Raw genomic sequence first — 71065 nt, forward strand, 5'->3', positions numbered from 1 at the left:
ACCTTTCCAAACAAGGCCTTTAACCCAATCCCAGTCTGACCATGGTACATGAACTAGACATGTGCACACTACTGGAAACTCAAAAAAAGTGGTGATTGGAGAATGCACACCCCCTGAGACAGAGACCCCTTCAAAGCACAGAAAGCATCTGCTATAGAAATTGAGGGGAACAGCACTTTGTTCCATTTATGGGACAAATTCTAGGTGGCAAGACTCTGTGTGTTGTCTATTTTGCTTAGAATTAGAATTTAGAATTAAAATATTTTGGGCGGGCTTTGTTTGAGGCTGTGTATTACTTTTATTTGAGTCTGAAAATGACTTCAGATTTTCTTTTGATGGATAGTAAGTCTAATTCGGCTGACTGGGTTGGCAATGAATTCTGGCTTTGCCAATTAGCTTACATGGTAGATATTTTCCATAAATTAAACAAACAAAATATGCAACTCTGAGGTTCTGGAGAAACTATACACAACATGAGGGAAATTATGTTTTTTTGCAGCTGTTAAAATTATGATATGAAATTTAGATGTCAACTTAAAATTGTGGAACAGAGTATGCAGTTTTCCAAAATTTATTTAGGGGATGTACAACAGGAAATGTTGAAGACTAGTCTAAAGCAATGGTTCTCAACTCCGGTTGCAATTGGAATCACTTAGAAAATTTGAAAGATGGTGATGCCTGGGCTTCTCCCCAGGCCAATTAAATCAGAAGAGCCAAGAGTGAATAGTTTAAAAGCTCCCCAGGTGATTCAAAGTGCAGCCAGGCCTCAAACCACTTTCTCCATCCTCCACCCTGCCCTGTTTCTGTGTACTCACGGCCATCTCAGCCCCTCTCCCTTCCTCACCCCAAACGCTCAAGGCTGTCTCTCAACCCCCAGACCCATATCTAGCCCCAAGAGTAGATGTTACCTCTTGGACATCCACAAGCCTTTCGAACGTAGCATGTCCCAAACCAGCCTTGGCAACATTTTTGATCATGCATCAGTAAAAACTGTGGGGAGTGTATACCCAAAATGTGCATTTTTTTTAAAAGTATACACATTAATCACTATGTTAATATGTTATGCACATTTTTAAATGGCTATAAAACAGAAAATATAAAAGTATGAGGCCAAAAATTAGTATAATTACAGATTTTAATATTTTCTCTCTACATTCTATGGACAACCTCCATGCCTTTGCACATGCTGATCCTTCTTCCTGGAATTTCCTTCCTTTGTCCTCATGTACAATTTTCTGCTCGTCCTTCAAGATGCAGCTTGCAAGCCTCCCTTTAGACACTTCTACAGGTGGAGCCGACCATGCCCTACCTCCATGGCACTGTCAGGGGACCCTTATAGGCTTCTGTCTTCATACCTGTCATGGTATATTAATCCTTGGTGTTTGAATATCTTTCTCTCCCCTGCCAACTCAAGAACCTGTTGAGAGGAGCACCTAGCATAAGACCTAGCTTGTGATAGGTTTGCAATAAATGCATTGATGATGCAGTGAGTTGAACAGTGGAGTGAGCAAAGAGGAGGTGGTCAAAATATCTAACAACCCGTAGAGTGGCTGGGTGGGGGATGGCGGTGGTAAGTTCGAGGGCATGGCACTAGAATCTGCTTGACCATTTGGTGAAGGCTTTCATGGCAGAAGGGGAGAGGGCAAAGAAGTGCATGCAGAAGAGACTGCAAGGGCAATCTGAGCTCACTTTTATGATGAACTGCTCTCGTGAGAACTAATGCACTTCCTAGAACTAACTCACTCCTGTGTTAACGGCATTAATCCATTCATGAGGGCTCTACCCTCATGACCCAATCACATTTTAAGGCCCCACCTCCCAATTCCGTCAGTGACAATTAAATTTCAGCATAAGTTTTTGTGGAGACACTCAAAACATACTATATATATATAATATGCCTCTGCAGTCAAACCTCAAGCCAATCTTCTTTTCCCATCTCATTTACCTTTCCAAATAAGGCCTTTAACTCAATCCCAGTCTGATCATGGTGCATGAACTAGACATGTGAGATTTTATTTTGCATAAATAAAAAATACGTATATATATACACTGTGTTTCAAGTGTCCCCATAAAAAATTAACATTTATATATATCATATTATGTGTCTATATAACATTTACATATATCATATTGTGTGTGTGTATATATAACATTTATATATATACATAAACATTTGACCTTAAACAACACAGGGATTACGGGCACCAACTTCCCAGGCAATCAAAAATTCACATATAACTTTTGTTCCGCAAAAACTTAACTACTAATAGGCTACTGTGGATTAGAAGCCTTCAATAACATGAATAGTCAATTAACATATATTTCATATTTCATATGTATGATATATTGTATTCTTACAATAAAGTAAGCAAGAGAAAAGAAAATATTAAGAAAATCATAAGAAAGAGGAAATATATTTAGTATTCATTAGGTGGAAGTGGGTCATCATAAAGGGCTTCATTCTCATCTTCATGTTGAGTATGCTGAGGAGGAGGAAGAGGAGGAGTTGGTCTTGCTGTCTCAGAAATGGCAGAGGAGAAAGAGGTGGGGGAGCTGGAAGGGGAGGCAGGAGAAGCAGGCACACTCAATGCACATTTTTTGTTGTTGTTTTGTTTTGTTTTTTCGAGACAGAGTCTCACTCTATCACCCAGGCTGGAGTTCAATGGCGTGATCTTGGCTCACTGCAACATCCGCCTCCTGGGTTCAAGCAATTCTTCTACCTCAGCCTCCTGAGTAGCTAGGATTACAGGCGCCCACCACCGCACCCCACTAATTTTTGTATTTTTAGTAGAGACAGGGTTTTGCCATGTTGGCCAGGCTGGTTTCAAACTCCTGACCTCGTGATCCACCTGCCTCAGCTTCCCAAAGTGTTGGGATTACAGGCGTGAGCCACTGCGCCTGCCAGTGCACATTTTTATTGAGAAAAATTTGTGTATAAGTGAGTACACGCAGCTCAAACCTATGTCGTTCAAGGGTCAACTGTGTGTATGTGGGTGGGGGAGGGGGGGCGGAGAGAGAGAGGAGAGAGAGAGTTCTTATAAGGAATTGGCTCACACGATTATGGAAGCTGCCAAGTCCTGAGATCTGCAGTCAGCAAGCTGGAGACCCAGGAGAGCTGATGGTGCAGTTCTCGTCTGAATGTCAGCTGACTGGAGACCAAGGAAGAGCCAATGTTTTAGTTCAAGTCTGAAAGCAGGAAGAGCACTGATACCGCAACTGGAAGGCAGTTGGCAGAAGTAGTTCCCTTCTCCTTCAGAGTGAGGGCCAACCTCTTCATTCCATTCAGACCCTCAACTGATTGGATGAGGCCTACCCACATTTGAGGGCAATCTGCTTTACTCAAACGATGGTCTCATCCACAAACACCCTCATAGACATACCCAGAAAGAATAGTGTTTGACCAAATGTCTGGGCACCCCATGCCCAGTCAAGTTGACCCATAAAATTAACTATCACAGCAGCCAGGGCAGAAATGGAAGTGAGACAGTGGTGGTGGAGGAGCTGCAGCCAGCACCTGAGGCCCTGCCCTGTGAGAGGTCCTACAGAGATAATGCGGAGCTTATGCCAGGCCCTGTCCACCTGCTCACCCTCAGGGGCAGAGACACAGTCCTCCAGCCAGGAACAAGGCTGTGCCAAGAGATTCCCTTCAGCTTAGGGCAGAGTGAAGATGCCGTACCCCAGTGATTCTCAACTGGGGCAGTCTTATCTCCCAGGAGACATTTGGCAATATCTGAATACCTTTTCAGTTGTCACAGTGAGGGTGGTGGTCATACTCCTGACCACTCACATCCAGCTGGTAGAGGCCAGGGGTGCTGCTAATGCACAGGACAGCCCCCACAACAGAGATTGATCAGGCCCCAAATGTCACTGGCGCTGAAGTTGAGGAACCCTGCCCTCACCTTCTTTACACCACACCTTCCCTCAAGCTGCTCCTGGCGTGCCCTTCTCCATCAAGCCAACTTGTTAAACCTCTTCACGGCTGAGATCATGCTACTTTCTTCTTCAGATCTGCCACCCTCTAGCTGGGTGACTTTTAGGCAAGTGATCTGACCTCTGAGCCAGAGTTTCCATCTTGTAAAAAAAAAATCCCTTCCTGCATGGTCAGCTGTCATGAAAAGGACACATGGTGATGGGCAGACAAAGACAAGGCTTAGCTTCGTGTTTGACTTCTGGGAGCACCCAGTTCATGGAGGCTGCTGCTGTTACTAATCCCTGTTTCCATCTTCCCCTGGAAATCATGAGGTTTATTTGTGAGTCTTTGGACTGATGTATGGACAACATACTCTGCATTAGCATGAAGAAGTGAGTGAAGACTCTCCCTTGAACTGTGTGCACTGAAACAGCAGAGGTCACATCTCGATATCTCAGTGCCTTTACAGTGCCAGGGATGGGGTAGGTGCTGAGCGCTTGGTATGTGCTCACTCTATGCTGTACAAAACACAGAAAGCCCCACGGGGTTTGAACTGTAATTAGGTAGAGGGTGTGTGGGACTCCCCTTGGATCGCTGACTTTGGCTTCTGCTCCCTAGCTGCATAGGCAGATATTTTCTAGTAGATATCAGAGACTCCGGTTGGTAGCACTACAATGGCTTTTCTCCCAACTTTTTATTTTGCAAATTATCAAACCAACAGAAAAGTTGCAAGAATAGCACAATGAACATGCATATACCCTTCACCTGGATTCACCACTTTTGTTTTGTTTCTCTCAGTATACATGTTTGTGTGTGTTGGAGACATATGGCATTTTACCTCTAAACCAGGCATCTCCTAGGAACAAGAACAGCCTCCCGTGTAACTACAATACAATGATGACCCTCAAAAAACTTTGCATTAATAAATCCCATTAGTTACCATACCATTCTTAGTTCATTTTCCTCAGTTGTTCCAATAGTTTTTTTTTTTTTTTCAAGATTTGTTTTGATCAAGGAGCCAATCAAGAATCAAAGCATTTTATGGATTTGTCATGTCTCTTTAGCCTACAATCTTTGCCTTCCCTGGTTTTTTTTGACATCCAAGACACCTACATTTCTTTTTAAGACTGCAGACCAGTTGTTTTGCAGAATATCCCTGGATTTGAGTTTGTCTGCTGCTTCTGTGTGATTAAATTCAGGGTATGCATTTCTGGCAGCAATAGCACATTTGAGGTTGTGTCCTTCTTGGGGCAGCCCATCAGGGAGCAGCACGTGATGTCTAGTTTCCCACTATTGCTGTTCTTATTTTTGATCCCATAAGTTGTCATGCAAGAGAGTTTTGCAGAGAGACCTACATCCTTTCCTCTCACTCCATAAGCCACCTACACTGAAGATCTCCCCATGAGTATGGGGAGGCAGCCCTGTCTGTGGCTGAGGGACTAGAGATGATGGAGGCATGTCCAGATCTGCTTCCCAGGGCCCCTAACCCCTTCCCCCAGCCCTAATCCCCACTCCCAACTCCAGGGAGGGCATGGGACTCCCTCCCCTGGGCCCTGCCTTTGCAGACTTTTCAGAGAGCACCAGAGGGGAATGCCATTACCCACCATCATAGAAGCAGTACCAATTATATTTGTGACATTTTTCAGTTTACAAAAGACTTTCCTATTGCTTTCTTTTCTTTTCTTTTTTCTTTTTTTTTTTTTTTTTTTTTTTTTGAGATGAGGTTTCACCATATTGCCTAGGCTGGTCTCGAACTCCTGGGCTCAAGCAATCCTCCTGCCTCAGCCTCCCAAAGTGCTGGAATTGCAGGCCTGAGCCATTGTGTCTAGCCCCCATTCATTTCTAGTGGCAAATGGTAAAAGCTGCCACTTCATCAAGTATATACCACCAGTCTCGGGGTTAAAAGCATCATTATGCATTAAGGTCATCCCAAGTACTCCTGTCACCCTCTGTATGGATGGGGAAACCAAGGCCCAGAGAAATTAAGCAGCTTGCCCAAGGTCCCCCAGCTAGGAAGTGGCAGGGCTGGGACTGGGGCCCCGGCCTCCTAGAGCCTCTGGGTCACTGTGCTAAGCCCCAAGCTGCATGGTCTGCTTTGAGCATCACAGCAAAACGAGAGCTGAGCAGCACAGACACGGAGGTACCCATTTGCAAATCAAGGAAATCAGGCCCAGAAAGGGGGTGTGATCTGAAAAAATTTGTGAAACTGGGACCAGCCCAAGAACTTCTGAGTCCTGGCCTAGAGTCTTGCCACAGCCTCGGGCTGCTTGTGGGACCAAGGCCAGAGATGTCAAGGATGCCAACAGTCATCTATCAAGGGGGATGAGTAGAGAGAAGGGTGATAGCAGTGACAGTCCCAGCACCACGCCCTCAACACAGCCACACCAGAGCAGGGGAGACTCCACCCCACTTGGAAGAAAGACAGTCTGAACCACCTTTGCCTCGAAATCCATCTCCCTTCCTGCCAGCGTGCCTACCACACCCTGCCTCTCCCTGGCTGGGGAAAGAACCATTGTGTCCCAGCTGCCAGTCATCCCTACTTGTCAAGGCACACATATTTTAGGAGGAAGAGGCTGGTTCCTAAGGAAAACCCCTGCCTGGCCTGATAGACTTGAGCTGCAGGTTTCTTAAACCCTGGTCTCAGATGACAAGCCAAGAATTCCACCTCCGGGTTGTAAGCTGAAGTACCAAGCTGGGGTGGGGTGAGGGAGGTAGCCTGGAATCATGTGGTAGGGTGTACATGAGACAAGAAAAGCCAAAGGGCAGAGGGTGAAGGTCTACCTATTATCTGCCCTGCAAATCCTAGATCAAAGTCCACCTCTTCCACGAAGTCCACCTCTTCCACGGAGTCCACCCTGATCGCTCCAGGGCCCATGAAGCTCTCCTCAGGTACACAAGTTTGCTCGTTGGGACAAACTTGTACCTCCTCTTCTATAGTGCAAATCTGGGGGCCATGCTTATACAGTTATTTGGGCCTGATATGGAGCTGTGTGCATTGGGTACTCCGTACATGTTTTAAATAGCTGAATAAATTGAAAGAATCCATTCATCCATTCATTCCATTGGAAAAATAATTAATGGGCAACAACCGCAAGCTCGGATCTCTTCTAGGTGTCCTTGCCCTTGGGTGCTGGTGTTCTAATGTAGGAAGACACCACAGACAGATACTGGAAGCACTAGGAAGAAACAGTGTATGAATGCATGACGTGGAGGTTGGGATAGGAGAGAGTGGGGAGAGAGACCGCCACCCTCCCGCCATCTCATCAAGCCCCTCTAGCCCCAGCCCCCTTTACCCACAAGGACAGACACTCTGGAGAGCACCTGGGCCTTGCCTGAGGTGGGCAGGCAGGCTGCTGGCCATGCCTTATGTGAGCTGGAGACAGAATGTTCTGGGAGGGGACATTTTTCCTAGGCTTCTGGAATAGTGGCCATTTTTTCTCCCAGGAGCACCAGAAATAAAACTTCCAGCCACCCAGGGGAGAAACTGAGAGCTTGGCCCATACTAAGACCAAGGGCAGTTGAGGAAGGGGACAATTGCCTGGGGTGTTCAGAAAAGGGCAGTCACAGCTGGGCGCGGTGGCTCACGCCTGTAATCCTAGCTAGCACATTGGGAGGCTGAGGCTGGCAGATCACCTGAGGTCAGGAGTTCAAGACCAGTCTGGCCAACATGGTAAAAGCCCGTCTCTACACAAATACAAAAATTATCTGGGCATGGTGGTGGGTGCCTGTAGTCCCAGCTAGTCGGGAGGCTGAGGTGGAAGAATCGCTTGAACCCGGGAGGTGGAGGTTGCAGTGAGCCGAGATCATGTCATTGCATTCCAGCCTGGGTGACAGAGTGAGACTCAATCTCGAAAGGGAAGGGAAGGAAAGGAGAGGGGAGGGGAGGGGAGGGAAGGGAAAAAAGGCAGTCGTATCAAAATGCTGTGGGCTGGGAGTGGGGCACCAACAGAAGAACTGATTTTCCCTGCTTCCCTCCATGGGGCCTTCCTTGGCCACTCAGTGTACATTGTACTTCTGGCCGCCTCTCTCCCACTTTCCTCCCCTCCGCTCCACACAGCATGTATCACCCTCCGACATGCTGTCTGCTTTACCTATCTATTGTTAAACACAGTAAATAAGTAAGGTACGTACTAGCAGGTTGTTTGCCAACCTTTCCCACCCTTCCTAGAATGCCAGCTCAAGGACTGGGATTGTTGCTTCATTTGTTCACTGCCATGTCTCAGCACCTAGAACAGTGCCTGTTTCACACTAGGTGCTCAAAGAATATTATTCATTCCTTCCTCCAACCTTCCGGAACACTCCCCAGGTGCCTTTTCTGTGCCCCATACTGGGCTGTGAGCAGGGGACAGATTTATAAATAAGATGTTACCCCTGTCTTAACAGAGTTCATGGCCCCCCTGGGGAATGAATGACTTCAGAGCGTGGTGTGCTCCCCACCCACCTCATCCCAAAAACTCTCTGTCCTAGCCCAACTTTCAACTTGGACCTCCAGTAACTGGGCCTGTAGAGCCTGCAGAGCTGGTGTTAGCAGTTGCTCTGCTGTCTGTGGTCTTATCTTCTCAAATATTATGCAGGGGGCACTGGAGAGGGCCCCACTGTGTCAAGGTGGCAGGACATCACACAGGGGACAGGTGCCATGATCGATGTGGCTGGGAGGATGCTGGGTGTGGGAAAGAGAGGAGAATGTGGAAAGGAGGAAGAGGGCATGATGGGAGGAGAGGCAGAGGAAGCCGAAGAGGGCAGCCTGCAAACCCCATACAGGATAAGACACAGTGGATGTGGTTGAGGTCACTCCAGGATCAAGGGTGAGGCCTTTCCTGGGTGACTGAGGTCCTGGCAGGGCTACAAGAGGCTGTGAAGCAATGCACTCGGCTTGTCCAACCAGACAGAAGGCTGCATGTGGGTGGTGAAAAGCAACAGAGGGGACTAGCTCCTCTAGGCCGGGGGGAGCCTTGCAGCTAGAAGCAGCTTTGGAAATGACCCATTCACACACTTCATTTTCCAGGTGAAGATGCAAGCCCAGAGAGGTTAAGAATTTGCCTGCGATCACCAGCAGAGGCCAGGACTCCTTCCACCATCCCACACTTGCCTGCCTGAATTCTTCAACCTTGATTACCTATCTTTCTCTGGAGAATCTCAAGTGTCACATACTTTTTAATTGTTCCAGGCACTAGGAAAAAAATGAACAGGAACTGAGGGCATGTCACATTCCAGGCACTGTCTGGGCTCTTCACTGTGCTGTATCTCAGAATAAGTCTCACCAGCTGGGTACAGTGGCTCAAGCCTGTAATCCCAGCACTTGGGGAGGCCGAGGTGGGAGGATCACTTAAGCCCAGAAGTTCAAGACCAGCCTGGGCAACATAACAAAACTCCCCTACAAAAAAATACAAAAAGCATTAGGTGGGTGTGGTGGCACAGACCTGTAGTCCCAGCTACTCAGAATAAGCCTCACCAAGACCCCGGGGGACATAACTGTCTTGGTTTTACAGATGAGAGAGTAGAGACTCAGAGAGGTTAACAATTTGCGCAGGGTCACACAACTACTCCGGAAGCAGAGGTGAAACCAGGGACTTCAATGCCTAGCTTTCCCTCTGTTCCCCCTATTCTGCAGGGGTCACACCACCCAGGCTCTCAGGCTGTGGAGGCTCTGACAGTTGGTCTTGCCACAGAGAAAAGGATGGAGAGAAGGCTTCTGGACTGGAAGAGGCTCCCTGAGCCCCTTCCTTGGTTGGTGATTGCTGGGGCTCACTGAGGTCAAGAGAGACCTAGCAGCTTCCTGGAATAAAACAAAGGGAGAAATGCCATAAAGGGTTAAATGCAATGGTGTGCTGATATACTATAAACAAATAATTTTTTTTTTTCGAGATGGAGTCTTGCTCTGTCACCCAGGCTGGAGTTCAGTGGCACGATCTCAGGTCACTGCAACCTCCACCTCCCGGGTTCAAGAGATTCTTCTGCCTCAGCCTCCGAGTAGCTGGATTGCAGGCACCCGCCACCACACCCAGCTAATTTTTGTATTTTTAGTAGAGATGGGGTTTCACCATGTTGGCCAGGCTGGCCTCAAATGATCCACCTGCCTCAGCCTCCCAGAGTGCTGGGATTACAGCCACAGTGGCCGGCCAGGATTTGTTTTTGAATGTTAATTCATGATGACCTATATTAGTTGAGTGGCCCAAAAATGTAACCCAAGAAAAAAACCATCTGATAACAGGGTCTCCCTTCAACCTTTTATCCTCCTGGTAGTCTGAAGTCCGTCATTTGTACCTCTAGTCTACCAAATATGAAGGTCAAGGGCAAGTGGCCTTCTTGTGCTGGCTGTGGGTAGTGACTGTGCTTGGCTGTGGCTCCAGGTTTGTCCCACTGAGCCTCTGCAGGGCTCCCGAGTCAGCGTCTCTCTCCTGGACCCTGTGCCTTGCCCCAGCAAGGAGTCCCCCAAGGGGCACCCGGGTTCCAGCACCACAGGTGTGCTAGGGGACTCTGGAAGAGGTCTGGATGGGAGGGCAGTTCTAACAATGAGCAAGACACCCCGGCTTCCCTATCCTTAAAGCTGGCCAGCCTGGTGAGGAGGTCTTCCACCTGCCCCCTCCCGGCCCAGGCTTCAGGGACCATGCCACCCACTGCCCTCTATCCCATAACGCCACCGCGCCTGTGTGGAACCTAGACGCTCATGAATCTACTTGCAGCAGCCTCCCCATCCCAGTCCTTTTCTCCCTCCCTCCACTTACTCCCATTGCCGTGTACTTAGATGGTTTTCTCCCCAGCAGTGAATGCACATGCCTGAAGTCAAACCCTCCTTCTAGCTCCTTCCAGAGGGGACAAGCAGAATGGTGCAGTAGAAAGACTACAGCTTTTGAAATCAGACATCCTGGGGTTTGAATCTCCAGCAAGTTCCTTAGCCAATCTGAGAACTCAAGTTTTTCAACTGTAGGATGTACCTACAATGTCCACTTAGCAAGTATTTAGTTGAGAATTTAAATATATATCTAAAAGATCTGGCAACTGCAGGCACTTAATAAATGGTCCCTATTGCTGGTATTGCTCATGCAGTGTCTGGCTGCTTCTTTGCCAAGGGAGTGGGGATACCCTGGTACCCCACACTGGCACAGTATGGCCACACTCAAGTTCCAAGCACCCTGATTAGGTGCTTAGCCTCAGATGTTATGTATGGCATTAGTGGCTTTTACAAATCTGGGATTTCAACTGGCAAGATATTTTAAAGCCAGCATTGGCAAGACTGCATGGGAAAAATCATTGACCCCTGGTTCATAGGGTGCACGCTTTGTCTGGTAAAATTTTTCTAGGGGAACATCTAGAGATATGTATTAAAACAGCTCTGGGCCGGGCTCGGTGGCTCAAGCCTGTAATCCCAGCACTTTGGGAGGCCGAGACGGGCGGATCACGAGGTCAAGAGATCGAGACCATCCTGGATAATACGGTGAAACCCCGTCTCTACTAAAAAATACAAAAAAAAAAAAAAAAAAAAAAAAAAAAAAAAAAAAAAAAAAAACCAGCTCTGCCTGCAGGAATTCATAGAAAGTTGTGCAAAGAATTACATATCTGGATGTTCATGACAGCATTATTTGCAATGCTAAACAAATAAAAAATGTCCTCATTGCTCCTCACCTAACACTAGGGATTGTCGAGAAAAGGCACAGTATATCCTGCTATAAAAGTAACATTGTGGCAGGCTGGGTGTGGTGGCTCATGCCTGTAGTCCCAGCATTTTGAGAGGCTGAGGCAGGGGGATCCACTTGAGCCCAGAAGTTCAAGAACATCCTGGGCAACATAGGGAGACCCCGTCTCTACAAAAAAAAAAAAAAAAAAAAAAATTAGCTGGGCCTGGTGGCACATGTCTGTGGTTTCAGCTACTTGGGAGGCTGAAGTGGGAGGATCACTTGAGCCCAGGAGGTCAAGGCTGCAGTCAACCACGATCAAGCCACTGCCCTCTAGCCTGGGCTTCAGAGCAAGACCCTATCTTAACAACAACAACAAAAAAGAGTTGTAGAAGTATAATATGGGGAAGTGTTTACAAAATATGAAAGCAGTTAAAAAGGCTATAAATTAGTGTGATCGTTTGAAACACTCCCCCTGGTCCCCTCCAGTCCCTCTTCAATGAGCTAGAAAAAGACTAGAGTACATGCACTGAAATATTAGTATTGCCTCTGGGTGGTGGGATTATGGGTGATTTTTACTTTCTTCTTTGTGTTTTTCTGTATTTTCAAAATCTCTACAATTATCTCTGTATTTTTAAAGAAAAATTATAAAATCACATTTATTGTGACAATATACAGACTAAGCATAGATTTTACCTAAATATTATGGTTAACTCATGTCAAGATCACAGATCTTAACCAAAAGACAGTTTCTGATTATAGATCAATGAACTTGTGAAAAACTCTTAAATTGTTCTTACAATCCTTTATACGTGTTTTTTTTTTTTCTTTCTTAAAACCCTTGTATTTTGGAATAATTTTAGACTTATAGAAAAGTGCAAAGACAGTCCCCATATAGCCCTTACACAGTTTACCTTACTGTTAACATTTTACATAACCGTGCACATTTGTCCCAACTAAGAAAACAACATGGGAACGTCACTATTAACCAATTTTCAGGCTTTATTTGGATTTTACCAGTTTTCCCATTAACATCCTCTTTCTGTTCCAGGGTCAAGTCTGGGGTAGCACATCACAGATGTCTCCCCAGGCCGCTCTGTTGTGTGACAGTGTCTCACACATTCCTTGTTTTTCATGTGCCCTGTGTGAATTTCATAATCAGAAAAAGGACAGATGATGATGCAGATGATGATGATGATGATGATGATGATGATAATGACTTAGGTCTGGGAATTCCTTCTGATCTCGTTTGGAGGCCAATGATCCCCGTTTCCCTGTTCAGCAGAACAAAAGGAGAAAGGCCCCAGTATCAACCGGAGACACAGAAGTTGGGGCACCCTGATCCTCCTGCCCACTGCCTTATCGGCCTCTGCTCCTGCCGCTGTCCCCCAGCCCAACGCGGGGTATCTTTTGGGACCCTTGGCTTGGGTTGGGCCCCTGCCAGTTGGGCGAGCGCGCGGGCGGTGCCCGAGTCAGCTGCTCCGTGCCCCACGTGGCCGCCCCGCCCCCTTGCCCGGGTCTCAAAAGCCCCGCCGGCCTCCGAGCGTCCGAACTGCCCGCTGCCCGCCCGGCCAGGCAGCCCTGCAACATGGCCTGGAACACCAACCTCCGCTGGCGGCTGCCGCTCACCTGCCTGCTCCTGCAGGTAGCTATGGTGATTCTCTTCGGGGTGTTTGTGCGCTACGACTTCGATGCGGACGCCCACTGGTGGACAGAGAGGAAGCACAAGAACTTGAGCGAGGTGGAGAACGAATTCTACTATCGCTACCCGAGTAAGTCCCGCCGCCTGCAGGCCCAGTGGAGGCATATCCGCGCCGGTCCCCACCTGGCCAAGGGCTCGGCCCAGCGCAGGGCAGAGGAGGGGATCTGCCCTGCAGCCGCGGACTCCCCATCTCGCCAGCTTCTGCAGGGCATGCGTGGGAAATTGTCAGATGTGCACAAACTCCTTTTCCCCGTGAAAAACTAGTAGGGAAAACACCGGGATAAGGTTTTTATTTGACCGCCCTCCCAGCCGTCAGAGGCCCCCCAACATCCCTGTCAGAGAGCCCTGCTTGGTATCCTAAAAAGACCTGAGTCCTCTCGCTCCATTACCAACCAGTGGGTGACCTGGCTCCCTTGTCCAGAGGAGCGCTTACTCCAAATAAGCGGGTAGGTTCCATGTCGAGGGCCACAGGGATGGTTCAATGGCCGGCCAGCCCTGCTGTGGGCAGAGGTGTTGTGGGACCACTGGTGGGCCAGAAGGCCAGGACACCCACCCCCTTTTAGTCTGGAGAAGGAAAACAAGCACCCCTGAATTTTCTGGTGTCAGCGGTGCTGCGGTTAAGAGCACTACGCTGCAATCACATACCTCTCTTTCTCTCGTGCTCTTGTGGCTCTTGCCATAAACCAGGTGGGTGGCCTCAGGCAAATGCCAACCTTCCTAAACCTCAATTTCCTCATCTACAGAATGAAAATAATGGTAGGGCCTCCCTCACAGGAGTTGGGGTGAGGCTGTGGGGAGGCAGTGCAGGTAAAGCTCTGGCACAGAGTTGGGGTGGGATCCTCTCTTCATAATGGAGCAATTGCTACAAGAGCACCAAACACAGGTGTCCTAAGACTCAGGAGCAGGGAGAGCTAGCCCAAGGTCACTCTGAGCTGCCCGACCTCTGGACTCCCAGCCCGGGGCTCTTCCCAAAATCAGAATGTCCTTGTACTTTCTGATTTTCCACTCCATCCGCCATCAGTCAATGACAATTATTCTAGCTGGTGGTGTTCATGTAGTCATTGACTGTTAGCTTCAGAAGGGACCCTAAAGCCCCTCTCCAGCATCCGCCTATATCAACTGGTGTTGCCTCCACACTTTAAACATTCTTGGCAACAGGGGATTCTCTATCTCCAAGAAAACAACTGCACACTTTCAGAATGGCAGCCTGCATGAGAAAAAGACTGAGTTTGGGGGGCTGCAGGCTTGGTGGGAGCCAGCCATATTAAGTGGCTGCCAAAAAGTTAGGGCTATCATGGGCTGCATTAATAGTTCATGATGCCTAGAAGGGAAGTAACAGGCAAGGGGTGCGCCCCTTGCTGGGGAGACCACAGTTTCTCCTGGGCTCCATTTAGGGATGTTTTTTAAAAAGGCATCTTGACAGCTGCAGCCTTGGGATTCAGGCTCCAAATCCACTATTCACATTGTCCACCTTTCCTCTCCTCAGCGGGGGACTTTCCAGCAAACAAGTGAGGCAGGCAAGCTTGAGAGCCTCCTTTGCCTGTTCTTGTCCCTCCCTCCTGCTCTTGCTTCCCACTTGACCCCAGAGCACAAGGGGCAAGGTCTCCCATAGGCATTCACAGGTGCTCAATGTGTCTGGGGAGTGGAGGACCTCAAGACCTTAAATAGGGTGGGTGCGGTGGCTCACACCTGTATTCCCAGCACACTCTGGGAGGCCGAGGTGGGAGGATCGCTTGAGCTCGGGAGTTTGAGGCTACAGTGAGTTATGACAGCACCACTGCACTCCAGCCTAGGTGGCAGAATGAATCTCTGTCTCTCTCCCTTTCAAAAAAAAAAAAAAAGAGAGAGAGAGAGAAACTCTGTAATAGGAGCTGCAGAACCTCACCAGTGGGGAGGTACAGTCCTTATATCTCCCCAGCTCTTATCCTCCCACCACTCTCACCCACCCACCTTTCACACCCCACCTTCACGTATTCATGCAACAAGCGCTTATCTGTAATGTGATCATATAATTTATCATGATCAGAGGACACCTTTGAGAGTGAAGCTGGTGCTGGTAGTAATTTGCCGGGACCCAGGGATAAGCTATCACTGTCCTGGTAAACCAGGGCTGTGGTCACTCTGGATAAATAAGTTGAATATCCTGGGTCTCTGTTCCCAGACTTTTTGGAAGCAGAGAGGGGCACCGTGGTGCCCAGGGCTCAGTGGGACCAAGTGCTCTGAGCAGAAGGGATCTGTGATGGCTTCCTGGGAAGTGGTGGATGGTGAGGAGGAGAGAAGCCGAGCAACCAAGGGGGCCACTAAAAGGGGGTGGTGTTGTGAGGAGGGGGAGTGATTCTGTGTGGCCCAAGAGTAGGGTTTGTGAAAGGGATGGGGTAAGGATGCTAAGAGGGGGAGAGCCCCAGCATCAAGGAGGGCCTTGAGTTTCCCTTGCTAGTTCTCCTGGGGAGCTCTTGGCCACTGGAGCAGGAAGCAGCAGAGGAGAGGGGTATAGGGAAAGAATCTTGGCAAGAAGTGGTGGCCACCCCTCCAACTGCACATGTATTCTCTCCTTTAATCATCACCACGACCTGTGAGGGAGGCACTGTGACGACCCCCATTCTACAGATGAGAAAACTAAGGCCAGAGAGGAGAAGTGTCTTGCAAAGGTCACTCAGCTGGGAAACCACGGAGTAAGAGGAGCAGCCCTGGGGTCTGAGCCCATACTCTCCTCCCTATTCTCAACCTTCCTCCTTTCCCCTCCTCCACTCACGGTGGCTGTGGTTAGGAGTTAGAGGGCACAAGGCTTCCTGGCCCATGTGAGTCCCCAAGCTTGGGTTCCTGGGCAGCGAGGTGATTCCTAGGGGATTGGGGTGAGACAGGCCTCGAGGTGCCCTCCCTGTTCCTGGATCCAGGCCATCAGCAACTGTGTGAGCCTTGTTTCTACTCAGGGGGTTAGTGAAGCCTGCTGGCCTCTCCAGTGTCCAGAGGAGTCCAGTTCCAGTTGGCTTGGCCTGAGGATAGCTCCCTAGGCATGGGCCCCACAGCAGGCAGCAGGCATGGAGCCAGTTGGGGACTCACCCTGGCAGTGCCCTTGGAGGCCCGTGATGCGGGCAGTGGCTGTGGTTGCTGAACATGCAGCTTCCTTATGGGCTGGTGATCCAGGGTCTGGGTGAATCGCTGAAGGCAGTGGCTTCAGGGAGGCTGGCCCAAGGACGAGCCACTAGGGCCTGGACTCCAGAAGCTCCCTGGAAGACCAAGGAGGGAGTGGGACACATTTTGGGAGATGACCCAGGGTGGAGGAAGCTCTGGTTTCAAACACCGGAAGGACTGTGTCATGAGGCCGAAGCAGGCTCCATTTGATAAAGGACGAGCTTACCCACAGGCAGGAGGCAGTGGAACTTTAGAATTAAACAGATCCTATTCGGGTGCATCACTGCATGGAGGAGCCAACCACCTCACCACAGCGAGCCTCAGCGTGCCCATGTTAAGGTGGAAATGTTATTTAAAGACAGGATGTCTAAGAAGAGTCAAGATGGCAGGTGACTGTTAGGGCACTCATCTCCTGGCATAAAGAGAGAAGACAGTAAATGCTGCCACTGAGTTCCCCAGAAGGGAGTAAGTACTCCTTCCATTAAGGTGATTAAGTATCAGCACCTTGTTAGAAACATGGTGGAGACACATCTCCCTGAATATTAGTTGAAACTATTATAGGATTTAAATTATTTTGTGCACTTCCCAATCACAAAATGCTTTTTGCCTGCCCTGTCAGGTGGGGCATTTATAATTTCCATTTTATGATGGAAGTAATGAAGGTTCGAGAGGTGTTGGACACTCTCAGCCAGCCAGTGGCACAGGCAGGGTCAGAGCCAAGCCCCCCTGCCCCAGGGCTTACCTGCTTTCCAGGGTCTTCTGTGGCTTTGCTGCCCCTGACCATCTCCCCAGGAGATTTTGCAGTGTTGATGTGGAAGAGGTGGGCACGGAGTCTTGGGGGAATTAGGGAACTGGCCAGTAGGTCTTAAACAAAACAGTTAGGCTGGGCTGTGAATGGGAGGGGGAGGGGGACGGCACCCAGCCCCTGGAGGGCACCGTCCTTCCTGTGCTGATGCAGCAGAGGAGAGGGCTGCAGAGGCCCATTAGTGTGGGACCCTAATGATCCCCTAGACTCAGCCATCTTGGTGGGGGACTCATCTATAGAGGGAAGCAACAGGAGCTAGAAAGGGGCTGGGGGCTGGGAGTAAGGGAAGAGGGAGAACAGCTGGGTACTAGTGCCCCCTGGAGGCCACAGTGCCAGCCCCGCCCCATCAGGGATCTCCAGGTTGAGGAAGACAGTTCTGGGCAGGACAGCTGGAGTCACCAAAGCTGGGGAGGGAGACTGAGGGTCAACTTTGGTTGACCCTCAGCAAGTTGCCAACCCAATGCAACCTTGTCAGTCTTGAAAGAGAAAAAGAGAAATAATAACTAATATTATGGGGCAATTGCTAAAGAGCCAGCTGCCTTCGCACAGGGCTTTGATTGGGTTATCCCATTACGTGTGTGCTACAAAGCTCTGCAGTGAGCACTGTCCAGGGGCTGTTACTATCTCCCATTTGACTGACAAAGAACCTGTAGATCTGAGAGGTTCTGTCCTGTTGTGCTGAAGGTCCATATAGTTTGGACCCTCAAATCATCACTATTAAAAATCTTTTTTTATTTTTTATTTTTTATTTTTTGAGATGAAGTCTCACTCTGTTGCCCAGGCTGGAGTGCAATGGCACAATCTCAACTCACTGCAACCTCCGCCTTCCTGGTTCAAGTGATTCTCCAGCCTCTGGCTCTCGAGTAGCTGGGATTACAGGCGTGCACCACCATGCCCGGCTAATTTTTGTATTTTTAGCAGAGATGGGGTTTCCCCACGTTGGCCAGGCTGGTCTCGAACTCCTGACCTCAAGTGATCCACCCACCTCGGCCTCCCAAAGTGCTGGGATTATAGTCATGAGCCACCACGCCCAGCCTAAAAATCATTTTAGGTAGCACCAAACTTCATGAAACAGAAATTAATAAATGGATACATTTCGATGCTAAATTAAGACCAGTTGGACAGATAAAGAGATGGGAAGCAAGAGGACAAATCGGGGAGGTGCCCAGGGAGAAGGAAGTGGGTGTCTGTGTTCCTGATGGAGGGAAGAGAAAAAAAGAGACACCCCGAGACAGGGTGAAAAGGAGAGACAGGGCACCCACCAGAGCAGGGAGAAGAGCAGGGTGAGAGGGGACAGGCAGGGAGGATGGACCAGGAAAGCAAGGGCTCTCTGCTCCTGCTCTCAGGCCACACAGAGGCCAAGGCAGCCCTGAAACCACACACACCTTCCCCTGCAGCAGTGGCTCCCTTGGTCCTCTTCAGCTTCGCCCCTGCCAGCATGGCCCCTCTATACCACCAGGCAACTGATACTCCTCTCCTCGGAAGGACCTCACTTGCAGTGATGCTGTCTTTCCCCAGGGGCTCCTCCCACCTCCCTGCCAGCGCCTTCCTTGTCTTCTCTGCTAGCTTCAAGGCACAGCCAGTTCTCAGCTTGTGTCTTTCTCTCCCTTCATTCCCACATTGCAACTCACAGCTCTATTTGAAGGCCTGCCCAATCTCAGACCCCAGCTCCAAGCCCCCATGGCCAGGCTCCATTTCTCCCCTCACCCTGCACCCACCGCCCAGCCCTCACCCCTGTGGTCATCTGAAATTCACCACGGCCAGGCCAGACCCAGCACCTCCCACACAGCAACCTCTTGCCATTGCCTTGTGTTTGTCAACAGCACTGCCATCCTGTCATCCTGCCAACTCCCCTCCCTGCTTCTGGAATTGCCATCTGAATTTGTCACCTCCCTCTCTTTTACACCTCTCTTCCAGTCTGTCACCCATCAGTTCTTCCCAGAATAACCATAATACCATTTATGGTGTTTCACATACATCAGCTCAATTTCTTCCACAACAGTTAGAAATGTGATAAACCCTGCAACACGATCATACATGAAATCAGCTGCACACATTGAGAAACCTAAGCTGAGGTGTGTTTGTTCATGTAAACTCAGCACCAATGCTAAACTCAGAGGGAAGCTCAGAGCACCACCCTGGGGCCGGACCCACAGCTCTCCCACACTGGCTTGTACCCCTGCCCTTCAGTGTGCCCAGCCCCCTAAGCCTCCTCCAGATAGGTGATAGCTGAGGGGTCTGTGGCCTTGGCCTGAGCCTCAGGGAAGCCTGGAGGGGAAACAGATGAGAGCAGGCAAGGTCCAGGCAGCTGTGCCGTAAGCAATGCTCCTGCAACCTTGGCCAGGCTACAGTGGGTACCAGAACCTGTCAGCCCTCCTGGTGGGAGGCATTGGACTGGAGGGGGGCTGCAGCCCCTCCTGTGAAATCCCACCTGATCTCCTGGACCACTGCTCAGCTGGCACACCTGGGTGCTTCTGAGACAGTAACAATCCTTCATTCATCCATAGCTATTAACTGAGAGTCGACCTTGGCACAGGCATGGCTCTGCCTTCTTGGAGTTTTATAGTGGAGTGGGATAGACAAACAAATGCATAACTTCAAATTATAACAAGAACCGTGAAAGAAAAAAGGATGCCATAAGAGAGAGAACCTAGGAAAGAAAACAGGGTGCCATAGGGACAGAACCTATCTTAAATGGGTGGTCAGGAAGGCCTCTCTAATGAGGTGACAATTTGCTGAGATCTGGCCATTCTGCAGGAACAGCATCCCAGGTGGTGGGAACAACATAGGCAAAGACCCTAGAGTGTGGGACTGAGAAGCAGAAGGAAGGCCAGAGCAGCTGGAGCACCAAGGGGAGGTGAAGATGTGGGGAGATAGAGATCCCCTGGGAGGCAGGTAGGTGACGGAGTAGGAATCCCTGGGGAGACAAGTGGGTGGGGCTGGACAGGCCAGTCAGGGCCCTGAAGTCTCTTTTCCTTTTGACTTTTTATTTGGAAATAATTCCAAATTTACAAAAAGTTGCTCAAACAGAAATAGCACAAAGAAGGCTACACTCTGGCTGGGTGCAGTGGTTCACATCTGTAATCCCAGCACTCTGGGAGCCCAAGATGGGCAGATCACTTGAGACCTAGAGTTTGAGACCAGCCTGGCCCACATAGCAAAACCCTGTCTCTACTAAAAATTCAAAAAAAAAAAAAAAATTAGCTGGGCGTCGTGGCACATGCCTGTAATCCCAGCTGCTGCAGAGGCTGAAGTGGGAGGATTGCTCGAACCCCAGGAGGCAGAGGTTTTGGTGAGCTGAGATTGCGCCACTGCACTCCAGCCAGGGCAACAAAATGAGACTGTGTCTCAACATTTAAGAGAATACTGTATACTCAGACTCAGCTATTTGCTCACTCTTTCTCTACACATATGCACACACACATACACATACTCACACATACACATGTGTGCTTTGTTTTTCTGAACCATTTGAGGGTCAATCACATACATCATGGCCCTCTACCCTAAACTACTTCAGTATATTTCCTAAGAATAGGGATATTCTCTTCCATAACCATAGTAATAAACTTCATAAATTTCCATTAATGCAATATCTTCATCTGTTTATATCTGATTAATACAATATCTTCATCTGTTTATACCTGATTTTCTCAATGGACCCAATAATGACCTTTATAGCACTCCCCCAACCCTCCCAGCCCCACAAAATACAGAATCCAGTCTAGAGTAAGGTATTGACTTTAATAACTTTTGTCATGTCTTTTAATCTGGAACATTTTGAAGGTCTTTTATGACTGATACTTTTCAAGAATACAGCCTTACCCCTTTTTAATAGCGTGTTCCTCATTTTGTGTTTGTCTGATGTTTTCTCATGATGAGATTGGGTTCTGCAGTCTCAGCTAGAATCCCACATAGGGGATAGGTCCTTTTCAGGGTATCACATGTGGAGGCATGGGTGATATTAATTTTGATCACCCAGTCAATATGTTGCCCAGTATAATTACTGTTTTCTTCCTCTGCAACTAATAAGCAGTCTATAAGGAAACCCTTTAAGACAATGCAAATGTCCTGTGCATAATCAAAATTCCCGCCTGCATTTACCATCCCCTGATTGAATCTTTACCATGAAAATGATGATTTTCCAACTCTAGCACTTTTTCCACATTTACCAGCGTAACCTCAGCGTTCTACTGTAGGCAAGAGCCCTATCTGCTACCTCATTTATGTGTTTACCAACTTATTATCAGTATGATCTCATGAGTTCCTTTTTTAATGGTTTTAATTCATTATAACACATAATTACTTTGGTGCTCAAACTGTCCCAGATTTGGCCAGTGGGAGCCCTTCCATCTGGCCCCTGTGTCCTGTGACATCTGCAGTTCCTATTAGTGTGTTATGCTTCTGCAATTCTCTTTGCTTCTCAAAGCTCTTTGTCTTCTCTTATTTTCTTGGAGTTTAGAATCATACAACATAAGTGCCAAGAGGGCAGTTAAGATCATCCTAATACATCCCTTTAGTTTGGTCGTTGAGAAAACCGAGGCTCTGAGAAGGGAAGTGGCTTGCCAAGGCCACATTGTGAGGTGGAGAAGATTTGGGTCAGAACTCAGAATTAGGCCATGCCTGAGTGAAAATAAACAATGACTTCTGCCCATTTGGATCACCTAGTATGGGGTAGACACTGTGCTAGATGCTTCTTAACATACACATCTGCGTTTAATCCCTGCAACATCTGTGATGTAAGCGTTACAGAAGCAGGTGCCAAGCCCTAAGTTAAAACACTTAACTTTCCCAGAGTCATCCACCCAGGAGATGGAGTAACTGGGGTCCAAATTCAAGTCTCAGTGATGCAGGGATGTGTATCTGCTGGAGTCGGTGGTGCGATGTGGGGATGTGATCAGTGTAACTGATGTACTTGGCCTGTCCAGGCTACTCCTTGGCCAGATGAGCATTGATTCTCCATAGCAAAGGAACAGGATTGTGGTGGAGAGGGCAGGGCGTCATAGCCTCAGATGGTCTGGGCTATAAACCTTAGACCCTGCGTGTAACCCACACCTGGCCCCAAATTCCGATGCACAGCTGCCACCTCCAGCCTGGGCCAGCAGAGCCACCCAGGGAGGAGGGTAGAACCAAGGAACTGCCATCTCTCAAGGAGGGTGCTTGGGAATCTCTTGGCACTACAGCCCAGTGGTTTAAATAGGCTAAGGTGGGGGCCCACCTCGGGTCCCCCCCGAGCGCCTCCCTTTCTAGAGAGGCCCTTATGAAGGGACTGGAGGCTCTGCCGGCAGCGTTACCGCGCCCAGCCCTAGGGTTCAGATGTAGGGATGGGGAAACGGGGCTAGGATGGTGGAGCAGGGAGACGGGCCAGTGGCGGGGAAGACTGAGGCGCTGCCCCAGCCCTCCTGGTACAACCCAGGGCTGGGATGAGCCTTTGCTAGACCGAGTCCCGGGCTGCACTGTCCATGCAGGCTTCCAGGACGTGCACGTGATGGTCTTCGTGGGCTTCGGCTTCCTCATGACCTTCCTGCAGCGCTACGGCTTCAGCGCCGTCGGCTTCAACTTCCTGCTGGCGGCATTCGGCATCCAGTGGGCGCTGCTCATGCAGGGCTGGTTCCACTTCTTAGAAGACCGCTACATCGTCGTGGGAGTGGAGAAGTGAGCGTGGGTCGGCCCCGGAGGCGGGGCAGACTGGGAGGGGTGGGGCTGGGCAGGTGAGCCTGCGGGAGGAGGGCGTGCCCATTGGCGGGGCCGGGGCTTGGGGCTGAAGGGCAACTCCTCCTTCGGGCCACACTGGGCTTGCGAGACACACACACACACACACACACACACACACACACACACACACACTCTTACTTCGCTTCCTGATCAGCGACTCTCCAGGGTGGGAGTCGTCCACGTGTCATAGGAGGGTCTCCCTTCTCCTACGACAAAAGCTGCAGGGACTTGAGGCTAGACTCCTCTGGGGGCAGGGTCCGGCCGGGTGCAGCCGGGCCCGGCACATCAAAATCGCCCAGCCCTGTGTCCTGAGAGACCACAGCCCACGGGACTCTGGTGGGAGAGCTGGGATGTCTGCGCCAGCCTCTGAGGCTCCTTGTGAAGGGAACACCGAATGGGGACTCCAGCCAAATGGAAGTACCTCTCTCCGTGCCTTGCCTCACCGCCCCACCCACCCCAGGGAACAGGTGCTGGAAACAGCTGTGAGACAGGTGTGGGTGTGGAGTGTTAGGGCTGAAGCCCCCCTCCCCCTGCCTCAGCCTCCAAGGGTGGAGCACCCTACCGTCACTTCTCAGCTCCGTCCTTCTCATGACTTCTCTATGATGACTTGGCCTGATGAGCACCACCAGCCCCTTCTTGTCAGGTTACTCAGCCCCTCCCTCTGTTCTGCAGTGACCTCCTCCAAGCCTCCCCAACCCACAACACCACCAACAGGTTATAAAATAAATTCACCCAAAGCCAACTTGCCAAAAAATCAATGGACAAAGTGGTCAGCTCACTGAATGACTCCTTTATCAAACTCTCTATCCCATGGCAACTTATGAAACCTATAGCAATTTCTGTTGCTCAGGTCCTAATCAAGAGCCTTTGGGAGATTTTCCCCGCTTTAACCAAGTTTTAGTTTATTAGAGGTTCTTCTTTAAGTCCAGTTTAGGCAGACTTTTATTTCTATAGACATATGACAAGGTTGGCTAAAGAAAAAAAAATTGTTTTCCTCCATTCTTCCATCCTTCAAGAAAAAAAAATTTAATCTGAGAAAAGTAATCATTGGTGTTTGAAAATGAACATTCATTAGCTCACTCATAAACTGTCCACAGAAAGGGCGTAGAGGCGAACTGGTATAAACCATCTTTAAAGGGCAAATCCCTGCTGTTACTTTTAGGATACCAACCAGTTCTGATAGGCCAGGTGTCTGAAATCTAGGACATGTGTCAAATATTTGCAAAAAATTACTTCATCCAAGCCAACTAATTAACCCATGAATTAAGAGAAACAGGAAAGGTAGTTGACTGGATAAGTGTTGGAACCAATAAATGAGTCTTTTTGTGTATAAGACCCTTGACACACATATCATATCACCCTGAAGTTCAACATGCACAAGAAATTATCATTCCCAAAGCCATAGATCCAAAGTATAAAAACACCTGTAATATATATCACTGGCCACCACAGCAGAATAGCTATGGCTAAATGAATGTTTTTAATCTAAAAAAAAAATTCAAAGAGAATTATTACAAACCGTGAGTTAACAGGTTTGTGGTGAACCAGCTGTTCAGCAAGTTGGTCACTTGAAAAATCTGAGTTTGGACAAATTGGCTCTCAGGAGACTGATTTTTCAGCACCTGACTTGGAGCTGATTTCTGGCGCCCAAGGCTGGGATGAGCATGTAGTCCCCAGACCTGACCTTGTGGATCCAGAGATGTAGACCCCCCGCCCCCGCTGGCTTCTGTCCTGTCCCTGCTGAAGAGTCTTCCAAGTTCCACCTGTCACTGTAAGTGACAGAAGTGCCCCTCTGCCAGCCCTGCCCAAGCCTCCTCGGCCCTCCTGAGATATGTGGCGTCTGGATCTCCATCTCCCAAATGCTGATAGCCCAAGGGATGGGCCTTTCTGTTCTCTCTCTCCTTGTTTTTTTGTTTTGTTTTGTTTTGTTTTTTGTTTTGTTTTGTTTTTTGTTTTTGAGATTGAATCTCATTCTATCTCCCAGGCTGGAATGCAGTGGCATGATCTTGGCTCGCTGCAACCTCCACCTCCCGGGTTCAAGCAATTCTCAGCCTCCTGAGTAGCTGGGATTACAGGCGCCTGCCACCAAGCCTGGCTAATTTTTGTATTTTTAGTAGGGATGGGGTTTCACCATGTTGGCCAGGATGGCCTTGAACTCCTGACCTCGTGATCCACCCGCCTTGGCCTCCCAAAGTGTTGGGATTACAGGCATGAGCCACCGGTGCCCGGCCACTCTCTCTCCTTTCTAACGGTCACTTCTATCAAGATGAATCTTCCAGCTGCAGTTATGGGATCTTGGGCAAATAACTCAGCCTCTCTAATTCTCCATGTCCCATCTGAATGATGTGGCTAATGACAGTGCCTGTCTTGTATGGCTCAAGGATGGCACAGGGGAGCATATATAGTACTTAGTAGATACCCCAGAGCCTAGCACTTAGGAACTGCCATCAGTCATTTAGCCAGGCCCTATAGGCCCTGGGGACACAGTGGTGAATGAGGCAATAGTGGAGTGGACAGTTCAGTGAACACTCTGTATTGGGAGGGACTGGAAGGGACTGGGAGGGACCCCGCCCCCATTCCACTAACTGGCCCTACAATTAGTTTCATTCTCGCTCCTCACCCCATTCTCTCTCACACACACACAGCCCTAAGCATGGAAGGGGAAGGGAGTCCCCTCTAGATGTGACAGTCTTGAGGAAGTAGCCCCTTTTATCCCTACACCCACCCCATCAGCAACTCTCCCAGCCTAACAGCCACACTGAGGGTCTTGCCTTGGAATCCAGAGGACAGCTTTGCTGCTGGCAGGGGACAAGGAGGCCAGGCTTGGGCAAAGTGGGCACATGGATGGAACCAGGGTCTACACAATGTCCACTCAGCTGTCTGCCTCTTCATCAGCCCTCTGCTGGGCTGGCAGGGTGTTCAGGGTCCAGGCTTGAGCAGGACCTATGTACCTGCCCCTTTGCCTCCATCCTCCCTGCTGGCCTTCCTGCTCCCTCCTTCCATCCAGTACCACCCCAGCTCCCTCCTTCCTGCAGAAAAGTCCCTCTGTTTCTTCCCTGGACACAGATCCTCTCTCATGGGTAAGGTAAAGGAAAGGTCCCAACAGTTCAAACTCAAGCAAGGCCTGGTCACCAGCAGAAGAGGTGTGTGCAGAGTGAGAGATAAGGATCTGGAAGCAGAAATTGCATCTGGTTGGAGGAAACAGGAAGGCTTCCTGAAAGAGGAGGCAGTAAGAGGAGGTTCTGGAAAAGCAGGTAGAAGTTACAGGGCACGGCAGGACCCTAAAATATGGGGCATGCTCAACAATAGCAGCGAGACCACATGGCACCCTGAGCCCAAGCTGTCTGCAAGCAGTGGGGGCCTGAGATAGGGTTGCATGGGAGGGGGCATCTAGTGTGTGCCGCTGTACTGGTCTTGTCTCATGTGTGGTTTCTTTTCATTCTTGGAGTAGCTGTAAATGTTAGGTGCCCATTGGTGTAGATGATGAAACTGAGGCTCAGAAAGGTTAAACCACAAGCCAAAATCCACATATGACCAAAGTCCAGGGCTTCCAGTGCCACTTTTTGCTGTTGCCCCAGCTTCTCCACTGGCCTGTCTCCCCACAGTCTCATCAACGCTGACTTCTGCGTGGCCTCTGTCTGCGTGGCCTTTGGGGCAGTTCTGGGTAAAGTCAGCCCCATTCAGCTGCTCATCATGACTTTCTTCCAAGTGACCCTCTTCGCTGTGAATGAGTTCATTCTCCTTAACCTGCTAAAGGTGAGCAGGGCTCAGAATGGGGATGAGGTGGTGGGGATGCTTTGGGGGGACAGGGTATGGAGAAATATACAGCTGGGGAGACATGCCAGCCTGGCGAGTCACTCAACCTCCTGAACGTCACTCAGTTTTCTCATCTCTAAAGTGGGTACCAGACAGGTAGATATCATCGTCCTCCTAGCAGATCAATCCAGCACCTAAGCAGAGCAGGGCTTCCTTGAATGTTGTTTTTTTCCCCCTCCTTTCTTTCTCAACATCAGATGGAATGAATAGGATATCCCTGCATATACTCTTGCACACATACCACATTTCCAGATTGCTCTGCCAAGAAAAGGCATCCAGTGTATTGAGGGGGCAAATCTGTAGGGCAGGATCCCAGGTGAATGGCCAAGCTGGCCACGGTGTGTACGACACAGCACCAGAGCTCTCATTCACATGGGCTGTGACAGGAGTGCTGCTCCCTGGGGGAGGTCAATTCAGTGGCTCAGATAAGAGGCACCTTATAACTTTGACTCTATCTCAGAAGCCTCCTTGGTGCTTTTGGACAGTAGGGGAACTCACGTAGAAACTGCACCCTTTTCTTAGCACCCTCCTCTTCTATATTTGGACTCTGTCTGGAACTCCTCCTTGGCAGGGAGTGATTTAGGTCACCCTAAATTCAGTCATTCATTTTGTAATTTTTTTCAACTACCAGATTAGTCCAAGCTACCGTATCTCTTCCTCCTGACTCATCTCCCTGGCTGCATTCTTGCCTTCCTTGCCCCCAAGGAAAATCATCTCCAGCAGCCAGAGTGGCCTATAAATAATGCATAGAGAAGAGGCCAGGCACTGTGGCTCATGCCTGTAATCCCAGCATTTTGGGAGGCCGAGGCAGGCAGATCACCAGAGGTCAAGAGTTCGAGACCAGCCTGACCAACATGGAGGAACCCTGTCTCTACTAAAAATACAAAATTAGGCCAAGCACGGTGGCTCACGCCTGTAATCCCAGCACTTTGGGAGGCCAAGGCGGGCAGATCAACTGAGGTCAGGAGTTCAAGACCAGCCTGGCCAACATGGGGAAACCCTGTCTCTACTTAAAACACAAAAATTAGCTGGGTGTGGTGGCGCCTGCCTGTAATCCCAGCTACTCAGGAGGCTGAGGCAGGAGAATCACTTGAACCCAGGAGGCAGAGGTTGTGGTGAGCCGAGATCACGCCATTGCACTCCAACCTGGGCAACAAGAGCAAAACTCCATCTCAAAAAAATAAATAAACAAATAAATGAATAATGCATAGAAGGCCATTCACCCAATGAAAATCTCTCAGTAGTTTTAACATTTCATTCAGGAGAAAATCCAAACTTGCTATAAGGCCCTTCCTGTTCTGGCACCAACTTTTCTCTCCACATATTGTCTACTCTCTCCCCATCTTATTGTCTACTCTCTCCCCATCTTCCCATACTTTGTCATAGCTTGCTGTCTGCTCTTCAGGCACAAAGCTTGGTCCCACCTCAAGGCCTTAGCACTTGCTGTTCCCTTTGCCTCCAAGGGTCATCTCTCAGTCCTTTGCATTACTGAATCTCAGTATTCATACCCTCTCTCTCTTTTTTTTTTTTTTTTTTTTTTTTGTTCCCGAGGTAGAGTCTTGCTCTGGAGTGCAGTGTCATGATCTCAGCTCACTGCAACCTCTGCCTCCCGGGTCCAAGCGATTCTCATGCCTTGGCCTCCCGAGTATCCGGGATTACTGGTGCGCACCACCATGCTCAGCTGATTTTTGTATTTTTAGTAGAGACGGGGTTTTGCCATGTTGGCCAGGCTGGTCTCGAACTCCTGACCTCAGGTGATCCGCCTGCCTTGGCCTCCCAAAATTTTGGGATTACAGGCATGAGCCACCACTGTGCCTGGCTTACCCCCATTTTATAGATGAGAAAGCTGAGTCTCAGAGAGATTAAAGGGCTCACCTAAGGTCACACAGCTAGTAGAGGCATCCGCTAGGCTGGGAATTGAGAATCCCAGCGCTGTCAACAACCAGCTCTATGACCCTGGATGACACACTTACCTCTCTGGCTGGGTTTCCCACGTCTAAAGTGAAGGAGTGAGTCTGTGATTCTATTCATCTGAGATTAGTTCTGAGTGGGCAGGAAGGAGGAGGTTAAAGAGAAGGGGAGGTGAGTGTGAGTGGGACCAACATTAATCGGGCACCCGTTAAGTGCCAGGCCCTCGCCAGGGGCAAGTCGCCTGCATGAATCCTGATAGCAGCCCTGCTACGGCACTAGCAGGTGGTGTAAACGCAGAGCTTGTGAAATGAGAGGCACAGAGGTGGAAACCAGTGGGTGACAAAGCAAGTAGGGTGTTTCCCTCAGTTCTGCCTCTGCCTTACCTCCTCCAGTGGTATGAGCAAGTTCCTCTCCAGGCCTGGGTTTCCCTATCTGGGAACAACCAAATCTGCTGGGTGAGGACACCCTGGCATTTTGCTGATGGGAATCCCTACCTTCTCCCCATTACCAGCCGATAGGTCTGTGAGGGCCCCAGGCTCCATCCTGCACCCTGAAGAGTCCGAGAAGGCTGGAGCTCTGGGCGTGTGTGTGTGGCAGGATAGGGACAGCTATGAGGAGGGAGGGAGAGAAGGTGCCAGAGTCTGACAGGTCCCTTGCACCCCAGGTGAAGGATGCAGGGGGCTCCATGACCATCCACACATTTGGCGCCTACTTTGGGCTCACAGTGACCCGGATCCTCTACCGACGCAACCTAGAGCAGAGCAAGGAGAGACAGAGTTCTGCGTACCAGTCGGACCTCTTTGCCATGATTGGTGAGAACTGCCATGATAACCGAGGGCCACCATGATGGGTGAAGGCGGCCATGATGGGTGAAGGCGGCCATGATGGGTGAAGGCCACCACGATCAGACCTGATCCCCACATGGTATGGTGGGTGGCTGCCAGTTCTCTTTGTGGGAAGGGCAGACAGAGTTTGCCTGTAGATACTTCTAGAATCCCATATGTCTGTCCCTCTTCCATGGAGCTGAAAGAAGTTGGTCACTCATCCTGTGTTTCCCCTAGAATGCCCCAAGGCAGACACAGTGGTAACCAGGAGCTGCTCACTCCATCCCCTGGGCTAGGGCAAGATATGCATTTCCACTTCTGTGTCCATTCATTCCAGAGAAGACACTGACCACACCCATTCTGGTCTCTCAAAACCCAGCCCTGCCCTCCAGGAGCTCCTCACAGTGTAGTGGAATAGACAGCAGTGCCACCTGGAGGATCTCCCTACAGTGGAGAAAAGATTCTCCCTCCTGGTGCTGTGGGAACAGGGTGCGGGCATTTAGCCCAGAAATGGGGGTCAGGGTAGACTTCCTGGAGTGGTGTGGAAGGCTAAGTGGGGGGTGAGGAAGGCAGGGAGGACCTTCCAGGAAGAGCCCCTGCATGACTAAAGCTGCAGAGGTGGAAACAGCTGGGTGTGGGGTCACCTCTAGAGCTAAAGGACAGGATGCCTGCCTGGGCTGTGGGGCTCTATCTAATGCCTCTCCTCCCGGGCCCATCGGGCCTGTCTGGTCTGACCAGGCACACTCTTCCTTTGGATGTACTGGCCCAGCTTCAACTCAGCCATATCCTACCATGGGGACAGCCAGCACCGAGCCGCCATCAACACCTACTGCTCCTTGGCAGCCTGTGTGCTTACCTCGGTGGCAGTATCCAGTGCCCTGCACAAGAAGGGCAAGCTGGACATGGTGAGCATGAGGGCATTGGGGGTGTGGCTCTGACTGCCTGGGCCTGGAGGGTGCTGATCGTCATGCCCTGCCAACAGCTCTGAGGGGATCATCACACCCATCTTGCAGATGAGGCTGGGGGAGAAATGATTTGTTTTGAGAACATGGCCAGTTTTCAGCAGCACCCAGAGCAAGGACATTCTTTACCCTGTAATTTTTTTTTTTTTTTTTTTTTTTTGAGATGGAGTCTTGCCCTGTCACCCAGGCTGGAGTGCAGTGGCGCTATCTAAGCTCACCGCAACCTCTGCCTCCCAGGTTTAAGCAATTCTCCTGTCTCAGTTTCCCAGCTAGCTGAGACTACAGGCTCAGGCCACCACGCCCAGATAATTTAGCTAATTTTTGTATTTTTAGTAGAGAGGGGTTTCACCATACTGGTCAGGCTGGTCTCAAATTCCTGACCTCAAATGATGCACCCATCTCAGCCTCCCAAAGTGCTGTGATTACAGGCGTGAGCCACTGCACCCAACCTGTCTTATAATCTGACACAAGCATCTTGACATGGGCATATGTGTGCTGAGACATTGTCAGGAGTATCAATTATTTGGGGACACTGTCACCATGCAGAGAGGTGGGGACTCAGGCACCTGGGGAAGGGAATCAGACACAGATTGGCACACCTGTGTGTATCCATACCCACTTGCAGGGAGTGACATGGAATAGGGTCAAGGACAGGGACTCTGGGGCCATACAGCCTGGATCAAGACACCTTTCTGCATCTTGCTAGCTCTGTGGTCTTGGACAAGTCATTTAACCCCCCTCACCTCAGTTTCCTCATCTGCAAATGTTGCAAGATAACTGTCCTCACCTTGCAGACTTGTAGAGATGGAAAGAGCTAACCTCCACAGCCAGCAGCATGGCACCCGGTGCAGATTAGCGTTCAGACAGCAGCAGCCAGTACGTGTGTATGGCTAGACCCCATAGGCACTTGACGTGGACTTGCATCCATGGCAAGAACATTCAGACATGCTAGTCTGGGCACACAGGTATACATGGTACACATAAAACAACTGTGTGATTGTTGTCAGGGCTCACTGGCAGGTGCACCAGCACATGGAAAATGCCCAGACCTGCTAGGTGGGATGGGTGGCATGTGCAGAGAGACACAGGGAGCAGCTGTAGCAAGCCTGGGTGGGGGCTGAAGTCCTCTGCATGCTCCTGGCTTGCTGAGGTGAACTCCCAGCCATCCCTGGCTCCCAGGGCCCAGGATACACCCTCGCACAGCCAGCGAGTGAGCTCCTCTAGTCCTGGTGCTCCAGGGAGAGGACTGAGTTCTTGCCTGCTCTGCCTGCCCTGCCCAGGTGCACATCCAGAATGCCACGCTCGCAGGAGGGGTGGCCGTGGGTACCGCTGCTGAGATGATGCTCATGCCTTATGGCGCCCTCATCATTGGCTTCATCTGTGGCATCATCTCGACCCTGGGTTTTGTATACCTGACCGTAAGTGTCCCAGGCAAGGGGCTGGGGGCTGGAGAATGCTGAGGTCTTTGTGTTCCTGACAGTGAGCTGAGGGTTCCTAGGAAGGGGGCTGAGGGCTAGAAAATCCTGGGTCTCTGTGTATTTGAGGGCCTCTGGAATCCCCACCTCCCCACAACCTTGATGCAGCCCCTGGCCTGAGCAGCACCCACCTCCCCTTTCCAGCCATTCCTGGAGTCCCGGCTGCACATCCAGGACACATGTGGCATTAACAATCTGCATGGCATTCCTGGCATCATAGGCGGCATCGTGGGTGCTGTGACAGCGGCCTCCGCCAGCCTTGAAGTCTATGGAAAAGAAGGGTAAATGTGGAGGAGGCGCAGTGGGACGGAGCTTCCCCCTTCCTTCTCCCATCCCTTCTTCCTGCTATTCCTCTGGGACCTGACTGCCTCTTTCTCCCTTTCCTTCCCCACTCTGGACCAATTGTTTCATGGGCCTCTCTCCCCAAACTCTGTCCCTTCCCATTAGAGGCCAACTGGTATGTCTGCTGTCCCCATGTTGTGGTGGGAAGTCTGGGGCCCATGGTACCCGCTCACATTTTTGGGGTGGCAGCAAGCGGTTACTTGGCTTCTCCATGGGGCCCTGACCTTCCCCCTGTCTCCACCCCAGGCTTGTCCATGCCTTTGACTTTCAAGATTTCAAGAGGGACTGGACTGCAAGAACACAGGGAAAGTTCCAGATTTATGGTCTCTTGGTGACCCTGGCCATGGCCCTGATGGGTGGCATCATTGTGGGTGAGCACGAATGGCTGAGCCAGAGAAGGGGGGACTGCTGTGGGGCTCCCTGGGTGGGGAACCAAAGGGCGTGCAGCACAGGTCAGCCTGGAGCCTCCAGGAATCCCTGATCTCTGCACTTCTAGCTACAGGACTGAGGCAATTTGGACTTCAGCCCAAGGGCCCTAGGAGGATTTTCCCAGCTGAGGGAAATGGCTGGGGTGAGCAGAGGGAAGGCATTTCCTGACATCCTGTAATCTCCAACTTTCTGTAGGGCTTATTTTGAGATTACCATTCTGGGGACAACCTTCAGATGAGAACTGCTTTGAGGATGCAGTCTACTGGGAGGTGAGTTCTGAGGGATTTGTCACTCCGAAGGAGTGCAGCTGCGTTCCCTCCCCGCCTCCACCTGCATCAGCTGGGCTGGGGCCTGCAGACCCAGATGCCGGGGGTGAGGGTCAGAGCCTGCATTACCATACTTCTTCATCGGGGGACGCTGTATCTCATGGAGGTTGAAGACTCTTCCCTCTAGACCCCAGGGCTCGGAGTGGGTGGTGTGTACCTCTCTTTCTGCACACCCTAGCAGGGGTGACAGAAGCAACCTACAGTCAGGGCTGCAGCTGGAGTTTACTCTTGTCCCTAAAGACTCAGTCAGCTTTATTCTAGAGCAGTGGTCCCCATGGTATGGTGCCCGGCACCATCAGCATCACCTGCAGACTGGTTAGAAGTGCAAATTCTCACGGGTGCAGTAGCTCACAACTGTAATTCCTACACTGGAAGGCTGAAGTAGGAGGACAGCTTGAGCCTAGGGGTTTGAGACTAGCCTGGGCAACATAGGGAGACCCCTTCTCTACAAAAAATAATAGAAAACTTAGACGTGGTGGCATGCGTCTGTAGTCCCAGCTACTCTGGAGGCTGAGGCGGGAGGATCACTTGAGCCCAGGAGGTGGAGGCTAAAGTGAGCGATGATGGTGCCACTGCACTCCAGCCTGGGCAATGGAGAGAGAGAGAGAGAGAGAGAGAGAGAGAGAGAGAGAGAGAGAGAGAGAGAGAGAGAGAGAGAGAGAGAGAAGTGCAAAGTCTTAAGTTCCTCGGACATCTTGATTCCAAAACAAGGGGGTGGGGGTCCAGCACTCTGGTTTAACAAGCCCCCAGGTGATTCTGATGACAAACAAATCTAAGCACCACTGTATTTGAGCAGTGGTTTTCAGCGCTAAGACGCACACTGGAATCACCTAGGGAGCTTTGACAGCATTCCGAAGCCCAGGCCCCAGCCCACAGAGACTTGGATTTAACTGCTCTGGGGTAGGGTCTAGATGTTAGAATTTTTTAAAGCTTTCTTGGGGATTCTAACACCCAACCTGGGTTAGGAATCACAGTGCAGTGCTCAGCTTCAGTCTCCATAAGAACCACCTGGAGACCTTCCCAGGCACCACCCCAGAGGTTCTGATTCAGTAGGGACCGGGACTCTGCAAGTGACAAGCTCCCAGGTGATTCCGATACAGAAACTGAGTTCTGGACTGTGCGCAGTGGCTCATGCCTATAATCCCAGCACTTTGGGAGGCCAAGGCGGGCAGATCACCTGAGGTCAGGAGTTCGAGAACAGCCTGGCCAACATGGCAAAACCCTCTCTGTACTAAAAATACAAAAAATTAGCTGGGCTCAGTGTCTCCTGCCTGTAATCCCAGCTACTCAGGAGGCTGAGGCAGGAGAATCACTTGAACCCCAGGGGGCAGAGGTTGCAGTGAGCTGAGATCGCGCCACTGCCCTCCAGCCTGGATGACAGAACGAGACTCCATCTCAAAAAAAAAAAAAAGAAAAAAAAAAAAGAAAGAAAGAAAGAAACTGAGTTCTGCAGCATCCCACCACTTTGAGCAGCTTGAGGAACATTGTTCTAGATATGAAAGTGGTGGAATGTCACAGAATTCAGTTTCCTTAAAATGCCACAATCTGGGCTTTCTGTGACTTCAGGCAGACCTCTCCCCATGAATCATGATTGGAGGTGCCCACTTGCCATTGGATGATGCAGGATGGCAGGACTCCCCTCATGCTTCCTACACTGTCCCCTCATGACAGGGTGAGGACTGGCCTGTGTCTGTGGCTCCTGGGACAAAGGGCCACCCATAATGCCTTTCACTTAGCTCTGTATTTTTAAAACCATATCAGAAGTTTTAAGGGTAATTTTCACTAATATCTACTATAACTTCATGCATATAACGAATGTCTCTTAAATTAACTCTTTAAAAATGTTTTAATTAAAAATGACTAGGTGCTCGTTAAAGAAAATCTGGAAATAGAGAAACATAGAAATCTCATCACCCTATGTCAAGCAATATTAACGTTTTCTGATATATTTCCTTTCTATCTTTTTTTCTCTGCATAGATTTTTCTTACACGGTTGAGATTGTATTATTCACCCAATTTAGTATCCGTCTCTTTCTCCTTACTGCTCTATCATAAGAATAGTTCTGTGTTATTACATTCCTAATAAACTTTCTTTTCTCACAGGATAATTATTTCTATTCTATATTTAATAAAGTCAGAACTTAAACTATTTTAGACACCACAATTAGAAAGCACACAGATTTTATGCTAATGAAATAAGTCAGAAATGTTATCAATTCCCCCATGTAGAAGTTCCCTCTTGGTTCTGTTCGGATCTTTGTAATTTATTGCAAGTTCACACCTCTCAGCTCTATATACCTTGAGCAGTACAGACATCCCCCAGTAACCTCAGGGAATTGGTTGCAGGATCCCTTGCCGGGATGCTCAAGTCCCTGATATAAAATGGCATAGTATTTACATATAAGCCTACATGTATCCTCCCACATATTTTAAGTAATCTCTAGATTACTTATAATACCTAACGCAATGTAAATACTGTATTGTTTTTTATTTGTATTATTTTTTATTGTTGTATTGTCATTTTTTCTTGTTGCTTTTTCTGAATATTTTCAACCTGTGATAGGTGTAACCTGCTGATACAAAACCCATGGGTATGGAAGGCTGGCTGTACCTGGTTGGGAATAATGAAATTCCATGCCAATGGAAGGAACACTATCAGGCAGTCCCTGAGGCCCTGAGTGGTTTACCTTGGGAGTGAGGTGGCTTCTCAAAGGATGGGGATTGGACCCGTGTTCCCTAGGACCACGGATGAGGCAAGGGCAGGACTGACCTGCCCTGCCTGCACTCTACCTCTCTACCCACTTCTGGCCTTCCCTGCACCTTCCCCACCCCACTTTCGGACCTGTCTGCAGTTTATAGAGCTTGTCATACTGCCTTGTACTGCCTCTGCCCCTTACTCCTACTCATCTTTTAAAAGTGGGTTCAGCACAACTTCTCAGCATCCCCCAGGCTGGGTTATAAGCCTCTGGTGTGCACTTACAACTCTTACTGTCACTGGGCGTTTCACTGGAATGCCTCACCATTACTCTCCTGGGGCAAGGACCCTGTCTTATCCTTGCCATGCCCCAGCACCCAGGATAGTGCCTAATATAGGGTAGGGGCAGGACACCTGTGTTGAAGGACCACCCTGCTTTCCGTGGCATGTGATCCGCATGGCGATCACAAGGTGGCGCTCGCCACACACCATTTGCAGCTCCAGGAGGTTCTAGTCACCAGGGACACCCTTGCCTGGCCTGGGACAGGGCCCTCGAAGTTGCATCCTCTCTCTGCAGATGCCTGAAGGGAACAGCACTGTCTACATCCCTGAAGATCCCACCTTCAAGCCCTCAGGACCCTCAGTACCCTCAGTACCCATGGTGTCCCCACTACCCATGGCTTCCTCAGTACCCTTGGTACCCTAGGCTCCCAGGGCAGGTGAGGAGCAGGTGAGTATGGGCTTGGCTTGGTCTGTGGGGATGACAGGGAGGTTCTCCCAGTGGGGGCCCAGCTCTCAGAATCAGATGCTACCAGCAAAGAGGCAAAAAGCAAACATCAAGAAATGAGGGCTTCCACCCCTCCTGCCTGAGGTGCAGTGGGCACACAGGTTGGCAGGAGAGCGTCTTAGAGTCAGACAACGTGCATCCAGGACAGACACAGAAACATGTGAAGGTACAAGGGCATGGAAGGAGACCTGGGGGCACACTTGGCTTTGTGACTGTGCCTGCTGGCTGTGTGACTTTGAGAATCTCTTCACCCCAGAGACTGTGCCTCGATTTCCTCATCTATAAAAGTGTAGCTGACAGGTCTGGCTGTATTCAATTGCTCAACTCAGACGAGACCCACCCTCCCCTCCTTTTTTCCATCAACTAACACTTTTCCTCCTCTGCAGAATGCACCAAGCCCTTGCTCATGGCTTTCACATCTAACCTTCCCAAGATCTCTACAAGACAGGTAGAATTACTGCCCTCTTTTTAATAGATGAGCAAACTAAGGCTCAGAGAAGTTCTGGTTCTTCAAGATGACGCAACTAGCAAGTGGAGAAACTGAGGTCCTTGCTGGTCATTGTTACTGTTCTTATTATTGTTATTTAACTTCCTTGGAGGCCAGAGCTTGGAAATAGCTGGGTCTGGGGCAAGAGGCTGAGTGATGTGGCAAGAAAGGATGTTAGGGTGCCAGGAAAGAGAAAGGTGAGGCTATGCCCAGTTGCCTTTAATGTCCACCCCATCCAGAAAAGAAAATGGTACCTGAGAGGCTACAGCAGGACGGGGCAGTGACCCACTGCTCTTGGCTGTCTCCCCGCAGGCTCCACAGACTGTCCTGGGGCTCCAGAGGAGCTGGTGCTGACCTAACTAGGGACACAAGAGCGAGCAAGCAGCACCCCCACCTGCTGGCTTGGCCTCAAGGTGCCTCCATCCCTTCCCTCCCCTTCATCCCAGGGGGTCTGCCTGAGAATGGAGAAGGAGAAACTACAAACAAAGTGGGCATCCAAGCCAGGTTCTGGCTGCAGAAGTTCTGCCTCTGCCTGGGGTCTTAGCCACACTGGAGAAAAACAGGCTCAGAGTGGGGCTAGAGCCTGGGGGTGAACCTGAGCACTCCTAGGAGACAACTTAGCTGCCAGTCACCACCTATGAGGCTCTTCTACCCACTGCCTGCACATCAGCCAGCATCTCCTATGCTCCCTGGGTCCCCTAGACTTCTCTGTGTTGTGTAGGTGGCAGCCTCCGGGAATAAACATTCTTGATGTCCTTTGTAAAATGGGTGTGAGTGCTCCAATGGGACCAGTTTGAGAGAGAAAAGGACCCAAGAGACCTGCTTCTGCCCCAGCCCTTACCTTCATCCAAGGGTACCACCCACACTACAAGGAAAACCATCCCAGGCTGAGGAAGCAGAACCTGGGTGCTGGAGCTTGCCTTCAGCCTGGGGCACCCAGCAGGGCTCAGCTCTGGGCTGGGGTCTTGCTTCAAGCCCCCTCCATCAGCTACTCCAGAAACTCAGTCGTTGAGAAATCTGGCATCCCTTTTGTGCCCTCCATGTGGTCCTGCTCTGGGCACTCCAGCAGGACTGGGAGAAGGGAGGGAGGGCTTCTTTGGGCCCATCTCCTCCTCCCCATCCCTTCCCTTCTTCCTCTCTGCCAAGCCAGCCTTCTTCTCCCTGGACAGTGCGGGAAGGTTTCAGGAGGGTAGATCTCCCAGGCTCACCACCACCCTGGGCAGAGTAGTACACACTTCCTGGTCTCAGGGTCTCACAGTCTAGCTGGGGGACAGACCTGACCCTCAGAATCCATGCTGAACTCTGACAGGTGTGGCTGGACAGGAAGTCTGTGCCCCTTTGGCTTCTCAAAGCAGGGCCACCTGATCAGGGTTCTGGAGGCTGAATAGGAGTTTACCAGAAGGATGGCAAAGAAGCAGCATGGGCACAGACCCATGGATACGAATTAACACGGTGAAGTATGTTACTGGCTAGAAGAGAGGCGAGGCAAAAGTGTGCCAGTTGGAGAATAGACATGGAATCCGGATCTTTTGTGGAGCAAAGGCTCCTGGGAAGAAGGGGTGAGGGAAGAGGGAGGAGGTCTCTCAGCCTCCAACTCCGCCCTCTCCCCTGCCCCCTTGCAATTCACACACACACACACACACACACACACACACACACACACGGCTGCATGCCTCTTACTAGTGCAGTGGGGAGGGGAAGGAGGGATCGAAATGCAACCTATTCATGTTCCTGCGATGTAACACCCCTCATTTTCCATGCTGGGTAAAGACAAAAACCCTTTACAACCTGTTTCTGGAACTTGTCAGCAGCTGCCAAGAGGAGCATGTTAATTAAACGTCGGCAAAGATGGAAGCCGGAGGCCCTGGCTCTAATTGGACAGTTTGCTTCACCGGATTGAAAAACATTGTGACAAAGGAGGAGGTGCGCGGCGCTCGGCAGGGGTGCGGTGTGGCGGGGAGGCGAGCTGTGGCTTTGATTTCAGCTGATCTGAGCCCCAGTCTCCCTCCCCCAGTAGAGCCGCCTGGCCCAGCCCCATATGCCTACGAAGGGCCTGGGAGGGGCCCGCAGCTTGAGAGGGTGTGGGGTGATGTGGCCGGGGATGCCAGGGGGTTTGGGGGGGGGGTTCCTGAAGCCCACCTCCCACCAATCCCCACCCCAATCCCGAGCACCACCAGGCCAACAGTATTGGGCCCAACCCAGGGCCAGGCTTTTAGGACTCTGGGGCTCACCCCTCCTCCTGATCACATGATCTGGGTCCTGGGGGCTGCACAGGGAGGGCAGGGGGCCAGCACTGGCTGGGCCATGTGCAGGCTGCACCAAGAGCCTATGCCCAGCGCATCTGTTACTGGTTGAGGATAGTTGTCCAAGTGCTTGGCATTTTGAACAAAGAATTGGACAAAATGTACAAAGTAAGGCAGCAAAAGCAGAGATTTATTTTAAACGAAAGTACACTCCACAGGGTGGGAGCGGGCTCCAGCAAGCAGCTCAAGAGGCTGGGCTACAGAATTTTCTGGGCTTTAAATACTCTCCAGGAGTTTCCCATTGGTTCACTCTATGCACATAAAGTAGTGGCCCGAGACCAGTCTGACTGGTCGCAGAAGAGGACCAATCCAAGGTACTTTCATTTCCAACTGCCAAGCAGCAACTGCCATGCAGAAAAAGGAGGGATTGAAAGGCAGTAGCCTCTGATATCTAGTCAGCATGCATCAGCCTTAGGTTCCCTGCCTCCAGACCCTATTCTCCTGCCTCATTTCCCCCCTGAGAGACATGATCCCCGGAAATCTTTATAGGGGACAGATGGACTGATGGTCTTTCTTCTGTAACTGCGTCACACTGACTTGAGGCGCAGTCCCTACCTACTGGGGATCACTGAACTCCCGCCCTGATCTATTGAGTGGAGACAGGGTAGTTTCTTGATGGCCAGGGGTGCTGTCTTCATTTGGAACAGGCTGAAAACCTTGTCACAGGATCATCTGAAGCTTGATGGTCTCTAGGTGAGAGGAAATGAATTTGGTTAAAAGATTTAATGGGAACTTCAGGGGGTGGATACCTATGCTGTCAGGAATGTTTGTTATAGGAATGAATTACAACAGTCTGCTTAATTACTATAAAGGAAGTGATTCCAATCATTTGAAAGAAAGCAATTAAACTGCAAAAAATCTGAGAACATGGCTGCTATTATCCAGCCTACAGTAACTATGCAACAAAAACACCAAGGAAAGTTGGTAGGCATTTACTTGTCTTTTGGCTGTCTGATGGGAGCTTCAGGCTCCTGGTCCAGGGCTTCAGGTATCACAGACTTGATCCTTGAAACATGTATCCAAGTATCTAATCCTAGTACCTTGACCGTAGAAGGCATAGCCAGTACCACTGAAAATGGTCCCTTCCATTGGGGTTGCAATTGTTGAGCAGGTGATCCCTCTTTCCATGTGTTAACAAGTACCTTATCCCTTAGCCTGATTTTGGGTTGCTGGTTAATTCCCGGTATGGGGAACCTTTGAGTTCCAAACTTTTGCAAAGCCTGCTGAAATTATCTTAAGTTAACTAGGTATTTTACTAAACCAGCTGTTTCTGGATCAGTAATTAGATCATTAGTTAAGAATGACTTTCCATATAACATTTCATAGGGGGTTATTTTAATTTTTGCTCTAGGGGTATAACGGATTCTTAAGAGGGCTAGAGGCAGTAAACTGACCCAAGTTTTTGATGTTTCCTGACATAGTTTAGCTAACGCTCATTTTAGAGTTTGGTTAGCCCTTTCTACTCTCCTGGAGGATTGAGGCCTCCATGCTGAATGTAAATAGTATTTGAATCCAAGAGCCTTAGCAACCCCTTGAGTTATTTGGGAGATAAAAGATGTGCCATTATCACTTTGGAGGCTCTGAGGTAACCCAAACCAGGGGATTCTTTTAAGAGAAACTTTATAGCCTCATTAGCTTTCTCTGTTCTGGTAGGGTAAGCTTCGACCCAACCAGTAAAGATATCTATTAGCACTGACAAAAACTTGTATCCTCTGCAAGCTGGCATATGAGTGAAGTCTAATTGCCAGTCTTCCCCTGGGTAAGTTCCTCTCCTCTGGACTGGTTCTATTAGAGGAGACATTTTGTCTCCTGGGTTAAGTGCACACAGTGAGCAGGCTTGACAGACCTGCTTGACCACCGAAGCTAAGTCAGGCCCAATGAAGAGCCTGTTAACCATGGCCAGGGTGGCATCTCTCCCCTGTGGAAGGAGTCACCCAGGGTTTTTATAATTCTCCACTGGGCTGTTTGAGGGAGATGTATTTTTGATCCCATATACCACCAGGATCCTTTTTTTTTTTTTTTTTTTTTTTTGCCCCGCCCTTGTTCCTTTATTAACTGTTCTTTCTGTAGTATGTGTTCAGGATCCATTGGGAATTGTAGAAGGGAAATCAGTGCTAGGATCTGTTGGGATTGCACCCTGAGGGATGTGGCTTTGGCTTCTCTATCAGCATTTCTGTTCCCTTGTGCTATAGGGGCTAAGTCCCTTAGACGCCCCCTATGGTGGATTATAGCTATGGCCTTTGGCAGGTGTATTGCTTCCAATAGCTGAAGAATTTCAGGCCCATGCTTTATGGGGGAGTGTTTGCTAGCTAGTAGTCCCCTTTCTTTCTAGATTGTAGCATAAGCATGAACCACAAGGAATGCCATATGTAGAATCTGTATAGATGTCAAGCTTTTTCTTTTGTCTCAACATTAATGCTCGGGTGGGAGCAATGATTTCAGCCTTTTGTGCTGATGTGCCAAGGGGCAGTGACTGGGCTTAGATAATGGTGATGTGATTGACTATTGCATACGCAGCTCAGTGCTCTGCATTTGACACAGAACTGCCATCTGTGAACAAGTCCTCAGAATCTGGGGGAGGCTGATCTTTTAAATTAGGCCAGCTAACATGTGTGTGCAATGACTGGCTCACAGGAATGATCTGTTATTGGGCCTATGGGTATTAATGAAGCTGGAATCAAAGTATTACAGGTTTTAAGGGTTACATCTGGATTGTCTAGGAGCATGGCCTGGTATTTTGTTAACCTTTCCCCCATCATCCAGATGTGTCCCTTTATCTCTAAGACTGACTTTACCTGATCTGGGGTTAGAACTTCCAGTGATTGGCTCAGGGTGATTTTAGTGGCTTCCTCCACTAACATAGCAGTGGCTGCTGTTGCCCACAGGCAATTTGGCCATCCCAAGGCCACTCTCTCCAACTTCTTTGAAAAGTAGGTGTTTGGTCCGGGTTCTGATCCTATTTCTGGACTAGCATTCCCAGAACTATGCCATTCGTCTCTGCTATATACAAGGGAAGGGCTTAGTTAGGTCTGGGATCCCAAGAGCTGTAGCCTGGGTAAGGGCTTATTTCAGCTTGCAAAGGCTTCTCTCATTTCCAGGGTCCATTCCATTAGCTCATTTTCAGGCCTCCTTGTTGCTTCATACAGGGGCTTTGCCATGAGCCCTAAATTTGGTACCCATATTCCACAAAACCCAGACATTCCCCAAAAAGAATGAAACTGCTGCTTGGGGTGGGGAGGAGGGGAAGCAAACCACATATGGCTTGCACTCATTCTGGGAATACTTGCCAGGTTCCAGGTGTTAAGACATACCCTAAATAGTGGACCTGTTGGAGAGTAATCTGAGTCTTCTTTTTGAAACTTTGTATCACCTGTAAGCCAGGAAATGTAAGGTTTTTATAGTATTTTTGTCAGAAGCCTTTGGGTTGGGCTAGACACAAGAAGGTGATCCACATACTGGAGTATATTCCCGTCCCCCAGTTTCAGACCCCTCAGATCCCTCTCTAAGGGTTGGGCAAAGAAGTGGGGGCTATCCTGAAAGCCCGGGGGGAGCACTGTCCAAGTGTATTGTTGTTTTTCTCTGGTATTAGGATTTTCCCATTCAAAGGCAAAAGGGTATTGGGACTCTGGGACCAGAGGAATGAAAAAGAAAGCATCTTTTATGTGTAGGACTGAGAACCATTTTGCATCCCCTGGCACCTGAGCCAAGAGAGTACATAGATCCACCACCAATGGGTGGAGAGAGATAACAGCCTCATTAATTATTCTGATATGCTATACTAGCTGGTATTCCCCCAAAAGCTTTAGAATGGGTAAGATGGGAGTATTGCAGGGAGAATTGCAAGGTTTTAAGAGCCCATGGGTAAGTAATACCTCAACTATGGGCACTAGGCCTTTTCTTGCTTGCAGCTTAATTGGGTATTGTTTTCAATTGGGAAAATAGCTAGGGTCTTTAAGCCATATTTTGACTGGCACTGCTGTTTTGGCCTTCCCTGGTTTCCCAGTATACCATGCTAGTGGGTTAACCTGTTTATTAATGTGGTCTGGGACACTGTCCGTATTTTTTACTATTAGCAATTTCACTAGGTGATGCTTAAATTGTAGTAGTGCCCCTATTTTAACCATAGTATCTCTTCCCAGCAGGGGGACTGGGCATCTTGGTACTACTAGAAATTCCTGTTGGAAGATTTGTTTCTTAAATTGACAAATCAAACGAGGAGTAAATAATCTTGTTTGTGGCTTTCTTTCCATTCCCATAACACTCGCGGACCGGGAAGAAAGTTTTCTTGTATAAGCAGTAAGAACAGAGTAACTTGCCCCTGTATCAAAAAGAAACTTAATTTGGGTGCCCATGACCTACAGAATTACCCAGGGCTTCTCAGTAGTAATTACGATATTCCTAGACAGGGGCAGTGAGGGAGACCTGGGGCCCCTTCAGTCTTCATTTGATTCCTTCTTGTGCACAGCTAGGGTTTTACCTGATGGAGCTCCTCGGTAGGAGCAAAGGTAATGAATTCTCCAGTGCCAGGGGTCATAATTGGTGCCCTCACATTTTCAGCAGGGGCTTGGAGGGGGATGAATACAGTCCTTTGCCCAGTTCCCAGCTTTCTTGCACTTGAAGCAAGAGCCCTTTCTGGCATCATCATTCTGGCCCTTTGGGTTTCCCTTGGATGCTTTCTGGGCATTCAGGGCATTGCCGATGATGGCTGCCATAATTTTGGCTTGCTATTTTTCTTTACTCTTTTTTTTTTCCTTCCACCAGATCATGATTGTTATACACCATAAAGGTGATATCAAGAAGCTGATTGTGATTAGTTTGTAGCCCCACCTGTAGCTTTTGGAGCTTATGTCTAATGTTTGGGGTGGATTGGTGAATGAAATGTGCCATTAATATTTTGCTTTCAGGAGAGGAAGGGTCCAGATTAGTATATTTTTTAAAGGCTTCCTTCAGTCTGCCATAAAACATGGCTGGATTTTTCTTCTTGCCCTGTGTAACCTCACTTACTTTATCATAATTTACTGCCTTAGTTATTTCCTTTTTCATTCCTCCAAGGAGAGCCTCAAGAACTTTAGCCCAGTTGTTTATTCCCATGGGTGTGTTATAGTCCCAATTAGGGTCAGTAGTAGGGACTATGTCTGGGCCCAGGTGATTGCCCTGTGGGTTTTGGGCAAATAAATTGTTTGCTTCCTGGCGGGCAGCCTCAAAGATTCATTCCTTTTCAAAAGGGGTGCAACAAGTTGCTAGAATGAAATGAACATCTCTCCATGAGAGATCAAAGGCTAAGGTCAAAGTTTGGAACCCATCTGCAAATTTCCCAGGATTCTTGGAATAGCTTCCTTGCTTTTCCTTACATTGTTGTACATCAGCTACAGAGAAGGGGGCCTGCACTAGGACTGTCCCCTCTGCTCCTGCTACTTCCGCAATGGGTAGCAGGGCTGGCGGGAGAGTTGAATATGGTGTTCTCCTCCAAGTGTGAGGGGGACTTAGTAGGGTCCCTGGTGTTTTGGTTTTAGCCTCAGGAGCCCTCGGCAAGGGGTTATATGGGGGTGGTTTCTGTCACCCTGAGAGAGAGGTGGCCCTTGTGAAAAGGGGTTGTCTATATCTAGTTCTGCATTTGGACTTTCCTTTGAGGGGATTATTGGGTTTTGGTATAGTGCCATGAAGGCCTGTAGGTGTGGGATTTCTGACCATGTGCCCTGCCTTTTATAAAATAGGTCTAAACGCAGGATGGTGTCATAATTAAGGCTACTACTGACCACCCGCTGTTCCAGGCTGAGCAGCTCATAATGAGGCCAAACAGTATTGCAGGAAAAGAGAATCATACATTTTCTCTTTAGACTGTCAGGGTCAAGTTTATTTCAATGGTGGAGGATGTAGCCAAGCAGGGAATCAGGTGAAATAGATGGAGAGTTGCCCATAGAGGAATCAGGTGGAATCGATGGAGAGTTGCCCATAGTGGTCTGGAAAAGAGAAGAGGACTTTGAAGTGGAGGGCTCATTAGGTGACCCAAATTTTACACAGGTCATCCCCCTGGAAAAATTCTGGGCCCTGACTGGGGTCCTAGGGGGGCATCCTTCTTTAGGGCCCCATCTTAGTCTATCAGACGTCTCTGACCTCAGATCCGACACCGCTATGGAATGGTTTCCTCCACCACTGATGGCCCACTATGAACTTTCCCTCTTGTCCCTGGATGAAGGCCTTGACTTCTAGAAATTAATTTTCAGTCAAACCTTTGGATTTTTTCCTATCCCACTTAAAACAATTATTTAACTTTCTAAATTTAGGCGAGATTAAATTGTACATAAATTCCCTTTTATGAATCCCCCCACATGACACACACAAACCATCTGCCCAAAACCTCTGACTTGTCTTTAGCCAGTTGAGTAGGGGAAGGGAAGAATTTAGCATAAGAAAACAAGGTTTAAGTCGCCTGAAACATAAGCTCACCCTGGATGGGCTGCCACTGTCAACTGCATCACATGGAGGGTTCAGGGATGATAACTGGACAAGACAGAAAAGAGTCCTTCCTGCTTCCAGGCAGGCAGCTATCCCCATTCACTCCTTGGCCTTCAGGTAACACCAGAGGGTGGTCCTGGCCAGTTGCCCTCAATTATTAAAGAGCTGCTAGGAAACGGCCGCTCAAAGACTGAAAAAGAAAAGGACTTGGTCCTTCACCCAAGCCAGGCAGTGGGGGTTAGGTGCTTCCACATAGAAACCTTTTGGTTTCACCAGAAAGTAGCCCTGGCCAGAAACCTGCAGTTGCCTCTGTGCATAGGTGCTATCCACCGAGGGTCCTGAGTTGGAGAGAAAAAGAGAGAAAGAGGAAAAAGAGAAAAATAAATCCTAAACGTTGGGCTTACCTCCTGACTGGCTCCCCAACATATGTAACCAGTTAAGGGTAGTTGCCTGGGTTCTTGGCGTTTTGAACAAAGAACTGGACAAAACACACAAACAAAACAAGGCAGCGAAAGCAAAGATTTAATTTAAACAAAAGTACACTCCACAGGGTGGGAGCAGCCTCTAGCAAGTGGTTCAAGAGCATGGTTTACAGAATTTTCTGAGGTTTAAATACCCTCTAGAAGTTTCCCATTGGTTCACTCTATGCAAATGAAGTAGTGGCCTGCGGCCAGTCTGATTGGTTGCTGGAGGGGAAGAGTAGGCCCACGACCAGTCTGACTGGTTGTGGGAGGGGACCAATCAGAGGTACTTTCATTTTTCAACTGCCACACAGACAAAGGAGGGGTTGAAAAGTCAGTAGCCTCTGATATCCAGTCAGCATGCGTTGGCCTTAGGTTCCCTGCTTTCAGACCCTATTCTCCTGCCTCACCTCCCTGGCAGAGATCTGGGTTGAGGCCCCTCTTTCCAAAACCAGCACTAGGTCACATAATCAGCTAGATATGACAAACGTGGGCAACTGAGAAGGTCCTCCTGGAAAACCCAACTGTAAAGTGAAGTTCCTTAGCCCTGCAGAGCCCGAGTTTCTCTCCACAGGGATACAGGGGGTGCACACAGACTGCCCCATCGGTGTGTTTCATGGTTGTACTTCAAGTCCCCTCTTTGTTCTTGACTTGTGAACAATGACACAACCTGGCATGGAGCACTGACTGCGCTGTGCTGAGGGTCTTATGTGCCTCAGCTCATTTAGCCTCCCAGCAACCCTGAGAGAGAGAGAGGCTGCAGCATTCCCATCTTACACGTGGGGAAACTGAAGCCTAGATCAGATAAGTTACTCAGTCAAGGTCACAGATCCTTCTGATTCCAGTGTCTGAACCTGGGCTCCGTGTTCCCTGCTCTCTGACTCCAGGCTCCAGGTATTTAGGATGACCTGACAAAAGGATGGGGTTCCTAAGTAGACAATACCCTTCCCAGGGCCTCCAGACTGGGATGCACAAAAGATGGGGTTACAGCAAGCTAGGGGTCACTCTGGAAGGCCCTACACATGTTCCCTATCCTCATACACATGCCCAACTTGCATCTTCTAGGGTGGAACAGTTAACAAGGGCAGAGCCCCCACTTCAGTCCACTTCTGCCTTGGCCCCTGCTTTGCCCCCCACCCCACTCCCATCCCGAGCTGCTGCCCAGTGGGAGCTCTATTTGGGGTGGGAGGCCAGGCTGGGGCCTATGAGAGCCCCAGCAAGTACAGGAAAAGGAGCCATTGTGGCTCAGCCCCAGGGATTGAGAGATACAAATTGGATGTGGAGGGCCGAGGCCATTGACTAACGTCCCTGTGAACTGAGTTCCCAAGCGGGGAGTAGCCCAAGTCCTGTCCCTGGGCAGCCTGTGCCTGAACGGTGTCCAGGCAGCCTGCTGGGCCTAATCCCATGGGAGCTGCAGCCCAAGGAGCCCCAGAAATACCGCTGCTGGGGAGAGAGGCTGCCCTTAATGGGGTCGGGCAGCCTAACCCTGGATGCTCAGGGCAGCCGCCCTGAGAAGGGATGGGAGATGAGAAGAAGGTGCACCCACAGGAGTGTGTGTGCACATAAGCCCCTGGCCTGGGCATTGTATCTGTGTGGGACCCTCTAAAGATGGGCAACCCCATGTATTAGGGGCAGTGTCAGGCCCTTTGTGTGTCTGAGGTTTGGGGCACAGGGAATGGGACCTGATGTGCCTGACTGAAGGAGTGAGGCATGAGGACGAAAGTGGCAGAGCCCCCGCCCAGCAGGCCCAAGTGGGTGCTCAGTATGTGTGTGTGTGTGTGTGTGTGTGTGTGTACTTGCACATCGTCTAGCGGGGCGCTTGAGAACAGCCCTTCAGAGGTGGTTGGAGGGGCTTTGCAAATTGTAATCAGATTAAGGGACCAATCACTTAGGGCTCTTGAAAAGGCCACAAGGTTTCTAATCAGCCCTGAGCGCCCGGCCCACAAAGCCCAGAGGAACTCAGCGGGAGTCGCCCGCTGGGGGGCCAAGGGGGTGGGGGGCGTTTTTCTTCCCTCGCTGTCTCTTGTAATTATGTCAATTTGCTAGCCAAATTGTTTGCTCGAGTGGACAGGGGGGCTTGTGCCCCATTCATGTGGTAATGTGGGAACCGGCGGCCTCCTGGCTGGGAAAATAGAAGGTACCAGGGACCCTTCTGCAGGGAGCAGGCAGGCCCAGGGGGTGTGGGGCACCCAGGCCTCAGGAACTCATTCCTCACCGTCGTGGGCCTTTTTTCCCACCAGTTCCAGCACCTTCCAGCTTGCGTTGTTCTCTGGGATGTCCCTTTGGGCTGGCTGAGATGAAGGATGGGGTAGAGAGGCAAGGACCCCCAGAGGGAGGGCTGGACAAAAGAGGTGACCTCCAGGCTCCCTCAAGGTGAAGGTGGGCAGCTCTCTGTACCCTGTGTCTGTTCCCTTGTGGGACAGGCTGAGGCTTGAAGTTTGGGAGCAGCACAGGACTCAAAGATGCCAGAAAGATGGGGTCCTGAAAGGGTGAGTCGCACTCCACACAGATTCAGGGACAAGCAGAGACCTGGAAGAAAGTTCTTGCTTTGTTTCCTGAGCCTTTAGGCAGGCACCCATCACTGTGCCACCCTTTGTTTACACAGAACCTGACAGCAACGCAGAGAAGTAAGTACTGGGTATCCTATTTCACAGACAAGACTACTGAGGCTCAGAGAAGCGGAGCGACTTGCCCAGCACCACAGAGCTAGGAGATGAGGAGCAGAACTTTGAACCCAGCTCTATCTGATTCCTCTGCCTCTTCTGCCCTGCCCCTACCATATGGGTTCATTCCTTCCTTCAATCAGCAAACAGGAACTGGCTGTTCCCCAACCCCAATTCTGTATGAGGAACTAAGGATGCAGAAGACTAAGATGACCAAGGGAGGGCACTGTCGGGACGGTTAGCACTAGCATACTGCGGTGTGTGCTGCAGTCACTGTCAGCGTGGGGCTGTGGCACACAGCAGTGTCAAGCCTTGGACACATTGCTCAGGAACAAAGGTCATTAGGAACAATCGTTGTTATCAGTCCAGACACAGAACCTGCAGTGCATGCATTTCTTTGCCTCCTGGGCTACTCAGAAAGGGTCTTTTCTCCTCCCCAGGTCCCCCTTCAGCATGGAAAGACTCCTCCTCTCTTCCCTGGGTGTGGCACCCCCAACTACTTCGTTTCTCAGATTTGAAGGCCTTGTCCACCCTGGCCACTTCCCACTGGACCCACCTGGGTCATCAGTTTCCCTGTGAATGTGAAGATCCCCCTGTCCACAGGTGTTCACAAGACCCCCGTCCTCACCACCCACCCTGCCTTCACCACCAGTGCCCCTCACTCTTCCATTCCAGGGCCATTGGGATGTGCCCTGCTGCCAGCTGGCAGGAGGCTGTGGTGCAGGGTGGTATTGGGAGTCAGGGTGTGGAGAGAGATCTCAGAGATCAGAACCCCTTGTCCCCCAACTGGGAGAAGAGGCCAGAGTTCATGTTTACTTCCATATGGGAGATGGCCAGAAATTCATTCTTCTTAGAGCAAATCCAACTGGTTAGGCAGTTACCATATGACTTCCACTGGGCAAAGTAGTAGGAGGAAGGAGTGCAGGGAGGCCCAGGCACTCCCTAAAGTTCCCCAGCCCTGTGAGGAGAGGCAAGACTGAAACCGATGACATAGTACCCAGTCCAGGACAGGAGAAGACTAAAGACCAATAACAGCAAACACAAGGCACTTCTGTGTGCCAGGCACAGCTCTAGGCACTTTACATATATTATTAATTCATTTAACCTTCACAATAATCCTATGAGGTCAGTGCAGTTATTATCTCCATTTTACCTCATGAAGAAACTGAAGTACAGAGAAGTTGAGTAACTTACCCACAGCCACACAGCTAACTGCAGAGCAGGCCCCTGACCTCACTTCCCTACCTCCTGGCAAAATCTACAGAGAGTGCTTAGATTTGAAGAGGCAAACAGGAGAATATCCAGTCCAGCTTTCTAGAGACCATGATGTCTAGGCTGAGTCCTGAAGGACCAGTAGGAGTTACTTGGGCAAAGGACTGGGGATGGAGGGACCAGTGTCTGGGAGGCAACAGAACATCCAGATCAGGAGTGGTGAGGCCAGAGGGGAAGGCAGGGACCTAACCAAGGGCAAATGTGGATCCTATACTAAAGCTAGTGGCAATGAGTCATTGAAGAGCTTTAAGCAGTAGGGGTGACAGGATCAGGAACAGCATTCTCCACTCCCTTCCTCGCTGTTGGGGATACCAACCTCAGGGCTTCATTTAATTCTAGGAATTAGTCACACTCAGTTTTGCCCAGGGCCTTTGCATAGGCTGTGCCTGATGCCTAGAATGTTCTACACACCCTATCCCATTCCATTTTTTTCACTGCTACACATGCCTTTTTTGTACTCTGTACTTTTTCTCCATAGCAGTAATCAAGTTTGTGTTGCTATACTTCTTTTTTGTTTGTTTGTTTGTTTGTGTGTGTGGTTTTTTGTTTTTGTTTTTGTTTTTTTGAGACAAAGTCTCACTCTGCCACCCAGGCTGGAGTGCAGTGGCGTGATCTCAGCTCACTGCAACCTCTGCCTCCTTGGTTCAAGAGATTCTCCTTGTCTCAGCCTCCCAAGTAGCTGGGATTACAGGCACCCATGATGGTGTACTACTTTGTGCCATTTGACCAGTCTCCCCAGTTCCAAAGGGCAGAGACCCCATCTGCCAAGGGATGAGCTGGGCACATTGCAAGATTGATCATTACTTGTTGAATGAATGAGTGAAAGAATGAATGCATGCATTCACTTTGGCTACACTGGGAGAATGAGGTGGAGGTTAGCAAGCAGAGATACCCTTTATGAACACTTATGAGGCTTTTCTGGGAATGACCCAGGTCAGCGACATGCAGGCTGTGAATGTGGGTGGCAGGCGTGTGAATTAAGACAACAGACATACTGAGGGGCTTGGGAATTAATTCTGATGCAGGACTTATAGGACCTAAATCTACCACCTGCTGCATTCTTCCCTTTTTTGAGCAGGGGCTATAAGAGTAGAAGACCCAGATCCTATCTAGATAATTTTTTCCTCAGCCTAGAAACCCCGTCTCACCTTACACACCAAAAAAAAAAGTTGGAAAGTTGTTCTTTGAGTTGGGGAAGGAGATAACCAGAGTGAAGTGTCTAGGCACAGCACAGACAATCAGGATGGCAGGCAGTAAGAGTGGACAAGGCTGTCACCCTTGGAACTTGCTTTGGGTGCAGAACACCTAGCAGGACCCCCATGCTATACTATACTATACCCCCATCCTCCTTTTCTTGCTTGCTGATACACTTGGACATGGCTTTTGGCCCCTGTCCACTCTTTTCTTGGTTCCTGAAGGCACCAACAGATGCAAAGCCACCGTATTAAAAGATTTTATGCCTGAAACTCTCCTAAACAAAGAATCAGAGCTAAGGCCACAGGGCTGGACCACATAGGACCACTGGTAGAGACTGCTAATTGTCCCACTCTATCTATTCTACCCTTCATAACTGTTTGTAGAATAAAGGGGCATGTAGCCTCTCAATATAAAACTACATTTCCCAAACTCCTTTGCAGCTAGCATGTGGTCACATGATCAAATTCTGGCCAATGCCTGGAAGTGGAGTACACAACTTCCTAAGTCAGGCTCCAGGAAGGAAGCACTTTTCTCTTCCTGCCCCCTGACATGCAGATTAAATAGAAGTTGCATGTTAACAAAGGCAGAGCAACAAGACAGAAAGAGTCTGGGTCCCTGATAATTATGGGGCCACCATTCCAGCACTAGGCCATCCACCCAGATTTTTATGTAAGAAAAATAAACTTGTGTTTAAGCCCTATTCTTTTGGGTCTTTTCATGCAGCAACCAGACTGACATCCTGACAAATATACAACCCATTGTAGAGGGATAGGAAGGGCTCAGAGAAGGGGGTGTGGGTTGGAAACACACCTTAAAGTTGAGGATTTGTGAATCTCAGTCTGTAAATTAAGGCAATAACACCCAATCATTCTGTCACCCCTTTCTTCTCTCCCCAGCCTGGGAGAATTTTTCTCTATTCCGAGGGTGTTGGAGAAAGGAGAATCCCCTCCTTCCTCTGCTTCTCCAAGATATTGTGTCTTTGCTCACAAATCTGAATTTTTCTAGGGGCTTGGGCATTGAGAAGCAGAAGCCAGGAAGGTGGTAGTATACCTGTATTTCCTGGACAGCCCCATGCCAACAGGATGGCAGTGAGTACAGAGTGGACTACCCAAATGGGAGCAAAGGAAAGAAAAATACAGGCTCAGGGGAAGCACATAACTGATAGCTATTTACTTGGACTCAATGGCACATGTGTGACTGGGGAAGGACCCAGAGTCTCACCTCACCAAAGTGAGGAAAGACATGCAGTTGTGTCCAAGCCCAGAGATAGTTGGCTTCACTAAACAACATCCAGGATGGTTTATTCATTAGCTTTTTTTTTTTTTTTTTTGAGATGGAGTCTCACTCGGTCATCCAGGCTAGAGTGCAGTGGCATGATCTAGGCTCACTGCAACCTCCACTTCCTGGATTCAAGCAATTCTCCTGCCTCAGCCTCCCAAGTAGCTGGGATGACAGGTGCGTACCACCACGCCCAGCTATTTTTTGTATTTTTATTAGAGACGGGGTTCACAATGTTGGCCAGGCTGGTCTCGAACTCCTGGCCTCAAGTGATCCACCCGCCTTGGCCTCCCAAAGTGCTGGGATTACAGGCATGAGCCACTGCACCTGGCCTCATTAGCATCTTGATATAAGGAAAAGAGGAGATGTGTTGCAGTTAGATAGACTTAGATTGAAATCCATCTTTGCCACTAATTACATATGTGATCTTTGGTAGATCGCCTCACTTCTTTGAGACTCGGTTTCCTTATCTGTAAAATGTGGAAAATAACATCTATCTCAGAGTGAGTTGTGAGCGTTAAAGGGGATAATTAGCACATAGCAGATGGACAACAAATACTATGAATATGTAGATACAAAAAAATAGATGATCCCACTTTCTGGTATTCTTGCCCTTGTGTAACCTTTTCTCCTTTTTGTTTGGCAGGACCTGGAACTTGCTCCTAATGAATAGAATACAGCAAAGGTATGGGATGCAGGTGATTCTGTGTACCTGGTTACATAATTAAATAGATAAGATTGTAGCACCTGTCTTGCTGGAGTGTTTCACACTCTTGCTGGCTTTGATAAAGCAGGTGGCCATTTCAGGTCCAACTGAGAGTGGCCTGTAAAACTGAGGGCAGCTGACAGCCAGCAAGAAAATGAGCCCTCAGTCCTGTAAATGCAAGGAACTGAATTCTGCCAAGAGTTGCATGAGCTTGGAAGTAGATCTTTCCTCAGTCAAGTTTCCAGATGAGGACCCAGTCCTGACCCACACCTTGATTGCAGGCTTGCAGAGGGCCTAGCTCAGCCATTCCAAGATTCTTGACCCACAGAAACTGAGATAATACATATGCGCATCGCCTGCCTCTGAATTTGTGATAATATTGTTCTGCAGATATCTATATCTAGCTATCATAAATGATGTATGTAAACAACCACGTATCACACATTTGTTTGGTCAAGCATGGTATCCCATCCCTCTGACCACAGTGATTGGCACAGATAAGGGCACCTGACAAAGCTAGGCCAATCAGCCTTCTTCCCTGGGATTTTATAAACAAAGGCAGAGAAAAAGGAGCCTTGTCTTTCCTCTTGGCTTGCTCAGACACTATGACGTAAGTTTATGGTTGTGAAATCCATGTTCTTCTCCTGCTGCATGGAGGAAACTTTACACAGCAGGAAAGAATAAAACTGGCTCACAAAAAGGAGCCCTGAGACACATTGAAAAAGGCTGATTGCCATAATTTGAGTAGCAGGGACTGTGACACCTGAGGCCAGTCCAGCCCTAGATATCCCAGGTTCATGAGCCATTAAATTCCTCTTTTTGCTTGTCCTGGCTCCCCTTGTATTCCCTGAGCTCCTGGAGGTCAGAGCATCTGCCAGCTACCACATAATGTCCCCATATGGCCCAGCTCTGAAGGTTTTTGCAGAATAAGTATAGAAAATGGTGACTGGATGTGAGAACCTTACTATGTGTCAAGGTCCCCAAAGAGCATTCACTTATATGACCTTCTTTGATCTTTACAAACAATCATAATCATTACTGCATGAGTTAGACGGTTTTGACTATTACTATTGGGAAAACCCCAATAAAATGGCTTAAATCATAAGAGGATTTATGAATTCATATAAGAATCTCCTCAGGGACATTCCAGGCTCATGTATCCATCCAGTTTTGCTTTCCTATGAGTCTTAAGGCTCCACACCTCTTGCCATTGGCTTCAACCTGAGGTCATTATAAAGGTGGCAAGCAGCTCTGGGCATCACATGCAGACCTAGCAATGCTCAGGGGAAGAGGAATAACCATCTCTTCCTTTCGTGTACTTTCTTCTTTTCAGACATGTTTTTAAGTTAAATTATATATATATATATATATGTTGGTTTCATTTTAGTTCTAGAGTCTCTTTTTTTTTTTTTTTTTTTTGGAAAACTGATGTTATTTTGCAGCTTACCCCCCTTGTGTTTCTATCAGTTTTAGAACATTCTGTAATTCAATGGTTCTCAAGTGTGGTCTGGACCATCAGCATCACCGTCATCTGGGAACTTACTTGCTACAAACACTTGAATGAATGCCCACCAACCTGTTGACTCAGAAGCACTGAGAATGGGTCTGACCATCGTATTTTAGTGGCACTCTGGGTGATCCTGATGTATGCTCAAGTTTGAGATCTACTGCTCTAATTTACTTATTTATTTATATTTTTTGAGACAGAGCAAGAGCTCTGTTGCCTAGACTGGAGTGCAATGGTGTGATCATAGCCCACTACAACCTCAAATGCCTGGGCACAAAAGATCCTCCCACCTCAGCCCAAATAGCTGGACTACAGGTGCACACCATCACACTCAGCTAATTTTTTTAAAAAAAATAGAGACAGAGTCTCACTATACTGCCCAGGGTGGTCTCAAACTCCCGGGCTTAAGAGATCCTCCTGCCTCAGCCTCCCAAAGTGTTGGGATTACAAGTGTGCACCTCCACACCGGCCTCCACTCTAATTTATTTATCTATTTCCCTGTTGACATTCAAGTTATTTCCAATTTCTTGTTACCTGTGCTACCATACAACGCTTTTTATGTGCTTTTGCATCCTGTAAGAACATCTCTTCTCTCAAATTTTTCTTGGTTAATTTTTCACGTTGACCCTTCCAGATGAACTCTTCCAGATGAGTGAGTCTGCTTGTAATTTCCAATCTCAGTGGGATTACACTGAATATATGCTTTAATTTGGGAAGGATTGACATCTTGACAATATTGAGTTTTCCCATCAAATATTGAAATCCTACAGGATTTTTGAAGTATAAGTCACACAATTATATGTAATTTAGTTATGCTTTATTATTATCCCAATTGTAACAATTGTAGAAGATACTTTAATGGTCTTCTCCTTTCCCTGAATTTTATGAAATTAGGAACATAATCATGAAGGGTCAAGTGTATGATCTTCTTGTTTTTCTTGAGATTGTCTCATTTCTTATGTTGGACTCTCAATTGTTATTCTGTTATGCTTATGTCTCTTTTTGAGAACAAAGAAACCTTTCCCAGAAATCCCCCAATAGACTTCCCATGTTCTCTTGGCTATGACAGTTTTAACAATGTCGCTCTTAAATTATACCCCTCCCTTTGAGAGGTGAGGTCTATACCCTCCCTTGAATCTGAGCTAGGTGGGTCAAGCTCCTGCTTGACCAATAGACTAGGACAAAAGTGACACTGCCAGTTTCTTAGGGCCCAGACCATAAAAAATCGTCAGCTTCTACTTCTTGTCTCTTGGGACCCAGCCAAGCAGGAGTCCCCTGGCCCCCAGCCTAGGCTGAATGACCAGTCTACAGCTGGCGCAACTTGCCAGCCATGTGCGTGAGCCCTCTTGGAAATGGGCCTTTTAGTCCCAGTCAACTTTGCCCAACTGACACCACATGGCAGAGACAAGTTGTCCTCACTGTTTCCTCCCCAATTACAGATGTGTTGAGCAAAATAAATGCTGCGATTTTAAGTTTTGAAGTTGTTTGTTAGGCTGCAGTAAATGACTGTGCCAATGGCACAGCACACTTTGATACCTAAACCACTCACTGGTGTGGGGACTGGGACCTCTATGAATGATGTAAACCACCCAGAACCCTCCCCCAGAGGGTGGGGCTAGTGCTATTAATAGAACTGGGTTACCCTGGGGCTGGGCACAGTGGCTCACGCCAGTAATCTCAGCACTTTCGGAGGCCGAGGCTGGCAGATCACTGGAAGCCAGGAGTTCAAGACCAGCCTGGCCAACATGGCAAAACCCCATCTCTATCAAAAATACAAAAATTAGCCGGGTGTCATGGCACGTGCCTGTAGTCCCAGCTACTCGAGAGGCTGAGGCAGGAGAATCGCTTGAACTTGTGAGGTGGAGGTTGCAGTGAGCTGAGATTGTGCCACTGCACTCCAGCCTGGGTGACAGAGTGAGACTCCATCTCCCAAAAAAAAAAAAAAAATTATCCTTGGGCCTTTAAGTTGCTCAGCAAGTCAGTATACACAGTATCAGAGTACTATATATACAACTCTTTACAGTAATATGCACGTATAAATGTGTCATGGATATATAATGTGTAGTATGCAAGAAAGTGCATATTCAACTGTACATGCACAGTATTTTTTATTAAAAACATCTTGAGTGTGAATCATTCCGTGCCTGTCGATTAAATGCATACAAGATAAACACCACTCACTGTAAATGCTAGAAGAAGGACTCACTCATTGAATAAACAAAAGAATGAGCCTGGCCTATCTGCTCATCTTTCCCCTCAGACATCCCCCCTGCTGGTCAAGTTTTGTTTGTCTTTCTCTTGTGCCTGAAATACCCCCACCTGAGTCGCTGAGAACAAGACAGTGAAGTGTCCCAAAGACCATAGTTATGAGCAGCACACCAGTGCCTGATACGTGATCCAGCCTCCCTAGTTGGCTGCTACCCCCGGTTGCAATGAAAGGTCACTTAGTTGAGCCCCTGGACACACCAGGGGCTGCACCTGAAGCATAAATTGTGTGTGTGTGTGTGTGTGTGTACTTACACACATGGGTACTTGTGAAAAGCTGTGTCATTAAGGACCTGGCATTTCTCATGTTCCTAAGAGATGCCACCATGGCGTGATGTCAACCAATAACCCCAATCTCATCTCACGAAGGGAAGGGAAGGATAGGGGTACCCCCAGTATTTTAAATCCCCTAGACTGTACTTGAGGGTATTGTAGGGGAGGAGAACATTATGTTTCACTTGATCCTCTCCTGTGCTGTTACCCTAAAAACCAATAACTTTTTTTTTAATTTTAAGAATTTGAAAAATTGTGTCTCACCTGTTCCCAAATAAATGTAAACTCCTTTGATGGGCAGATGGGGTCTCCCGTCTGCAGCGCCTCCCTGGATATCAGCATAAGCCCCGCTTCTGCCTTTCAGAGCATGGTCTAGAACAGGTGAGTCCTGGAAGTCTGCATCGTGGACCCAGCACAGGGGTAGCTCTGGCTTCACCTGGGCTTCAGATGCAGGTGGGCATGGCCCAGGCATCACAGCAAAGAGCAAATCGCCTGGGAGGGTGCTGATTCTCACCCCTCAGAGCCTGAGAACCACAGAGACACCCCGCACCCCCTCCCACATCCCACCCGTCAAGGGCAACGCCCAGACCTGGAGCTGTGCGCTCTCTGCCTTCTCTCCTCCCCTGGCCTCTCACCTCCTCTCCTCTTGGTCTTTTTCCTTCTCTCTGTTGCTCTGTCTCTGGCTCTCTCTGCCTGTCAGTCTTGTTCTCTGTCTCTCTGTGTCTCTCTATCTCTCCAGGCAGCCCCATTTCCTGTCTCTCTCTCTCTGATCTATATCTCTATATCTATATCTATATCTATATCTATATCTATATCTATATCTATATCAGTCTTTCTCTATATCGATCTGATCCTCATCTTTCCTCTTTCTTTCTCTCCTCCTCTCTCTCTCTTCCTCTCTGCTCCCTTGCCTCCCTTCCCTTCTCTCCCTCTACATCTGCCTCCTTGTCGCTCTCTTCTTGTTTTCTCTCTCTCTGTGGCTGTCTCTCTCTTTTTCCGTCTTTTCCACTCTGGTCTCCTCTCGCTCCCTCTCGCCCTCTCTGGAGGATGCTGCAGGATCATGCCAAGCCCAGAGGGAAGGTCAGGGCACCCTGCAGGGACCAGCACACCATGAACCTGTCACTTCTGCCTCCAGCCTGGGAAATAGCAGGGCTCAGGAAAGCCGAGGAATTGCAGTCACTCTAGACAGAGCATCTCAATCAGGACTGACAACCAAAAGCAGAAACCCCATAGTCAGAGGGCTGCAAACCTGCTCTGGGGCACTACGGACAACTGGCATGGGTGTCTGGGCACCAGCTCTGCACTGCAGCCCTCTTCTGGCTTCAGGGCAAGGGGGCCAGAGGAAGAATCTGGATTCGTGTGGCCACCTTGGACCTTCCCTTGCCTGCGGAAGAGAGGAGGAGGAACTCAGTGAGGCAAAAAACAAAAGTCTCAAACTCTACTCTCTGCAAGCTATGAATCAGCATTTTTTAATTGGCAAATTTCCCATTTTTTAAAAGTCTAAGTTTTCCCCTGAGGGTCTGGCACCGCTGGGCTTACCCTGGCAGATCATTGCACATTCCCCTGTCTCTCTGGCCCCTCCTTGGAGAACCTGGTTGCTCCCCTACGGTAACCTGCCTGGCCTCTGTGAGCTCCCAACTGTGTAGTGTCTGGCAGAGCAGAGAGAGTCTTTGAGCAGAAGTGCTACTACCAACTTATCACGTGACATTGGGCACGTGCTCTCTGGGCCTCCGCTTTCCAATCTGTAAAATGGGAGTTTAGGTGAGCCCAGCAGTAGGACTTACCTCTTTTTTTTTTTCCTTTTAAACAGGATCTCACTCTGTCACCAAAACTGGAGTGCAGCGGCAGTGGCATGATCACAGCTCACCGTAATCTCAAACTCATGGGCTCAAGGGATCATCTCACATCAACCTCAGTAGCTGGGACTACAGATATGCACCTCTATACCTGACTAATTTTTAAAAATTTTTTAGAGATGAGGTCTCAGTATGTTGTCCGGACCAATCTTGAACTCCAGGGCTAAAGCGATCCTCCCACCTCAGCCTCCCAAAGCCCCAGGGTTACAGGTGTGGGCCTCTGTGCCTGGTAGGACTTACCTTTTTGAGCACCTGATGAAAGATGTGGAACTTCTTCCTAGAGAAAAAGTCTGTGCATAGAGCTGCCTGTGATTTCAGTGGTTCACATGTCCCTCCCCTGGGGGCGCTGGGTCCCAGGCTAAGAACCCCTGCTCCGCTACAAGGTCCCTTCACCCATCTCAGCCAACTGAGTCTGGGTTCAGGCGGATCCACCGACTGAGGTCTGGCTGCTGGGAGCCACCCCTTCCCCGGTGAACCAGGGCTCTGCCTGTTTCAGGGGCAGTCCCTGCCGCCCATCGATATGCAGGAGGGGTCTGGGCTGGCGCTAGATTAGCATAGAGCACTCCAGGAGGTGAAGGCCCACTGGGTGGCTTCTGTGTGCAGTGCCCGCCTTTGTCCTGGCCCAGGAACCAAGCAGGAGAGCCCAGGCGGCTCCTCCACTTTTGACTGCCAGATGAAAAGGGGCGACATAAAGAGGCTGCCCGGGCCAAGCATGGGGGCGCTTTGTGTCCCTCCAGACGGAGTTACAGACGTCTGTGAAACATCAATTACAGCTGAATAAAGACGTCTGCTCAGCCCAGACGCGCCTCCTTTCAGCTGGGAGGTGTTTCCAGGCCAGGCCGGGGATGCCTTTGGCAACCTAATTTGTGACTCTGTAAGCAGCCCTGGCATTCATCACACCCAGAGAGGATGGGAACGGTCTAGGGTGGGCTGGCCCAGTGCGCAGCACAGCTCCAGGAGGTGTCCTGGAATGCGGGTGGGGGTGGGGAAAGGAAGAAGCCACTGACCTCCCTTTCCCTCTCCTCCAGGCCAGGATGGTGGGGAGGGTGCAAACTGGGAGCCACATGAATCCGCTGTATTAACCAGGCTCCCTACCCAGGCCCTCATCCATGCTAGGGTCGCTCCTTGCTCCAACAGCTCCTGGCTGTAACAAATTACGGTTCACTGGTCCTTTTCCCTGATGGGCTGGTGAGATGTGTTGTAAGGGGACAGGAAAAAAGAAAGCCTCAGACTCAAGTCCCACGGCTACCAGAAAAACTGAGTCCATTCCTTGACATCACTGAGTCACAGGACCAACCCTGGCCCACCACCCTCTTGCCTTGTGAAATGAATAAGGCTGCATTTGCCTTAAGTCCCTGTCCATCAATTACTTGCAGCCGGAAACAGTTCTACCTGAACATATTCCTGGTCTTGCACTTTCAGAGTGACAGAAGGGCTTGTGCCATTTAGCGCCACCTTGGGAGGATGTGGCAGGGCCATGATGGGCATGAGGACCCAGGACAGGGCACTGGTTCTGGGCATGGTGAGCTGGGCTACCCCTTTCTAAATGGTGGTGGTCTCTGGGATGCCCTTGCCGCAGGAGACCTCATCCCTGGGCTGTCTTGGGCAGCAAAGGCATTTCCTGAGGACCCCATGCACCCAGGGGCACTTCTCCTGAAACGTGCCCAGCAGGACCAGGCCAATGACCCTTTGGCCACCATGTGTCAGACCCTGAACAAAAGCCAGTGAGCCACCTCTTATGGGAGTATGGAGGAGAAAGGGCCCTAACAAAAACCTTCTTGCGTCCTAAGCACCCACTTCTCACCCTATCTTGGATGAGGTGTGTTTAGAAGGCCCCAGAAAGCTGAAAGAAAGTCCCAAGATCCACAGGACTTAGAGGCAGCCAGTGGTGTGGAGGATCATAGCCTCCAAGCCAGCCTGCACAGGTACAATCCTGGCTCCACTGCTCACCAGCTGGGGGACTTCAGTAAGTCAGTTGACTTCCCTGTGCCTCGGTTTCTAGACTTGCCAATGTAAGGATGCAGGCCCTGGCACACAGGGAGCAGGCAGCAGGGCTGGGGTTCCAACCCAGGGTGGCCTGCCTCCTGAGCTCGTGAGTGCCCCACTCCCCAAAGTCCTGGGGAATGTGGAGCCTCAGTGCCCACTTTGACCAGGACTGTGTGAGGCAATGGCCCAGAGGGAGGGGGAGCTCCCTCCTTTCCTCCAGCTCCTCCTCTCCTGGGTGTCACTCACACCCATCAGTCCCCTGCTCCTGCCTGTGGCTGAAGCATCTGTAATGTGAGGAAGGGCCCAGGCCTGCGTGTACCCAGGTGTGCCTGTGTGCTTACAAGTGCATGTTGTGTACAAGCCTGTGTGCATGTGATTGTACGTGTGTATGTGTCACAGATACATATGGCTGGGGCAGAGACCACGAACCTGCCTGACACTCTGGAGGTGCAAGACAAAGAGGGGCCACAGCCATGTCTGGATGATTGGGTAAGTCCTGATGTGAGGCCAGCTAAGTAAGACCAAGGAAACTGGGATGGATGCCCCTGAGGAAGGAAAGGGAAGAGCAGGCTCAGCCCTGGATACTCACGTGGCCAGGCCACAAGCGGTGTTGCCCCAGGGCATGCACCTCCTATGACAGTGTATACCCACTGGGGTGGGCATGTACACCTAAGAGAATGGGAACCATCTGCTGGGGGTGGGTGACATTTCTAGGAGCTTGTAAGTAAGCCTATACCAGATCAATGAGGACATATAAGATCATTCATATTAATCTTTTTGAGTAGCTAATACTTTCTTTTCTTTTCTTTTTTTTTTTTTTGAGATGGAGTTTCACTCTTGTCACCCAGGCTGGAGTGCAGTGGCACAATCTCAGTTCACTACAACCTCCACCTCCCAGGTTCAAGCGATTCCTGCCTCAGCCTCCCGAGTAACTGGAATTACAGGCAGCCACCACCACACCCGGCTAGGTTTTGTATTTTAGTAGACACAGGTTTCACCATGTTGGCCAGGCTGGTCTTGAACCCCTGACCTCAGGTAATCTATGCACCTCAGCCTTCCAAAGTGCTGGGATTAAAGGCATGAGCCACTGCCCCCGGCCTTAAATAGCTAATACTTCCATCTAGTACAAAAAAAGTTCTGCGGTGAGAAGTCTTCATGGCCTTGTCACCCATCTGCTCAGTTCTCACCACTCCCTAAAAGATAATCACTGTTATTAGTTTCTTATGTGTCCTTCCAGAGCTTCTTTGTACATAAACATGTACAAAGAAGAATGCATGACAATGCAAACGTGACTCTTATTTTCACCTTTTCACGAAAGGTGGCATAGTGCACTGTGTCATGCTGTTTTTCTTTGTGGTAGTGTGTCACGGGGATCTTTGCAACCTTTATCAGAGCAAGGAGATCGTTCTCATTCTCTTACTCAGCTACATGGTTTCACCTGAACCCATCCTCTCTTGAGGCTCATTTGGGTGGTTTCCAACCTTTTTCACAAATGATGCTGCAACAAACAGTCTTGCACATAAGTGAGTTCTCACAGTGTGAGTGTACCTGTAGGATAAATTCCCAAAATGGGCCTTGCTGGGCCAATGCTTATATGCATTCGTAATGGTGCCAATCTTGCCAAATTGCCCTACAGGCAGCAGGTACCACCCCCAACCCACAGCCTATCATTAGGATCTTAACCAGGGTGGGTCACTGACTATTTAGGTCTGGGTTTCTTTTGGAATCAGCTCTCTGTCGGAGATCGAGAGAGGATTTCCTTCTGCAGCATGCTGGCCTTCCCGCTTCCTCCAGCCCTGGTCCAGGCCCACACTAAGCCATACACACGTCTTGGCTTAGCCAGCAGCGAAAGGGCCTTTCCAACTTTCCTAGCCCAGCACATCTGTGCAGGGGTCTGCACAGCCACACACAGGAGCCCTGTTCATGCTTGTGACTGTCTCCCTTTCTCTCCTGCCCATTCCTCTGAAACAGTCAATAAGGATGGAGCTCCTTTGCCCCCAAACCCCTGCCACCACCACACAAATACACAAAAATCCCTTCTGAAAAACGCAACAGTAGAGCCCTAAAGGAAGAAGTACATCTTTCCATGTTTACTATTTAACAGATCCATGAGCGCCTGCTATGAAGCTGGCACCTGCTAAGTGCTGCAAATGTGACTTTTGATGTTGGCCAAGTCTCTTGACATTCAGGCCCCAGTGTCCTCTTGAGTAAAAAGGGGCATGGACTCTGAGGATTCCAAGTTTCCTTCTAGCTCCAATGACCTACCACCCCCAAATCGTGCTGTCATTGCATGTATATATCAATGGAAGAAGGCTTGGAAACACTTCCACAGACTGACTAATGATGGCAGTTGTTTGCAAGAATGACTTCAAAGAGATCAACCCAGAGAGCCCTTTGCAAGCTGGTGAAGAGTTTTGTGTGTGCGTGCGTGTGTGGTGTGTGTACGCGTGTTCAGTGAGGTGTCCCGTGACCTCCTGCCAACTACACGAAGGCTAGGTTTTGGATCAGCCAGTCCTTGTTGGAAATCCTGTTATGACCACTTCTGAATTTTGTGAATTTGTGCCTCTGCTTGCCCCTTTGTAGAAATGGGCGTCTTCACATTTCTCTCAGGTGGCTATTGTGAAAATTGAATGAGATCTTTTAAAGTGTGGGCACCCAGCAAGTGCTCAGCAAACATGATGTGACTTCCTGGGAGTGTCCAAAAGCCAGCTTCTGGGCTGCCACGCAAGGGCAAGCCAGGGTCACGCTTGGAGACGGACCGGCCCGGTGCCCCCCAGCCAGGCTGCTGGTGAGTCTGGCGCCACCGTGGAGCAGGGGCCCTGCACTCTCCCTCCTAGGCGTCTGGACAGGCCGGGGAGGCAGACGAGGCGGGCGAGTGACAGCTGGGAAGGTTTAATTGCTCCTCAGTGGCTTGGGAGCACCTCCCTCCCTTGCCAACGATCTGCATTTCAATGTGAGAAGAGTGGGAAGTGGGATGCTGCTCAAAGGGGTTACAATGATTAATCATTTAAAAAGCAAGATCTTAATTACAGGCCGCAATTTTTGCTATTTAAGGAGTCCATTAGTTGCCAGAAAGAAGAAGAAAAAATTATCACAGGTTATTCTCCTCGGAAAGTAGAGTGGAGGGGGGAGGGACAGCAGGGGAGGGAATCAGCTGCTGCTTCAGATGGGGGGGGGCAGGGGTCCTACCCCAGGAAGAGGCCTGGGCAGGAGCAGGATGGGCCCTGCCTTGGTGTGTGGGGAAGGGAAAAAGCTGTTCAGAGTCCCCTGTCTCTCCCCAACTTGGGCCTGCCTGGAATCCCACCTGTAGGTGTCCCGGGAGGCCTCCTCCTGGGCGTGGCAGCTGGTGGTCAGCCCCTCCCCACCCCCACTGACCCCTGACTCCACCCTGCTCAGGATGCAGGGTTAATTGCCAGGCCCTCCCCTCTGACCCCTCTGTGGATTTTAGTCTTGTCTGGTCTCTCAGCCCCCAGGGTATACAAAGGGGACTGGTGGGGCAACAGTGTTAGGAGTCAAATAAAAACAACCGAGCTTTAGTGGATTAATTGACTGATCCTCAGGGGACTAACAGGTCAGAAGATCAAGTCCTAGCTTCCCTAACCTGGCCACCTAGAGGTTGAGGCACACTTCTGCCTCAGAGGAGGGCACTGCTGCCTGCCCAGGAGATCCAGATCTGAGCTCCAAGCCTCTTCCTGAGCCCTGGCTGGCAGCGCGCTGGATCCTAGAAAACAGCCCCAACGACAAAGGGGGCCCCACCAGTGGCAGGCTGGTGCTGTGCGGTCAGAGACCATTCCCGGGCTCATCCTGCAAGGAATGCCAGAAACCCCAATCCAGATTGCAGTGCGCCTGATGCTACAAGTGCCGACAAAATCAATAACTTGGATGAGTGAAAAAATGAAAAGTGTGAGCTGCAACCAGGCTTCAGGCTATCCTTGTTCCTATGCACAAACCTACCCCCAGCTTCTTCTCCTCCCCCTATCACCCCCCACCACTGCTGATTAATTACAGGGTTAGGCACCCAAAACAGGCAGTGACTAGTGCCTTTCACTGGTCACTGCCTTCAAGCCACGGTAATCAGCAGTTTTAGCCTGTCACTCTCTTGACACTCTACTTAGATCAGGAAATGGCAAACGTGATGGAAATAAGGACTTTATTAACTGTTTCCTCCTTTCCTAGTGATAAGGTGATGGGCAGGTGGGAGCTGGGCTTGGAGGATCGAGAGGTGTCGGACATTTGGAAGCCTTCAACCGGTTGCCACCTGGGCAGGTGATGTGCAGATCCCGGGGCGACCGTGGAGCATAGCCCCGGACTTGCTGGCCGCACCTCCACGCACGGATCTCTTGCGCAGGTCATCCAGGCCTCTCATCTGCCACTGGGGATGGGATCCCCACTCCGCCTGCCTCCGAGAACTGGCAAACATCCGCACCAGGGAAGGAGCTTTAACTCCAGGGAGTCCCCAAGGGCTTCCGGGTGGCAGGCCACCCTCTCTCCTGATAGGGCCTGTGCCCCACCGCGGCTGCTGGCCCCGCAAATCTTTTGTGAAAATTAGGAAAGGGCGCCCTCTTGGGGCAGATGCAGCCCTCGCAGGGCACAGAGGCTTCGGAATTAGGGGAAGGCGGGATTTTAACCCAGCACAGCCCTTCAGGGGCCTTTTAAAGGTGCTGCCAGGTCCTTCCTTCCCTTCAGTCTTCACAACAGCCCCTAAAACAGGCAGGTTGGTATCTTACACATGCAGAAACTGACGCTCCCTGTTCTAGGACGTCACGCAGAAACTGACGCTCCCTGCTCGCCTGCAAAGGGCCTCGTGGGGCCTAGGACCTAGGGTTTCATATCTCCCAGGTAGACACCCCAGCAAGCTGCCACCCCACCGCCACCCCACAGAGACTTAGGATGGGATCAGGACCCAGTCATGAAGGGGGGCAGGTGACTTCCAGGCAACCCAGCCACCACCTACTGCCTTCCCTGGGGCGGCAGGCGGCAACCAGAACCTAGAGCCCCTGCCCCTACCCCCACCGACATAGAACACCCTCAGCTGCCCCGTGTAAGCCACTGCAGCCCGGCTCCAGAAGCACATCAGAGGCTCCCAGTCACCACCATGGTCTCTGATCACACGGCACCACGGTACTCCAGACCCTGCGTGACCCGGGAACCCAAGCAAGATGACATAGTCTTGCCTGTACACAGCAAACGTCCCCGCCCTGGAGCTGGCCTGTGCCCCCGCCCTCCCGCCACCCCGCCCCTTGCCACTTTTCCAGTAGGGTCAGTGATTTTCAAGCATTGTCCCAGGAGGGTGGGGGCTGGAATCTTCACCAGGAGAACCCCAGCACCAGCCCTGGCAATGACTGGATGCCAAACGACTCCTTTTTTCATTTCTATCATATCCACAAATACTTATTGAACCAGGCACCAGGCCCCACCCGAGTGCTTGGGATCCACCAGTGAAAAAAACCAATACCCTTGCAGTCTTGGAGCTGACATCCGAACTTGACTCCAAAGCGTGAATAGGTGGGTCGTCATCAGAGTTGGCTTCATGCCTTTGCTCAAATGTCACCCTGTTAATGAGGCCTTCCCTGGCCTCCTTATTTGCAATGGCAGCCCCAGCACACCCTGTTCACCTTCCTGCTTTATTTCTCACCTTCAGATCATGTCTATAATGTACTTATTTATCTTGTTTATTGCCCACCTCCTCCACCAGAATGTCAACTCTGTGAGGCAGGGATGGTCATGTGTTTTGTTCAGAGCTGTATATCATGATGCCTGGATCATCATGCTCAGTAAAAGGGCTCAATAAAGGTTGTTGAATAAGTAAACGACACTCAGCCTTGTTTCACTGTCGAGCTCCTTGCTGTGCAGCCTCAGCTTCTCTCTCAGCTCCTCTCCCAGGCCTCGCCCACAGGTGCTCCCCTCAGGCTGTGAGGTTTGCTCTGCCCTCCTGGCTCCACCCCTCCCTATGCCCAGGATTAGTGGGAAGCCACAGTGGCCTTGGGAAGAGGATGGGCATCTGGATGCCCTAGACCTCACCCAGGCCACTGACCCTGGTCTGCCCACTGGGCCTGCCTGACCTGGTGCCGGCTTTGTGCCCACTGCCCCAGCAGTGCCCTCTCTCTTCCTCTCCTCCCTCCTCCCTGACACAGCAGGTGGATAGAGCCTGTGCAGCCACAGCTGCATTACCTCAGGGGGCAACTTTCCAGCTCCTTGTGACTTGCCACCATCTCACTCCCATCTATGCTCATGGCACAGTGGACAGCTACCAGCCTGGCTCATGGCAACCTCCAGCTCCTGGGCTCAAGCGACTCCCCCTGCCTCAGCCTCCCAGGTAGCTGGGACTATAGGTCTGCACCACCATGCCTGGCTAATTTTTAAAATTTATTTATTCATTTATTTATTTTTTGAGATGGATTTCACTCTTGTTGCCCAGGCTGGAGTGCAATGGTGCAATCTTGGCTTACTACAACTTCCGCCTCCTGGGTTCGAGTGATTATCCTGCCTCAACCTCCAGAGTAGCTGAGATTACAGGCACCTGCCGCCACACCTGCTAATTTTTGTATTTTCAGTAGAGACAGGGTTTTACCACATTGGTCAGGCTAGTCTCGAACTCCTGACCTCAAGTGATCTGCCCTCCTCAGTCTCCCAAAATGGTGTAAAAAATTATTTTAGAGACAGAGTGTCGCTATGTTGCCCAGGCGGGTCTCAAACTCCCTGGCACAAGGGATCCTTCCACATCAGCCTTCCAAAGTGCTGAGATTACAGGATTGAGTCACTGCACCCGGCCTACCATTTTCAAGCATGTTGACATTCAGGATTGGGCCTGAGCCCCTGAAACCAGCATGCAGGTAGCCAGGGCAGGATTGCAATGCCCATTTTACAGAGGTGGGCCCAGAACTCACAGAATGAGGCGCATACATCTCATACCTGAGGCTTGGACCCAGAGCTAATCTCAGAAGGTTCTAGAGCCCCTTGGGCTGGGACACAGTCCCTGCTGGGATCAGGGACCCGATGCCACCCTCTGGTGAGAGAAGTAGCCCAGTTTCTCCCTGCCCATCTCTGAAGATCCTTGTGGTTTATTCACTGGTTCATTCAACTCTCATTTTCCCAGAGACGGTACCTATCACAGAAGATTGAAACATATTCCTGAACAGGAAACTTTTCTGGGACTCAGTTCTTTACCTGTAGAAGGGGCTTAATGATAGCATATATTATTGTTAGTACTTATTATTAGTAATAGAATATAAGAGGTCATTGTGAAGAGTCACTGAGGTATGGTATATAACATGTTCTGCACAGTGTCTGGTACACAGGAAACATTCAATATATTCATTAAATAGTAGCGATTTTTATTCTGGGTCTAGGCATAGAGATGCAGCTGGGTGAAAGACAGATAGACTCCTTGCTCTGGAAGCCTTGTGTCACCTGGGGAACCAGAGTGTCAGCATGCAGCATGCAGGCCCACCCAAGGAGGAGCCTAGCAGAGGGGCAGCTAAGTCAGCCAACGGGGTCACAAAGGTGCAAAGGCCTCCTAAAAGAAGGGACCACTAAGACCGGATGCATGCTTAGGAGCAGTCCAGGAGAGGAAGGTGGGATGGCGTCTGGCCCAAAGGCACAGCAGGTGCTAAGGTGGGTCTGCTGGGGCAAGCAGAGGCAGAGGGAGGCCAGCAAGAGGCGTGTGGAAGCCCCTCTGTAAAGCTGGGACTTCTGGGGGTACTGGGGACATGGCCCAGCTGAGCTCAGAGAACAGGAGGGTAGATAGAGAAGGAAGAGGGGCTGTAGAGAGAGGTGATGGCAGAGGGAAGAGAGGGGCATGGAGAGGGGCCAGGTGAGTGGGGTGCCCTCAGGCACTGGATCAGAAAGTCTGGATGTGGGATGGGCATGGTGGCTCACGCCTGTAATCCCAGCACTTTGTGAGGCCTAGGCAGGTGGATTGCTGAAGGTCAGGAGTTCAAGACCAGCCTGACCAACATGGTGAAACCCCACCTCCACTAAAAATACAGAAAAATTAGCTGGGCATGGTGGTGGGCGCCTGTAATTCCAGCTACTTGGGAGTCTGAGGCAGGAAAATCGCTTGAACCTGAGAGGTGGAGGTTTCAGTGAGCCGAGATCGCACCACTGCACTCCAGCCTGGGTGACAGAGGGAGACTCTGTCAAAAAAGAAAAGAAAAGAAAAGAAAAGTCTGGATGTGTTTACCATCCAGCAAAGGCAGGTAAAGTGATAGGGAGAGGGGTCCTCTTGTCCAACTCAAATGGAGATGCCATATGGGCTAGCTCTGGTGCTGCAGGCAGGACCTCCGTAAGCACTCCCTGTGGACCCAAGCCCTGTTCTGGGAAGAAATTGCCCAGCTTCCCAATAGCAGTCCTCCAAGCTCTGAGCACTCTTGGGCTGGTGAGCCAGTATGGGATGAGGAGGGGGATCCCCTGGTGGTCCTCCCAGAATCCTGTCCTCCAAGAGCCAGGAGTGTCTGTCATCTACTGTGTGAACTCACAAAACTCTCTTCCCCAATCTGGGTCTCAGTTTCCTCATCTGTCAAGTGGCCCCATTTCTTTTCTCCTCTCAGGTCCTGGTGTTGGCACACATTTAGTCTGGGGTGCTCAGCCAGCCAGCACCAGGGACTCCCTGCCACCTGGATCCCTTACTACTCCCACATTCACAGGGCCTGTGACCGACGAGTGTAGGGAAGCCATGTGAAGGGCAAGAACCTAGCTGCTGGACTGAGCAGCCTCCTGCAGACATTCTGGCCTACACTGACCTGGCTCAGCCGGGGTCAGGCTCTCTTTAGAGCTGGCAAGAGGCCCAAGCTTAGCACCTCTTCGAGAGGGTGTAGCCCATTGCCCTCCCACATCTGACAGGTCTCCTTCTGCTCCAAGAGGCAGCGAGGGGTTGGAGTGTCTCTTGCTGCCTCCTTCCTGGCCTCATCCCCACAGCTGTAGCTGCACTCTCACCTCTACCCTGAGCTTTTGTGGATGCTGAATTCATACAACATCTCAGAGGGAGAGCTCCTGGGTGGGCAGACAGATGCAAAGAGGAGATGCTCCAAGGCCTTCCTCCCACCCTGCTCTCCCAAGATTCTCCTCTGCCCTCATGTGTGAGGCCTGAGCAAGCAGGACAGGCTCCCTGGTTGAACTGATGGTCTCATCTCAGGCAGGATCTAGGTGTAGAATGTGGCCTCAGGTCTGGGCTGACAAAGGATAGTCTGGTATGACACAGAGGCCCCGTGGGACCTCAAGCAGGCTCTGGGGAAGTCAGAGTCCTGCAGGAGGAGGAAGCTAGAGCTAGTGACCCTAGCAGATCTCATGAATGCTCAGAGTTGGGCCCGGCACAGTGGCTCATGCCTGTAATTGCAGCATTTTGGGAAGCCAAGGCAGGCAGGTCACTTGAGGTCAGGAGTTCAAGACCAGCCTGACCAACTTCGCGAAACCCCGCTCTAGCAAAAAATACAAAAAATTAGCCAGGCGTGGTGGCATGCGTCTGTAGTCCCAGCTACTTGGGAGGCTGAGGCAGGAGAATGACTTGAACCTGGGAGGCAGAGGTTGCAGTGAGCCGAGATTGTGCCACTGCACTCCAACCTGGATGACAGAGAATAGATGCCATATGGCTTAGCATGCCAAAAAAAAAAAAAAAAAAAAAAAAAAAAAAAAGCAGACCAGAGTTGAATAGAGCCAACCCAGGCTGAATCCTTGCTCTTTTGCCTTCTAGCTGTGTGACCTTGGACAAGTCATTGGATTTCTCTGTGTTTCAGTTCCCTGTGCAAAGTAAAAGGCAACAGCAACACCTATTCTAAAGGGTTGATATCATGGAATAGATATAAAGTACCTGGCACAGGACTAACACTGAGTAGTTACTCAATTAATGGTAACTGTGATTATTTGTATGCCCATGGACATGTGGCTACATGGTACTTCAGTGCTCTGAGCTATGT

The 71065-nt window shown here is 49.8% G+C and overlaps 1 protein-coding gene across 1 annotated transcript; it reads left to right on the forward strand.

Moving 5' to 3' along the window:
* Nucleotides 1-12892: 12892 nt before the first annotated feature.
* RHCG (Rh family C glycoprotein) lies at nucleotides 12893-37011 on the forward strand. Its single transcript, XM_007990352.3, has 10 exons — nucleotides 12893-13295; nucleotides 22631-22817; nucleotides 26483-26633; nucleotides 29269-29416; nucleotides 30167-30333; nucleotides 31671-31808; nucleotides 32010-32146; nucleotides 32454-32578; nucleotides 32832-32905; nucleotides 36235-37011. The coding sequence occupies exons 1-10, from the start codon at nucleotides 13112-13114 to the stop codon at nucleotides 36361-36363; spliced, it is 1440 nt and encodes a 479-aa protein (XP_007988543.1). The 5' UTR covers nucleotides 12893-13111; the 3' UTR covers nucleotides 36364-37011.
* Nucleotides 37012-71065: the final 34054 nt, after the last annotated feature.

The sequence above is a fragment of the Chlorocebus sabaeus genome, chromosome 29 (genome assembly GCF_047675955.1).
Source record: "Chlorocebus sabaeus isolate Y175 chromosome 29, mChlSab1.0.hap1, whole genome shotgun sequence".
NCBI classification, from domain to species: Eukaryota; Metazoa; Chordata; class Mammalia; order Primates; family Cercopithecidae; genus Chlorocebus; species Chlorocebus sabaeus.

What these genes read in the sequence shown, in the direction of transcription:
- RHCG (XM_007990352.3), top strand. Translation starts at nt 13,112, where the DNA reads ATGGCCTGGAACACCAACCTCCGCTGGCGGCTGCCGCTCACCTGCCTG. An exon ending in GGACCTCTTTGCCATGATTG is followed by an intron (nt 29,417 to 30,166) that starts GTGAGAACTGCC and finishes TGGTCTGACCAG; the next exon opens with GCACACTCTTCCTTTGGATG. An exon ending in GAAGTCTATGGAAAAGAAGG is followed by an intron (nt 32,147 to 32,453) that starts GTAAATGTGGAG and finishes TCTCCACCCCAG; the next exon opens with GCTTGTCCATGCCTTTGACT.